A 72,089-nucleotide genomic window follows, 5' to 3' on the forward strand; every position below is an offset into this window, starting at 1 on the left:
AGCTAAATAAACGTCGCATTCCTTCTCGACAGCCATTCGTTCCAACAAGAAACTCAATGCTAGGTAGAGGCCGCATCCAGTCACTCCGTCACTGAAAAATCGTTTTACTTTTTAAATGTTTTGCGTAACATTGATTTGAAATCAATCGAATCAAATAGGTAATTGGAAAAATTGTAATCATAATTTACTTCTGAATTGATTATCTAAAAAATAAAAGAATTAAACACAAGTAAAATATACAAATATTTATATTACTTAAAACAAGCATGAAGTGTAATAATTTTCCCATAAATTTTAAATAATTTTATACTAATAATGTGCAACTTAAACATCACCATGAACGAATCGAATCGAATCTTTTATAGTATGCTCGAAATCAAATTGAATTAAATTTGAAATTTTTATGGCAAACCGTTTATATATAAATCTTTTTATAATCTCTTCAATTTGAATGTGAATCGAATTTAAGTCACATTTTTCTACATGTATATTACGTGTTACTTTGAATGTAATAATAAGATATTTAAAATGATGTTGCAAATCCTTTTCTTTAATAAAAAAATTGCTTTGAAAAAATGTCCCAACAGGAAAATTGTGTTACGCCACAATGCTATGCTAAGAATTAGAAAATTTATAATTTATTAAACAATTAATAAACAAAAAACGAAAAATACAAATTATAGGTTTTCAAACTAATACATTAAAGATGATTTAAAATCGATTCGTCGATGATTCGAGATTATTGATTTATTTGAATCGGAAAACAAATTTGAATCGAACAAACTGTGTTTGATTTCAATTCCTATCGAGTCGAATTCGAACAATTTGCACATCTCTAAATTATACACACATAACAATGATTTATTATTTACTGGCAAAGAGTAACAGTGGGTCCATTGCCTCTTGCGATAGACTCAGCTGCTTGCCAAAAGGTCACCATCGATCTCACTGGAGGCAGTGGTTGATCTTTTCTGGGTTTCCATTCCGTTAAACACATTATAAACACATCTTGTTCTCTTGGACATTTCTGCGACAAAAAGTCATTATGTTGAGTAGATAATGGCACATTAAAACTGTAAAGTTATGATAATGGTTTGACGTATTACCTCGATATTATCAACAAGTAACAATTTTTGTGACGTATAATATTTCTCCTTTACGGCTTCTTTCGCAGTAATATGCAAATATGGGGTTGGTTTAAACTCACCGCTTGTAGGAGCGATCTCACAGCAAGTCTAAAAAATTAAATATATTTAATAATACGTGATATTGCTTAATCTCGTTCAATTTAAAAATATTTATGTTGAGTAATCTTTTTTATGACTTTGACATATTTGACATTGTTTGATATATTCTATAAATTGTCTCAATTATATATGACTGATTTATTTTAGCCAAATAATTGCGTATAAATTATTAGCGGGGAATGCAACTAAAAAATATATGTTAATATAATACAATAATAATTAAATAAAATATATGCAAACATTTTTATTGAAAAACAAATATTGTCTGCTCATGTAGATCGAGGTTTCTTTATTCATAACTCTATTTCGTCTATAAGTTCATATATGATATATTTTTCATTATTAATATCATGTATAATCTGTAAAAAGATTCAAATCCTGTACATATATACATATATACTTATATATACATATATATACACATATATACATATATATATATATATATATATATATATATATATATATATAATCCAATGTGTAATAGCCAAAATAAAATAATTATTTATTTAGAATGTATATAATTATAATTATTGCAAATAAATAAACAAATGTAAGATAATTTATAAATCGAGTTAACATTTATTGTTGTTGTGCGAGAAAAAACTCGGTTTCAGAAGACTTTTTCAATGATGACTTCAATGATTTAATTAGAGTTACGTTTGGCAAAATATGCATGTATTTCGTATAAGATGTATATCGTATGATAAATGTGCTTCGTATAGAATCATATATGATTCTTATACAATAAATCCGCATGTTAAACACGTGATTCTATATAATTTCCGCCCGTGATATGTAATTCCTATGTGATCGCATAACGATCGTATGTCTAATAATGCGATTGCCATGTGGTCGCATACGAGTCATATAAAAATCGTATGTACCTTATACGCAATCTTATATGATTCGGAACATACGTCAAACACGTCACATGTAATTCCGAAACAAATGTTCAACGGTGATATGTAATTCGTATACTATCATATGTCTAATCATGCGATTAGCATGTGATCACATACGATTCGTATAAGAATCGCTTATAATTCTTATACGATCAGATATGATTCATATATCATTCGTATACTATTGATATATGATTCACATACCAAATTTACGGTAGGGATAATTATACATATTTCATTTTTTTGATAACGTATATGACTTGATCTATCAGTTATACAGAGCATCCCAGTATAAGCGACCACCCCCCTTTATCTCGTAAACTAACAGAGATAGACCCAATAAATATAACATCAAATTAAATGGTTTGAACTAAAGTTTATTGTGAGCACAGTGAGCACAGTTAGTTAAAGAAATTATCTATGTTAAAGAACGAAAAGACATGCACAACTTTTGCAGGGTAAAGTGAATATTTTTATATGAAGTGAATATTTTATAAAAGTTGTAGCGTTTTTTTTTAATAAATACAATGATGTATGATTTATTAAAATTATTTTACAAATTATAGAAGTTATGTCGGTTTAAAGTTTCGCGGGCGACTAGTACCATTTCAGTTTTGCCCCTGCGGTGTGGTTAACTTCCGATTCCTGCTTTGGCGATTGACGTGTAACGTGTTGATATCTGATTATAATATTCGATGTACGTAAAATGTAAGTAATAAGAATACAAAAATCTACAGGTTTATAAAATTATTACACCAAATATTATAATCATATGTCAGCATGTGAGGCTTGACACCTACAGTGTACTTTTAACACTTCCAATTTCGTTGAAACACCTAATCGTTCTATGAACTGTAGATATTGAAATGGCAGTATTTTCATTGCAAAAAGTTTCATTGAAAATCTGTGTCTCACATGTCTCACATCGTTGTATGATCTCAATTGATCGCCCTACCCTTTAATCATCAAAAGAGATATGCGTTCTCGTTCAGAAAGACTGAAAGGGTAAAAATGGATCAAAATTAATAAACTAATACTCGAATACTCAAATGTTAAAAATTATTAAAAAGACAGCGAAGAAAAAAATCACGCGATACAGTAAACTGTAATAAATGTTCAATAAATTAACTCGAAAAGCAGAAACGGAATAAAACTTGGATACGATCTAAGATTAAAATCAAACTGTCTCGTACTTGCAATACGTATCGAGAGTAGTTGTCGTGGTTTGTGTAATTCAAGGAGCGGCATCTACCCTCTGATGATCCGTGCTCGCTTAATCAGTCAACCGATAAACCAAAGCATGAATTATTCCTAAAACCTTAGCACTGCCATTTATCGATAGCGCACGTGCTCTCAATACTTCGTTTCCAGGTTCTTGTTAGAAGTTTGGATCAAGAATACGGTTGAAATTTATTTCAATGCCCCCACATTGTGAAATTGATTTCTCACGATCCCACATTGCATTTAAGATTTTTTCGCCTCCCCCCCTCCCCCCTTTCTCCGCCCCCCAGGCAGTGTTGGGCACAATTTAATTGTTTTTTACAATTAACAATTAACAATTTAAACTTTATTTTTAATTGCGATTAACAATTAAATAAGTTAATTGTAATTGTGGGTTTGTATAAATGATTACAATTAATTAATTATTAATTGTCCTTACAATTAAAACTAATTGATCAATTATTTATTAATTTTAATTGTGTGTGCAATTAACAATTAATAACTCGAATTCGGTACCGCTGTTTTCTGTAATTTGGGGGATATATCGATAATGATATTAATAGCATATAGTCTAAATTTGAAGCATTTTGTATAGAAATCAATTAGCCGGTGAACGTCCTTAAAAAAATGATTTTCATGAAAAATTTGTAATAAAAAATTAATTTCACAGATCTATCTATATTTGTTTTGAGATATTGCCTTATTTAACACAGTTACTTACATTGTCAGAAAAGAGGATGTTTTATGACAAAACGGAAGTCATTTTCGGATTCAGCATACCCTAAATTGTAATAGTGATTGAAGTAAATTACTTGCAATCAGTTCATAATTGAAAGAATTTAAATAAAACTGTAAATATGAATAAATTCCTACTTCAGTTTCAAAACAAACCGGAACGGTGAAGCGGAACAATAGTCTCATTCCGCCCCACCTACTCGTTGATACCTCATGTCAACAACCTTGCTTTTAGTGTAACCTTTTAAGCAAAAGTAAATAGACATTGTGTATTTGTGCACGAGTTCCTTCTTTTCGTACACGATAAATTGTGCTGTTACTTCAGTCATTATATAACTCTTAAAGGTGTTTCTTCGTATATCTGACGAAGGTGAGAACAGTAATATGTCTGTGAACATTTCGGAAATTAGTGAGACCTCTCCGCAACCATCACCAACATCACTTACCTCTTCGTCTATGGCAGAACCACGCCTTAGTCTACTTGATGGCAAATTTTTTAAGTATTTGCCAGAAAGTTCAACACCAAAAAAAATTGTTGCTTTATGTATGAAATGTTCTCCTCAAAAAATAGAAATAAAGGAACATAATAATTGCTCATCTAACTTCCTAAGTCATTTGAAAAAGAAACACGACAAAGATTGCATCGAAGAATATAAAAATTACATAAAAAGTAAAAAAAAGTTAAGCAATGTAGCCTGCGAAACTAGTAGCGGCAAAGTATTTAAACTTTCTGAAAAACTGAAAAAACTAACAAAAGTTTTGACACAGAAGCAATTTGATGAAAACATCGTTAAATATTTTATTCATTCTATGATTCCGTTGAAAGCTGTAGAAGATCAATATTTTTTTGAAAATTTTCTCAGATTTAAATATATCGAACATTGACCTCAAGGTAATAAGTCGCCGAACCTTAGGACGTCGTATACAAGATTATTATGTAAAAGAAATAGCAGAAATAAAATCTACACTGCGTGAAATTGATTATGTCTGCACTACGATAGACATCTGGTTTGGTAAGAAACGAAGTTTTATGGGAGTTACAGCACATTGGATTACGAAAGATCTGTCTAGGATGTCAGTGGTATTAGCTTGTCGCAGGTTCAAAGGTACTCATAGTTATGATCGTATATCTGAACTAATACAGGAAATTAATTCTGATTTTGACCTCACTGTAAATAAGATAGTTGCCACCATAACTGATAATGGTAGCAATTTTGTAAAGGCTTTCAAGATGTTTGGAGTACAAGTAACAAATATTAATAAGATTGAGCCGATTGATAATAATGAAGATGTATCCGATGCGATTTCATCTGATTCCGAAGATTTTGCGGAAGAAATTCACAATTTATCAATCGCGGATGACTCACACATTGTGGAAAGTTACTTCCTACCTGCACATTTACGATGCTGTGCACAAACATTAAGTTTACGTGCAACTGCCGACGTTAATAGAGTATTAAATGCACAAAATACTCCATTATCAAATATACATAATGCTGTGATGAAAATATGCAATGCCGCTTATGGAAAGCTGCAGGACGACCCAAGTCAGCAGAGATAATACAAAATATATTACAGCATACTTTGAGTCGACCTGGCGAGACCAGACATGGAACAGTTTATTCGATTCTTTTCGACAAATTCTCTCTACTTCAATATGGTTTCGACAAATTCTCAGGCGTATTAAAGAAGAAAATGTACAATTGCATAGGGAACTAAATATAAAAAATCCTATTAAAAACACCGAATTTGACTACATACAAGAATATTTAATATGTGCTGCGCCTGTTGCAGAAGCCCTGGATATACTGCAAGGTGAAAATAATATGTATTATGGTATTGTTCTGCCATGTCTTTTCGCTTTAAGAAAAAACTCAAAAAAATTGAAAAAAAAAATAATTTAACTTACTGTAAAACGCTACTGAAAACTTATATAGAAAGTGTTGAGAGGAGATTTAACCAGTTTTACGATCTGAGTCTCCAGAATCCGAAAATGCTGCCATTGCTGCTTTATCTTATCCACGTTCTAAAAACAAGTGGTTGTCTTGTGTAGAATCTACACAACGTAATATAGTTTTGAACAGTTTCAAAATCAATATATCAAAAGAAATCAACAAAAAACCAGAAGCAGTGACCATTCACACAAGAAAAGATGCAAAAAAAGAAAATTTCTTTTTCAATTTTAACTCAGATTCGGATTCTGAAAATTCAGTAACGCAATCGATCTTCTGATGCACTACTGACAAAAGCCGAATTGCTTATGCTTCAGTTTTTTGCAGAAGAAAGTCAAGAATTAGAAATTCTCAATAGATATCCGGAAATAAAGAATGTCTTCATCAAATATAATACTGCTCTACCATCTTCTGCACCTGTTGAGAGATTATTTTCATTTGCAACCATGACTAATCTTTCAAAGAGTCATAAGTTAACAGATCTTTTGAAACCCTACAACTTTTATCTGAAACATTTTTTTCTGAAATGCTTAGTTTTTGAAATATTTTACTGTTCCGGTACTTTACCCCCACTCTGTATATGATTTCATCACATACAACTTTTACGGTAGGTAATCGTTCAAGTTTCAATAAAAAATATTAATTATAAATAAAGTTATTCAATAAAATGAAAATGGCTGTCATATTACTCTCTTCTCTTTTAACTAAAAATCTAATTGTTAATTTACTTTTAGTTGTAATGGAAAATTAAAAGTTTATTTATTAACTATATAACTGAGAATTAGAATTTTAACTATTAATTAGTTGAGTTGTTAATCGATGATTATAGATTTAGTTATCAATTGAAAGTTCGTAATTATTGATTTATTTTTTAATTAATAGATAATTAAATCAAAAATTTAATTAATTATTTGCTACCCTGCTGGGACAGTTTGTGAAAACACCTTGGTTCTAGTTTGATGAAATTGAATACGGAAAAAGTGACTGCAAAATGACAACTGATGCTTATTTGGCTATCTGAATATCAACAACAAAGTCCCCGAACTGAGAAGTCAACTGTTGCAAACAAGTCGCGCTCATAGCTTGTATAATATATTAACTCTATTTGTTCAATTTATTATGTTACTATTTAAAAACAACAAGTGGGCCATATTAAGTACTAGATCACATAGAAAACACTTTACATGTGTACATATGTATGTACACACATTAAATACATGCCAAAATTATTATGTTCTTAATATACATCACTATTTACTGACTGTGAGATTATATAACCGACACATTTTTAATACTTTTATATGTAAAATAATTAGAGAAATCATGTTATTTATAATAACATATAATTTTATTTTTGTTAAATGATAATCTTTATATGACTTTAAAAACCAATTTTTTCAAATATCAATCATTATTCGTCCTCTCTCAGACAATAATTTTTGTTATTTTTCGCAAAAATGCTTTTTTATAAAATAATTAAATGTGTCACTTAAAATAAAACATTTTATATACATAGAATCACAGCAAGAATAATTGCACACAACATAAAGAAAAAAAAAGAAAAACAAAAAGCAATAAATTTGAAAAAAATAATTTTTAAGTTAAGATAACATGTATAAGTTTAGATTTAAGTTAAGACAACAAGATAACAGTAAATGGATGCATAAAAACGTAACGTGTGTTTTTGAAAAAAATTTGTCAAAACAGGAATTGTGTCTAGTGTCATTTCGGCAAGTCTGCCATTTACATATACGTGCAAGATCAGGTTATTCCGATTCGTGAACTCGCTAAATCGCAGAATTAAACGAAAAGGTAAAGTACTCTCTTTTCCATTTACCAATATAAATTCAATCAAAAAAATGATCGTTGAGAGATTGTAGTATACAACTAATATTTTTTGTATAGTTCAAGCATTCCATCAAATTAACGCTAGACTGTTTGCAATTCGTAATGATTTGCGTTCTTTGATTTTATAAAAAAAAAAAACATTTTATTGGTGATTTGATATGAATAATAAACAATAAATATGAATTTGATAAATATGCTCATTTGCTTTATTTGCAAATTTTATATGAGAATTGCGAATCTTGAATTATTTCAAATATAAACGTATACGTGTGTGCAAATGTATACCTTGCTTCATTACAATTATATCGCATCGTTTGCTTAATTCTTTACGCATGTATGTATATGTGTGTGTCGTGCACTGCATGTTTTAATGTGTTATGTATGCAAAATACTCTCCCCGTTGAGAGAGAATACCAATCAACAATATATTTGTATGCGCATACACCCCTGTGCATGGTCTAGCGCTACTTTTAGTGAATATCTTCTGGATTCTACATCCTCCGTCTTACAAGAAATCAAATATTTTGCAAAGTATTATATGTATATAATTTATTTATTTATACATGATTATATATAATTATATTTTATTATAATTATAAATATATATATTTATTTATATATGGATATATTTCATATACAGGGTAATTTGAAAAGTCAGGTCAACTAAATAGGAGATGAAAGAGGAGTATAAGTTGAATAAATAATGTAAATAAACTTTTTTGATATTCGCTATAGTTTAGTAAATAATTGCACTTTATATGAGTGTATAGAAAATATGTGTGTTTTATTTTAACTACAAAGTAAACAATACATTGCATGACACATAATGTTTTTTATGTTTATTAAAGCAGGTGTTTAAAATGCTGCTCTCTATTACGCAAGCATAATTCAGCGCGCATTTAAATTTCTTAATTTACAATAAATTGTTACACAATCTGCGCTGTCGTATGTCTGCTGCAACTGCATTAAGGCTCCTGAGTACTCGCCGCGGCCATATTGAAGTCGTGACGTCAGAAGCGAGAAATTGCGTGAAATGACACGTAATTTTGTCCGACATGCCATTTGTAAATAAAGCCAATTTGGATAAAACAAACTAAGCAGATGACTTTAAAACACTTCTAAATATCGGTCACGACTATCCTTTTTCCGCCTAACAATCAGTAAATAGTTGTAAAAAGCATGTAAAGTGAAGCAATTGAAACAGGAAAACACATGGGCACATAATTTTGTCCGACGTGCCATTTCTAAATAATGCCAATTTGGATAAAACAGACTAATCAGATGGCTTTAAAACACTTCTAAATATCGGTCACGACTATCCTTTTTTCGCCTAGCAGTCAGTAAATAGTCGTAAAAAGCACGTAAAGTGACGTCTATTCAGACAGGAAAACACACGGATAGCTATTAAAAGGAGTGAAAAATGTACTTTTATGTATAAAATTCAAAGAAACTTTACTCGCGGTCCATTTTTACGAATTTGGTAAATACGAGACAAGTCATGTTTTTACAATGAAACACATAATAACAAAATGACATGCACGATAACATTTCATCGTCAATCTGTCACGTTTCACGTGTATTAGTTCTAATTTTGTCCGCGACGAAATGTCGCTACCGTCAACACGGAGTTCTCGGCTAAGGAGTCAGGAGCCTTAATCCTTTGCACAAGATCGTCTCTATCTTCTATCATGGAACTGTAAATCATTTCCTTCATGCAGCCCCAAAAAAAGACAAAAAAGGTATTCTTTTATGAAGTCTTTGCTCAAAGTACGTTTTTTAGATTGTTTACATTGAGTGAGTAATGTTGTGATCTAATTGTTTGTCGTATTCGTACTCTGTTTATACTTGCTATGTTGTTTATCAATGAAAACGTCATACAAATTTTACTATGTAATACGTCACACAGAGGAAAAATATTATTGAAGGAGTTTTATGCTTTCTGTACGCATAAAATGCAATATTTACTAAACTATAGCAAATATCACAAAAGTTTATTTACATTATTTATTCCACTCAAACTCTTCTTTCATCTTCTAGTTGTTTGATTTGACCTTTCGAATCACCCTGTATAATTATACATAATAAATTTTTTACTATAATAAGTTATATTTATGTGCACTGCATACATATTTTATGTTATCATTCGTTTATTTAATAATCGTCAACATTGTTTGCAGATTCAATGTCTTCAATAGGTATATCTAATAAAAAGCAGAATTAAAATTGTGCAGGAATGTCTGTGTTTGTTTCATCTTCCTGTACTAAAATATCAGATATAAACACAGTGTGTCATAACACTGTCCGACAAAATTTGACTTTTTTTTTACTGTTGTGAAGAAAACTAGTATTTTTTAGTAAATTTAAGGTTGCTGAATCCAAATCCACCAGCAAAAAATGCCCATCACGTCAGGTTTTTAAGAAAAATTAGGTAATATAAGCCAAAAACGGCATTTCTTGACATAGTTACGTTTGTAAATGACATATTTACATTTCGTTGTGGCCAAACTAAATTTTATTTCTCAATTTTGCCAACGGCACTTTAAACTGCTATTCTTTACTTTTAAAATGCTTTTTTTATTGTACAATTTTTTTTATCCAGTTAAGGACGTTTTTTAAAATTAAAAATGACGAATTTTAAATTGATGGATTGAAACTAGAATTAGTTGAATTTGTATAAAAATGGGTGTCCTAGGGTTTTTGGGGTCGCTGATACCGAAACTAAAAAATTCACAATTTTGAAATCAGGGACTCCAAAACCCCTCGACTATTGAGTTTCATCCGATTCACTTTTAATTTTACTCCGCCATTTTGAATCCGCCATTTTAAATTTCAAAATTGAGGGTTGTTCAGATTCGGTATGATCGACCCCAAAAATCCTAGTACATCCATTTTCATACAAATCTATCTAATTCCTGTTTCAATCCGTCAATTTAGAATTCGACATTTTCAATTTCAAAAATCGTCCGTAACTTGGTGAAAAAAATCGTACTGTAAAAAAAAGCATTTTAAAGGTAAAGAATAGTACGTTAAAGTGCCGTTAGTGAAATTAAAAAATAAAATTTAGTTTGGCCACAAAAAATTCGTAAATATGTCAAAAAATGCTGTTTTTGTTCTATGATAACTTTTAATCTAATTTTTTTCAAAAACCTGACATGATGGGCATTTTTTGCTGGTGGATTTGGATTCAGCGACTTTAAATTCACTAAAAAATACTGGTTTTCCTTGCCACAATTTTTTTTTTGTTGAATTGTGTAATTAGTGCCAGTGTAAAATAGTGCCAGAATTATTGCTTATTGCGCATGTTTTTGCACTTATTTGATGTTTCAGGAAATAACAAACATAAGCATATCTAAGCAATTTTTTGATAATCATTTTCTATTAAGTATACGGCTTTTAAATCAGAATTAACTTAAGTAATGTTACGCAAACAATTTCGATGTAAATTAACTCTATGTCGGAATAAACACATTGACATTATTGATTAGATTCAGATAGTCAAATAATTTCAAGTTATTGATAACTTACCACAAATATTCTCATAGTTGTTTTAGGGAAAAAATTTTTATATATAATTTTATATAATTAAAGAAAGTGTGGCCAATATTACATAATTAATATCTCTTTAATTTGTGGCCAATGTTGATATAATTAATATTGCTTTAATTTAGAATTAAAAACGCATAATTCAATTAATAAACACAAATGTTTCGACTTTACAAAGTCGATTATTAAATATTAATTAAATTATGCGTGTTCAATTCTAAATTAAAGTTATATATATTATTTATATCAATCCAAATCTTTGCTCTTTCTTATTGGCTTCACTTACTTTAATTAAATTGTTTTAAAACTCATACGACTTGACTTCATAATAACGTATATGATTATATATAATTATATTATATATCAAATATGTCCATATCTATTTGTAGGGGTGAAATAAAAAAGAATGAAAGGGGTATCAGGATAATTAACCCTGCGTTGGTGTAGTGTCTTAAACTTACGTGCCTGGTGTGCTAGGGTGTGGCATACCTCATAGCAAAATATGCTTTGGAAATCTCAACACTTAAGTACAAGTATATGCATCATAAGTGTACAATTTTCATTTGAAACAGTGTTGTGCTATTTTTGAGCACAAAAACCAGAATGAAAAATATAAAAATACGTTAAATTCAGAAAAAAATGTTCCACAAATAACCATTAATCTTTGTAACGTTTATAAACAGACTGACGCGAATGGTGCGGTGGGGTGTGACATACCTTTGCTGGATATTTCTACGTTTATGTAAGTCGGTATTGAAAAAATTATTTAAATAACAATAAAATAATGCTAGATCTACAGATACTGAACAATAGAGGGCAAAAAAGTGATGCTTTTGTGAGAATTAATTGACTTGCATGCACGAGGTGTAACATACTCCACCAACGTAGGGTTAACAAAGAATATGGTAAAGCGGTAAAAACCAGAATCTCGCGTAGAAACGTTCATTAATTTCAAATTACTACAGTCTTGAGTCACGACACAATCATAGTCAAAATAAATACGTGTGACTTAGTCAGCTGCTCCGAAACAAATCTTTCAAAAATCGCCTATTGTATCGCAAAGTAGGAAACGTTCAGTTATGATTCTGCACTATGAATCCGATCAGGATGTCTTTGTTTTACATGTTTACGATTATGATCTACGATTGTGATTCTCACGTGAAACAATTGCGTGAATGCATAAATTGCCTACATATTAAAATATATTGTATATAATTATGTCTGATTTTTATACATACTATATATAGATACCTATATATGATTTATCATGTATGTATAATTATCATGTAACTTTTATATACAGGGTGTCCCAGGGGAACTAGGGAACCTACCGCTTTGAGTATATAGAGAAGATGGAAGGGACAAAAACGTCTTATACCATTTTGCGTCATTTGCAATAACTATCAAATTATAAAATAAAACGTCTAAGCCAATGTTGTGGCGTTCTTACACTCTTTTCACTTACACTTACACTTTCTACACTTGTTATTGATTTTCTTGTAAAGATTTTCAACTATTTATTATTACCTAGCAACACACTAAACATCTGTTGTTATAAACATTTACTTTATTATTCTGCTTGTCAAAGAGTTTACACGTCTTAATAAATTTATCACATTTAAATATAAATCTAGTTATTTATTCAATAAGTCATCGCTACATTTTTGGTGACCCCGACGTGATTACGTGTGTGATGAAATATCTTTAGACGCGGGAAGTTTGATTTTTGAAGTGTCATTTGATGTCTTCAAAAATCTTCGAATTTTGATTCCTGGATTGTTTTGGCTCTTCTTTGGAAGCATCAGATCATTAATAAAATGCCTGTGGACAGAACTCCTGTTAAATCTGAGTCAACTCCGTCGACTTCGACTACTTCAATTTCAGCGTCAACTGTGAGTCTTCAACAACAGGTTGGAACGGAAATTTTAAATTTACCTGGTATAGAGCATCAATCATTGGATGAGTCCACTTAGATCCATTCTAATGAATTTTGCCTGTTGAAACTTTCAACTTTTTGGCATAAGCAACCCAAGCTGTGGTTCGCTCAGATTAAGAGTGAATTTACCGTATACCGTATCCGTTCCAAAGATATTAAATATAGTTCTGTTATTCGTCATCTCGATGAACAAGCTTTAGTCGCGATATCGGAAATTGTTGAAAATCTGCCTGAAATTGATAAATATAATCAATTAAAGAAAGCACTCATTCACCGTTTCACGGATTCGGAAGAAAAACGTTTGAGACAATTATTAGCCGGTATTGAGTTAAATGACAAGAAACCTTCAGAACTGTTACGTGAAATTCGTCAATTATCCGGTGGTTCTTTAACAGATAACATTTTACATTCGATTTGGCTACAACGCTTACCATATAGAGTTCAAGCGACTCTTGCTGTTGTTGAAAACGTACCTTTAGTCAAGCTCTCGGAACTTGCAGATAAAATTGTTGAACGTGATACTGGTTTTTAAGTCGCGGAAGTTAATACGCAATCAACTTCTAAACAACCGAATTTTTCTGAATTGGAACGAAGAATCGCTGCGCTTGAAGTTTCTCGTCGTCGTGGCAGATCTTTTAGCCGATCTAGAAGCAAATCAAAATTTAGATCAAATTCACGAAATAAAAAACCTAATTCTAAAGTCAATTTATTTTTATCATAAAAAATTTGGTGATAAAGCAAAGAAATGTACTATTCCTTGTACGATGTCAAAAACTCTTACTGACTCGCAAGAAAACTAGAAGCGCCGTTGAAGATCGAGGCTGCTTACAACGGTTTACCTTGTCACCGCCTCGTTATTTTTGACAAATCTTCTAATTTACATTTTTTGTTGATACTGGCATTGATATTTCCTTAATTCCAAAGAGAGTTTTGTTTAAACCATTATCAACTAATTTTAAATTTTTTGCTGCTAACGGTACTCAAATTCATACTTATGATTCTAAAATTTTTTCTTTGGATCTTGGCCTCAAGAGAAATTTCCGTTGGAAATTTTGCATTGCGGATATTCAACGTCCCATTTTAGATGCAGATTTCCTCATATATTTTAATCTCCTAGTTGATGTTAAAAACAAACGTTTGATCGACTCTGTTACTGGCCTTAAACATTTTGGAAAGATCCAAGAAGTTTCACAATTATCTATATGTACCACATCTCCCGATATGTATCACCACTCCCCTTATCACAGGATTTTAGCAGAATTTCCTGGACTTACTCAATTTGCTCCTCTTTTTTCGGTGAAGTCTCATGGAATCGAACATCGTATCATCACGGAAGAATCTCCTAAATTTTCAGTTCTCAGAAGACTTTCTCCAGAAAAACTCAAGTTCGTCAAGGAGGAATTCAAGTTTATGATGGAACAAGGAATTTGTAGACCTTCGAGTAGTACTTGAACAGTTCCTCTACATATGGTTCCCAAATCGGATAATGTTTGGAGACTTTGTGGTGACTACCGTGCGTTAAATTCGGTCACTGTTCCTGATCGTTACCCACTGCCTCATATTCAAGATTTTACTTCTGGACTTTACGGTAAGAATATCTTCTCCAAGATTGACTTAGTAAAAGCGTACTATCAAGTACCCGTCGCCAAGGAGGATATTCACAAGATCACCGTTACTACACTTTTTGAACTTTTTAAATTTTTAGTCATGCCTTTTGATCTTCGTAACGCGACTTAAACTTTCCAAAGATTAATGAACTCACTACTCAGTGATTTAGATTTTACTTTTTGCTATCTTGACGACATTCTTATAGCTTCTAAAAATGAACAAGAACATATTGTCCATTTGCGCATTATTTTTAATCGTTTATTACAAGCCGGAATGTCAATTAATGTATCCAAATGTCTTTTCGGACAAAAAGAACTTTCTTTCCTCGGATACTTAGTTTCAAATCAAAGTATTAAACCTACAACAGAAAAAATAAAATCTATTATTAATTATCCTAAACTTAAGACAATTCATGATATGCGCAAATTTATTATCTATTATTATCTATTATTATCGTCGTTGTCTTAAAAATGCAGCCAAACATTAAGTTTTACTTACTGAATTTTTAAAGGATAGTCGCAAGAGAGATAGAAGAGTTATCCCTTGGAATAATGAATCTGAAACAGCCTTTCAAAATTGCAAAAAAGAACTTCTCCGAGTTACTACTCTTTTTTATCCCGCATCTCACGTTCCTTTGATTTTAACTTGTGATGCCTCTAATTTTGCTGTTGGAGCGTCTCTAGAACAAACCATTGATAATGTTAATAAACCTATTACATTCTTTTCCAAGAAACTTGATCAAACTCAGAAGAATTATACCACTTACGATCGAGAACTTCTTAGTATTTATTTAGCTATCAAGCACTTTAAATATTTACTTGAAGGACGTCAACCGATTATTAGAACAGATCACAAGTCTTTGATTTATGCTTTCCGTCAGAAACTTGATAAAGCATCTCCCAGGCAGATCAGACAATTGGATTTTATAGCCCAATTTTCTTCTGATATTGTTTATATTTCAGGCAAGTTAAATTCTGTAGCCGATGCTCTTTCAAGAATTGAATCAGTCTCAATGCCAATTATAGTATCTCTTGATGAGTTGGCTGATTTTCAAAAAAAAGATGAAGAACTTCAAGACTTACTTTCTTCAAACTTTTCTCTTCAATTAAGGAAACTTGTTCTTACTGGCTCAACTTCTCCTATTTATTGCGATTGTTCTTCTGAACTAATTCGTCCTTATGTGCCTAAACCTCTTTGCAAGAGAATTTTTGACGTTCTTGGTCTTGCTCATCCCAGTGGAAGATCAACAGCTAAACAACTTTTGCAAAAATTTATTTGGCCATCTTTAAAAAAGGACATTAAAGAATGGACTCGTACGTGTCTACCTTGTCAACGCTTTAAGATTTCAAGACATACGAAGAATGTTCCTGTTAAAATCGCAATTCCTGATCAGCGTTTTCAACATGTCCATTTAGACTTGATTGCTCCTCTTCCACCTTGTCAAAATTTTCGTTATTTTCTCACGATTATTGATCGTTTTTCACGTTGGCCTAAAGCTATCCCTCTTAAGAAAATCTCTGCTGACACTGTTTCTACAGCTTTTTATACTCATTGGGTAGCTAGATACGGTTCTCTCTTAACCATCACCACGGATCAAGGATCGCAGTTCGAAACTTTTCTTTTCAAGACTTTAACCAATTTGATTGGTTGTGACAGGAAAAAAACTTCTGCTTATCATTCTGCTTTAAATGGCATTTTGGAAAGGTGGCATAGGACTGTCAAAACTGCCATTATGTGTCATCAGACAAAGAATTGGTTAGAATCTCTTCCTTCTGTTCTTCTTGGTCTTCGTTCATATTTTAAAAAAGATTTAAAAGCTTCACCTGCGGAATTACTCTATGAAACCACTCTTTAGATTCCTGGAGATTTTTTTATTGAAGAGGATTTTTCTGCAGATCCTGAAATTTTTTTGAAAAAACACAGAATTCATATGAGGAATGTTAGATTTTTACCAACCAGTCATCACATCAAGAAATCTCTTTTTGTACATAAAAATCTTTTTGATTGTACTCATGTTTGGATTCGTGATGATGCTGTCAAGAAATCTCTTCAACCTCCTTATTCTGGACCTTTTCTTGTTGTCAAACGCATTTCTGATTATTTGTTCTCTATAAACGTTTCAGGTAATATTGTCAATATTTCTACAGAACGGCTTAAACCAGCTTTTCTTCCTAGAGAAGACTTCTCTGCAGTTTCTATTTCTTCATCTTGCTCTTCGTCTACGGAACCTGCAACCAGTTTCGATGTTCCCATTTCTATTTCTGTTCCTGTTTCAAGACCTTTAAGAACTTACCCAGTTAAGAAAAAAGTTCATTTCGCAACGTAGTCGTCGCTTGGGGGGAGTACTGTGGCGTTCTTACACTCTTTTTACTTACACTTTCTACACTTGTTATTAATTTTTTTGTAAAGATTTTCAACTATTTATTATTACCTAGCAACACACTAAACATCTGTTGTTATAAACATTTACTTTATTATTCTGCTTGTCAAAGAGTTTACACGTCTTAATAAATTTATCACACTTAAATATAAATCTAGTTATTTATTCAATAAGTCGTCGCTACAATGTGCGGTGACACCGCGCCATCGCGCTTAGCTCGTAGGCAACGGCGCGCGGCGGGACAGGTGACGCTTCGTTGTTTGAATTTGCACGGCGCAACAGTCTGAATCTGCCGCACCATGTGTACATACACTGCAAAAATCAAATGTGTTATTTATCAAATGTGTAAGGAGAAGCTTTAGCTAAAATAACACATTTGATTTTTGCAGTGTATGTACACGCGATGAGACAACCGTTCAAACCGTCACGTCGTGTCAATTCAAACAACAACGCGTCATTTTTTCCGCCGCGCGCCGTTGCCTACGAGCTAGACGCGATGGCGTAGCATCACCGCACATTAGCTTAGACGTTATATTTTATAAATCAATATTTATAGCGAATATCGCAAAATGGTATAAGACTTTTTTGTCCCTTTTCATCTCCTTTATATTCTTAAAACAGTATGTTCCCTAGTTCCCAGACACTCTGTATACATACATATGTGTGTGTGTGTGTGTGTGTGCGTGTGCGTGTGCGTGTGCGCGCGCGCGCGCGCGTGTGTGTGTGTGTGTGTGTGTATGTATATATATATATGTATATGCATATGTATATATATATATATATATATATATATATATATATAGATTTATATACAATTATATATAAAGTATGTCCATATAGGGAAGCATCCATTTGGACACAGTACAATTGGATACAAGCCACTCATAGCGCTTGAACAGAAGAAAATTACTAGGCACCAGCTGGCACGTATTCCTCATGAAAAATTGAGTATAAAATATTAATAGCAAAATGAGAGGTCAATTGTTTTTAAATGGTGAGCGTTTGAAAATATCCAATCACAGGGCGTGATGTTTGTATCGTCAAGGGCGGCGAGGTTGATCGGGCGCTTTGACGGATACCGTTAAACGACACGGTGCCAAACTTCAAGTATTATAAAGGTTCCATAAAATCTCTATTAACATCTTAAGTTTTGTTTAATTGACAAGAAGTAATGTCAATTGCAAATTTGTAAAAACATTATTTATATAAGTAAAATATGTGTGTTTTTAAAATACATTTTATGTATAAATAAATAAATTAATAAATAAAATCAATATTAATTAAACTATTTGAATCTTGCTGCACGGCTTTTATCAATAAATTTAAAAACTAGTACATTTTAATAAATCGACTGTAATATGTCTAAAAAAATGTAATAATATGTTTAAACATTATTTAAAATACATTAAAAAATTTTTAACGTAATTTGTAGTAACAATACATCTAGCTTATTATTTGCTTACCTTGATTTCTTCACTGTGTTCCTCACCTTCCAATATTTTAATTTGGATTTTTGTTTACTTTATTTTCTAAAGATGTAATGTTTATTTATATTAAATGCAAATTTTTAAATGTAAATTTCTTCTAATATTGATTTTGATATAACTTTTGACAAAGAGGTTTTAGAAATGTTTGTCGACTGAAGCTTTTAATATTGTTTGATTGGATAACTTAATTAATATTAATTTTATTTATTAATTTATTGGTTTACACATAAAATGTATTTTAAAAACATACATATTTTACTCAATTAATATATAAATTAATTATATAAATAATGTTTTTACAAATTTGCAACTGACATTACTCTTTGTCAATTAAACTAAACTCAAGATTTTGTGGAACATTTATAATACTTGATGTTTGGTACCGTGCCGTTTAAGGTATCCGTCAAAGCGCCCGGCCGGCCACTTGGTTGCGCCGCCCTTAACGTCGCAAACATCATTTCCTATGGTTGAATATTTTCACACGCTCACCATTTAAAACTATTGACCCTTCAATATTTTTTTGTTAACATTTTCGACTCAATTTTTTATGAGAAATACGTATGTATGAATGTACGCCGGTTGGTGCAAGCGACATGAATTACCCTGTATATTAAAATATTATATAATTATATATAACAATTTTTTTTCTAAATCAATGAAGCAACAGAAAGAATTGTCTTCTTATCGGTACATTCTTGTCAACAACAGTTTTCAGAAAAAAGCAAGTTTTCAACAACCATATCAACATACTTATCACAATTCATAAATAGGTCTTGTTGCTGACATGTTGCTGATATATCGCTTACAGATTGATATAAATAATTTTCATAATATAATAATGTCAAGTTTTCCACAATTTATCGGCAGTATATTTATCGTAGCTTAGCTACAATAATTGTTTTACATTTGCTTGACAATAAAACTCAGCACATTGATACTGAATTGACTAAAACATTTTCGATGAATTAAATAAAAAGCAATGTAATAGTACATTGAAGAGCAATTTAATCTGTGCAATGATTTGCTTTAGATTGAATTTTTACGTTTTGTTATCTGGAGATGAATACACATTACGATCAGAAGGATTCTGCTTAATAAAATTACTACTGAACCATCTAGTTTGGTGTACTAAACCATTTAGCCGGACAGAATTTAACAAACCATTTACCTGTTATAAAAGAAAATACCTGTTATAAAGGGAAGGACGAAGCACAATGATTGTGATTGCAATTTTGATGATGTTAACTATTCTTCTTATTACCATCGTGTTAACTCAACAAAGACCAAAGGACTGTCCACCAGGTAATTTACTTATTAATATTTTAGCCTCTTACATAAGAGCGAATTAAAAAATAATTGTCGCTGATAATTGATAACTATCTCATTATGTATTCGTAAAATTGCATTTTAATTTTTAAACAATATTAATCAATCAATCAAGTTGTCAAACAAAAAAGAATCCATATTAATCGAAACAGATTTTAAAGACTAATAATGAAAATTTTACATAAATTATTATATACGGGAGACCGGGGCTATTCAATAGACAGGGCAATTCAAAAAATGGCAATATCTTTTTATGGGTTGTGACAAAGCTCTTACGCGCCCGACACAAGTTTTTGTCGCTCGTTCACGGCTTAGCTCTATTACGTGACGATTACTTCTTTCTCGCAATTATCTATGCAACAGAATTGGGCGCCAGGCACGAGAGAGCGTTACTCTTCTTTAACCGTTAATTCTTATAAGCGATTGTCGACAGTAATTATCGTGAACGTCGACGGCACCAAAAACTGGTAGTTCACCTGTTTAGTCGGTAGAGACGAGGGAGGTGATTCGGTGCGGGCAGGTGGAAAGTGAGAGAAATCACATAATAATTAAACGGGAATTAACAAGAAAATTGTAACAGCATATATTTCAACATTTCCGGGTTAGTGAGAGATACAAGATTTCGCACGCAGTTCATTTATTCAGAATTGTTGCGCATAAAGTATGGAAAATTGAAACCTTTCTGAAAACATTTTGCAACATTCAATGTTGTGTGAGAACAAAAGAAGATACCTACAATAATAATAAAGAACGTTGTCTAATTTCTACATTCAAAAATCTATAATTTTTAGGTCCTTTTCCTTGGCCGTTTATTGGAAATCAATATTATTTACGACGATTAGAGAAAAAATACGGTGGACCACATATGGCCTTTCTGCATCTCAGCAAAATGTATAATAGTAACGTCATAGCTTTACGATTGGGTGGCAAATATACAATTGCTGTTTCAAACAGCAAGCTCATACAACAAATCTGCGTTAACGAAAAATACGATGGACGTCCTTGGTATGAGTTTATGAAGCTACGAAATTTAGGAATGAAAAAGGGTAACAAATCCTCTATCAAAATTTGTTATACTAAAGTTTAGAATACTGTTGAAAACGGTTTTTATATTTCAATAATATATAATAAAAAATTATAATTTTTTTAAACAGATTGATATCAAAATTTACGTTGAAGAAAAGTAACAGAAGAATAAAATTTTTTTTATTTTATTTTTCAATGACTGAGCAAATTACTTAAGGGGGGAACTTGGTGTAATGCGTTAAAAATAAAGTGATATTTTGGAATTATTTTTAAATTATACGACTAATTTTTTTGAAATTTTCAGGATGTTTTATTCTAACATTAAATTACTAAAAAATATTTTTTGACAAAAAAATAATGTGTTTAATAAATAATAACAATATTAATGGGATGTGTCGGCGTTGAAATCACTAGTTTGATGTGCAATGTAGCATTGTTTGTATTCATTTCATAGGATCTATAGACCGAGCATTCGAGGAGTGGGGGTAAAGTTCTCGCGTGAAAAACTAGAAAGAGATAGCCTGCTTTGGACCACTATTCTGTCTTTGTCTAATGACGCGCGTGGGGGTACAGTAAAGGTAACAAAACTCTTGGTAAGGTTAGGGAAAGAGAAAAGGGAAATGTAAGTGAATGTGAAAAAAGAATAAAGGGGAATTGAAAAGCATTGAAAAAAGTGCCAAAATATAGAAATATATATAATATAAAATTGTGTATTAAAATTTAAACAATAAAGTATTGAATAAACATTTAAAGCACCTGGCATAACAGTAATAAAAAAATTAACTCTGCTGATCTTTATATATATATATATATATATATATATAATATATGTTATTGATTTTTAAATAAAATCAGTTTTGTGAATTTAGATCTTATTCGTCTAATTTTGTTATTCTTAGAAGCAGCATAATGATGTATTCGAAGAGTGAAAAACTTTTCTAAGAGAATACGAATCAATTGATTTCTATGATCCATCAATGGAGCTTGATTAAAAGCGTGTTCCTTTTCAGTAAATAAATCATTTATTCTTAGTTTTATTAATGTTAAATTTATCAGTTTCTTTATTACGTTTGTAGACATCAAAATATATAAAAAAAAAACAAGTAAAGATTTCCCACGCGCATCATTAGACAAAGACAGAATAGTGGTCCAAAGCTTGCTATCTCTTTTTAGTTTTTCACGCCCCCACTCCTCAAATGCTCGGTCTATAGATCCTATGTCTATGATTCATTTGAAACAAAAAAAAAAAAACAAATCGATTTTTCTTTGGTAAAGCTTATGTTATTAATTGAACCTAAAATTAAAGACAATATAAATGCAAAACTGTAAAATTCCCGACACATAAAAAAAATACTGGTTTTTACGAAAACTTTTGTATTAATTACGCAATAAAAATAATTTATTTAAACAATACAATTATAAATAAAAATTTAAGTTATGAAGAAAGTATTTTTCTAAATGTGTACCCAAAAAGAACATAGTCTGATAAATAGTTTTTGAGTTATGTTGCACATCAATTCAAAAAAAGTAGTTTTGAGATAAATGCGTTTAATGTTTAGGTATAGAAAACTGAAGAATTTTCAAGTACTTACAACTAATCTGCTATGCCAGGCCCATCCTTCTGTTTACTCATAAAATTCATATAAGGCCGCTTTCTCTTCTTGACGAGCTGATTGAGCCTTTTTTGTGCTGCGACAATCCTGCCTCTGTATTCTATGTGCGTCGTATTGATCAGCAAATATTTTACATTGCTGACTAATAACAATATCAAGGTTCATTATTTGTAAAATTGAATTAACTTTCATTGAAAATACCAACAGCTATAAAAACGGCAATTTCGATTGTTTTTAAGCCGCAATTAAGATGTTTAGGGGCCAAACGCCATACTGTTGAGTTAAACTTTTGCGTGTAAACATCTTTCTAAAAGATCTCTTCTGGAAACCTCTTTATATATTGGCAATAAATTTTTCTGCACATCCGGATGAAATGCAAGCGGGTGCTCAAAATTTTGTAAGTACCAGCGCCTCTGCGACACCCCACTTACACCAATTATCTATTCCTGATGAACAATTATTATGCAGCGGCTTTTGATTTGTTGAACTTAGATCATAAAAAGTCGTCTTTGTAGCTTTTTTTATTTGATTAAGGGACTCCATCAGAATTCCTTCTTATTGCCAATTCAAAATATTTTGTAAGCTTTTTTATTAGCTCGTCCGTCAATTTTCTTCTTTCTCCAAGTGTTGCAGTTTTATTTACATTTCGAACTCTACTACCTTTCTTTTTTCTACATAGCCAACGCATTCACTTTTTGTAACTTTGAAATCATCGTCATAAAGTTTTAAATCCAAAATTGCCTTGAATCACTGCACCGCTGTATTCGCTGACAGCCAGTAATGAAACCGACCGTAGCTAGGTCAAATCTTCAAATTTTGTTTTAAAACTCAAGGAACATACTTTTCATAGGTTAAAATATTAAATTATGCAAACAATCGATTTTTTTGAACCATTACACCGGGTTTCCCCCTTAAATAACCGTGCACACATATTATTATAAATCCTTTGCCTTCCTTGGATGTACATTATTTTTTCTTAAGAGGATGCTAAAGTAACAGAAGAACTTCCTCGACGTCGGTCCTACAGATCACTGTAGATTATTTTTCGAGCAAGACCAGGCTATTGCTCTTTGTCCATTGCATAGATCTGTCTTTGTTTTTTAATTATTTCGCCATCTGCGAAAAGTCCTATCAACTACTGTTGGGCTCCATATTGCTCTGTTTATGACAGTTCAGCTTCGCTGAGCGAAATATGCGCGTGGTAAAAGCACATTAGTGTATCTTTTTTGTTAGGCGTTCAATCGTAATTTTGCAAGGTCAGTGTTATTCGTGCATGTTTTCTGAAGGGTGCTCTACTATCATTTTGTACGCACGAGCTACACAACTTCTGTATTAAGGTAAAGTTAACCTCAGGTGACGGCTATACGAGTGAATTTTTAATGATTTATTAAATTTTTGTTCGATTTTCTTATAAAATTGACCTGAGCACCCTTTCTTTTTACGCGTATTTCAATTCTAAAAAAAGTTTCTGTGATTCTGTAAAGCCAATCCAAAGATATTTAATGCACTGTAAATGTCGGTAATTCGTGGTACTTTAGCATCCTCTTAAGGCTCCTGAGTACTCGCCGCGGCCATATTGAAGTCGTGACGTCAGAAGCGAGAAATTGCGTGAAATGACACGTAATTTTGTCCGACATGCCATTTGTAAATAAAGCCAATTTGGATAAAACAAACTAAGCAGATGACTTTAAAACACTTCTAAATATCGGTCACGACTATCCTTTTTCCGCCTAACAATCAGTAAATAGTTGTAAAAAGCATGTAAAGTGAAGCAATTGAAACAGGAAAACACATGGGCACATAATTTTGTCCGACGTGCCATTTCTAAATAATGCCAATTTGGATAAAACAGACTAATCAGATGGCTTTAAAACACTTCTAAATATCGGTCACGACTATCCTTTTTTCGCCTAGCAGTCAGTAAATAGTCGTAAAAAGCACGTAAAGTGACGTCTATTCAGACAGGAAAACACACGGATAGCTATTAAAAGGAGTGAAAAATGTACTTTTATGTATAAAATTCAAAGAAACTTTACTCGCGGTCCATTTTTACGAATTTGGTAAATACGAGACAAGTCATGTTTTTACAATGAAACACATAATAACAAAATGACATGCACGATAACATTTCATCGTCAATCTGTCACGTTTCACGTGTATTAGTTCTAATTTTGTCCGCGACGAAATGTCGCTACCGTCAACACGGAGTTCTCGGCTAAGGAGTCAGGAGCCTTAATATTTTTATTTTTCGCAAATATGAGAATATATTTTAAAAAACATAAGTAAATTTATTTCCTTTAAATTTTTCTTGAAAGATTTAAAAAAAATTGATTTGCAATATCAGTGTCTCAAAGAAAAAAATCTCAAATAATGACAATTAAAAAAATTTCTGTAAAAATCAAACAAATGTAATTTCTTTAAATCTAGGATATGTCACCAAACCATTTTCTAATAGTAACGTCCCATTATAAAAAATTTTGATTTGCCAAAATCCAACAGAAAATAAAAAATATAAATAGTAAATTTTTTACAAGAACCAAACAAATTTGGAAGTTTTTTGTTTTCCTTTAAATGAGACTTTATAAAATAAAAAATCTGAAATACTGTTCTTATACTTATTGTACGTACAGAGAAACATTAACTTTAGAAAAGAAGTAGAAAAGAAATGTGTCTGATAAGAGCAGTTTGTAAAATTTTAGCAAGATTACTGCTTTGTACTTTAAATAATATATCTATCTTCACTTTTGTTATTGTTAATGTTATAAAAAAAAGATAAATATAATTTATTATAAGATAAGTACCTAGATAGCACAGAGAATTCAAAAAGAATTAAAAATAATTCAGGTTTATGGTGAAGTCAACTCATCACAATGCTGAAGTCAAAAGAACAATTCTTTTTTTGGTTTAAAATGAATTCCAAATTGATAACATAAATCTGAATTCTTTTTTAATTCTGTGTGCTATTTGGGTAAATAATAAATCAAAATTCTCACAACAACCAAATAAGTCCAATAATTGTTAGACTGAACTTACCTGTGAAGTTCACTCTTAATTATGCCCGTTGTCTCGTCCGGATGGAAATTAATAACTATGTAGTCGTGCCCCTGAATGCGCCTGGACAACAGCGTTTAAAAATTATCTCCAAAACAAAATGAGTGGCACGCTTAGTGCGCCCTAAGCGCTGCGCGCGCCTCGCTATCTCATGAGTTCAAATAATCAGGTAAATCACTAGACCTAGGGAAGGGAGATCTAAGGGTGGGGAGTCCATCCGGACGAGACAACGGGCATAATTAGGATCGAGCTTCACAGGTAAGTTCGTTCAATCTAACAATTATGCTCTTATGTCTCGTTTAGATGGAAATTAATAACTATGTAGTTGTTTAAAGCGGCGATTTGCCTTAGAAAGAATTTGTCTCTGACCCTGAAATTAGACCTGGTAAAGGAACTTGAACTTATACGTAACATAAAAAGATATTAAAGGTTGGAATGTGAAATTGAATATCAAAAACAATAGTGATACATATAACGTAAGATAAGCAAAATAAAACATATATAAAGAAAATGCGATATATTCTAGATAAAAAAACTCACTCTATAGAGAAAGGACTGCGTTGCTAAACGCTTTGGAGTCTACTATGGGTCTCTTATAAAAGTTGGCAAATACTCGGGATTCTCCGGTCCAGCCTGCGGCACGCTTAATTAGATCTAATAATATTCCTTTTTTCGCTGCTCGGGAAGCATGTCTGGTGCTATGAGCTGAAAATATTGAGGTGTCAATATCACATTCTTCTATGCCTTGTTTAATCCAGCGTCCTTTTATTTGTGACGTAACTGCCTTGAAGGGTTTCGTTAAGATGATAAACAAAGAATCGCATGTAGATGGTCGTAATTCTTTTGTGGAATATTCATGCTCACTGAGTAGTCGCCTCCATTCTCTATGAGGGCCAAAAATTTTATTCTCTCCATTGCTGCTGAGATACCTGGCGCATCGGTTGGAGAGTCTTTTTCCCTGCGATGTGGATTTCGCTACTTCTTGACCTGTTTTCTTACAGATTTGTGCCGCCTTAAGTTTCCGCAAAGTTCTGGCTGAATAAGAATTTGTCGATTGGAGCGCGTCCGCCGCATTTTTTCTAACAATGTTTAAAGATGGCTTAATAAAAGCCCGTCTGGCTAAAGAGAGGCAATAATGGTGATCAAATAGCAGATGGACGTTTTTTGCAAAAAGCGTTAATGCTGATCTTGTCTCGCTGCTGAGGTTACGAGGTGTGTTCAAAAAATACCGGGAATTTTCGTTTTTTGAAAAAAATATTTATTTATTCGTCTACATTAATGTTGTCGCCTTCAAAATAGTCACCATTAGATATTATACACCTATGCCAGCGCTTCTTCCAATCCACGAAACACTTCTCAAACTCGATCTTTGGGATAGCCTTTAGCTCTTTCAGTGATGCGCTTTTAATGTCATCTATGCTTGTAAAACGACGCCCTTTAAGATTCTCTTTATTTTTGGAAATAGGAAAAAGTCACACGGAGCCATGTCTGGCGAATATGGAGGCTGGGGCATCATTACAGTATTGTTTTTGGCCAAAAATTCACGAACAAGCAATGAAGTGTGAGCAGGTGCATTATCGTGCAAAAGCCATGAATTGATTTTCCATTGATATGCCAATTGATATGCCAACATCATCAGCGACTTCTCTGATTGTGATTCGGCGATTGTTCATAACTATTTCTTTCACTTTTTCGACGTTTTCATCGGTTCTTGATGTGCTGGGACGTCCTTGGCGTTCGTCATCTTCAACGTCTTCACGGCCATCTTGGAAACGATTATACCACTCGTAAACTCTTGTTTTACTCATAGCAGACTCACCATAGGCCTTTGTTAACATTTCACACACACTTTGTTACACTTTATGTTATTTTTTACGCAAAATTTGATACAAATTCTTTGATCCATTTTTTTTCAGAAACGAAAATCGCCGAGCTCATAAAAACACGTGTAACTTTAGCGGCTGCCACAGACAAAGTAAACAATGAATACAGCTCAACATTTCAGCATACTTCAGGGGCATGTATACCAACATAAACAAAAAAAAAATTTGACTGTTGGACTCTCCAAACCCGCGAAATTTAAAAATTCCCGTTACTTTTTGAACACACCTCGTACATACGACCTCTGGCTTTAATAAAAGTGACATGCCAAAGCCGAAAGCATTAAGACAGGCATCCACCTGTGCTTGGAACAGCGCCTGGTACTTGTCACATTTAATGATCGAGGGAGTTAATGCCCCTGCCAGCTCCTTGTTGAGCTTAAGTGGGGCCAATGCTGCTAGATCGTTCTTTGCCTCAAACTTGGTTAGGAGGATTGTTTACTTTGTCTGTGGCAGCCGCTATTGCGTAAGTCCTTGCTTAAACCTTTCCGAACTTCTGTTTGAATTAAATTTAAAACAATTGGGTTTCAAAAAGGTGAGAAGTCGCAGAAGTCTGGGTCTTTCCAAATAACTTGTTGGCGAAAGAATGCGATTCAGAAGCTAAACTAACGTCTTGTGCTTCTGAGAAGCCGTTGAGAGGTGATTCTTCGAGTATGCCGTTAGTAGACGGAATTTCATCCTTCCGTATCTCTATGGGCACTGGTGAAGCAGAGAAAACAATAAAAGGTGGAAGAAACAATCGGTTATATCCTCTCTTTGTCAGAGATAATCTCAAAATCTGGGTCAACAAGAGGACACACCTGGTACAACTGGTCAACTTGCGACCAGTCGCCATTTGTCGTGCTCTGAAGCAAAAAGCGAAGCCATTGAGATCGCTGTCAAATCCTTAAAAGACTAAGAAGCTTCCACTGATGATCTAACCTTAAAAGGTCAATCGCACGAATGCGGGCTTAGTTCGCTCTTTTGGCGAGAAAAGAATTTGCGCACCTGTTCTAGCAGCTCTATCGCTTTCTCTGTAGAGCAAGATCTACGAGCAGGAGATTCCCTCGACGACTATTTATTCACCGACGATCCTGAAAACCGTGATCTTTTCTTCCGTCATTGGTCTCGCGAGCGCTATCTTTTGCGATTCCGCGAGCGATCCTGGGATCGTTCCAAACTCGGATAAAAGCCTCGAGACATGCTTTTATCCCTGTAAGGTTTTGAACTTTTTTTTTAAGGTTAGATATTGTCAAATCAAAGAAGAAACCACAAACTGTTGTCTTCGGCAAGCAAACAGAACACAATGGCCGGTATTCATAGTCGATTCTTATTTCGAGATCGTCTTAAGTAACGTACTTAAGATGCTAATACGACTCTCTGATTGGTTGATGGCATCTTAAGATGATACTTAAAATGATCTTAAATATAAGAATCGACTATGAATACCGGCCAATAAGATGGCGAGGCGTGCGCAGCGCCTAGGGCGCACTAGGCACGCCATCCATTTCGTTTTGAAGGTAATTTTTAAATGCTGTTGTCCAGGCACGTGCAGGGGAACGACTACATAGTTATTAATTTCCATCTGGACGAGACATAAAGGCATAACTTTATTTTCTTCTTTTAAATATATTCTTAAAATATTAATCGAACAGCTTTGTTTCTTATATTTATTGTCCACAGAAAATTGCCATATTTATAATAACCAACGAGTGCAAAAAAAGATGTTTTTTGTTTCCTGAAAACTCAATACTTAAGTATGTAAATACAGAAAATAAAGCGGCAAATACAAGTCGAGCGCGGTAAACGGTACAGAATAAGAGGCAATGTCTACCATTTACCGCGTTTGACTCGTATTCGCTGCTTTATTTTCTGTATTGATATTTTTACGAATCTTAACTTTTTTATTCCATATTTAAAGTTATTTGGATTTTATAAAAAACCCTTTAATTAAATTCGACTCTCGTAAAAGTCAGAAAGTAATTACAAACGCCATTAATTATTATCGATTAATACAAAATTATTGGTATTAGGGCTTACGACAAACGATGGCCCAGAGTGGAAAGAATTGCATAATTGGTCCGCACGCGCACTAAGACAGGTTGGTTTTGCTAAGCCAGCGATGGTCGACCTGCTCAATAACGAGATGACGCTCATCACGAAAGGACTAGGGAACGGTAGCGTACAACCTATACGGCCCGCGTTTGCGCCCGCCGTAATGAATGTTCTTTGGTTTTTGGTCACAGGATCGAATCCATCCGAGAATCCTGAGAGGTATGTAAAATTGTCAGAACAATTAAAAAAGAAAACGCCTTATTCTCAACAACGCTGTACTTCCGCGGATTTATTTCCGGAGAACTCGAGGAAAGAAATCCTTAATGATTTTGTTATTTCTCTGATTCTGCGATTGCTTGCAGGTTACAGAATTTTATAAATATGATGGATCATCGATCGCAACAGTTTGATATGACCGGCGGAATTCTGTCCGCTATACCTTGGTTACATTATATCGCACCGGAAATGTCAGGCTACAATACCATTGTCACGCTAAACAACAAACTGAAAACCTTTCTAATGGTACGTAATCTCGATGGTCTCAAACTCAAATTTTAGCTTTTCATTTGCTAATACTTATTGATGCGCCACGCATCATATTTTGTGTCTTTTGCAGGACACTATCAACGAGCATAAAAAACGATATAATAAGGGAAATGAGTCAGATTTTATCGATTTGTTTCTCCAGAAGATGTACGAAAGCGAGGGACAGGGAGAGAGAGCCCATGTGTTTGATGGTAAAAGTTGCTTTTTATTATCGAGCAAAGTCCAGAAAACGTCGCTGCAATTTTCTCGGCTACTCGCGTGGAAATTAACGCTTCGTTTCGCATGCTTAATAAATGCACATTAAGAAAAGTATTAATAAAAATGTATGTTAGAAAACAAATTAGCTCGCCTGTAGTACACACGAACGTATCTTTTTTGTTTTTGTTTTTTTTCAGATGCTAATCTGATTGTGACATTGATCGACATTTTCATCGCCGGCATTAGCACTACAACATTAGATATTCTCTTCATGCAAATAACAAATCATCTAGACGTACAACGCAAGTTGCATGAGGAGATCGACGCCGTGATCGAAAACAGGACTCCCAGTCTGGAGGACAGAAAAAAGTAATTTTATATCTTTAAGACGAGTATAATTTCTTTTTCTCATTATTATTTTTGAAAGAGAGAAGGGAACGAAATTGTTTTTTTTATGAACCCTTCTGTACAAAAAATTACTCAAACGTTCAATTTATGTTAAAATCCAAATTAATCACAGAATGCCTTACACGGAAGCTGTATTAAACGAAAGTCAACGTTTAACAAGTGTGATGGTTATATTCCCACCACATCGCGCTGTCGAAGATACAATCCTTAATGATTACAAAATAGCAAAGGATACTGTTGTTCTTTTAAATGTGCATTGCAACAACATGAATCCGGATGTATACCTTGATCCTAATTCATTTAGGCCGGAGAGATATATAAACAAGGATGGAATTTTTCAAACACAAGAAAATATTATACAATTCGGAAAAGGTCAGTAAATTATTATAAGGTTTATAAAAAACAAATTTTGTACAAAGTTTTCATGAAAGGAATAGCAGCTTTGGTAAACTCAAACATTGTGAAAGTTCTTTTGCGAAATAGAAATGATCGTTTCGTTTATGTACTTAATTTGAACTTGATTTAAGGCTCCTGACTCCTCAGCCGAGAACTCCGCATTGACGGTAGCGACATTCCGTCGCGGACAAAATTAGAACTAATACACGTAAAACGTAACAGATTGACGATGTTGTCGTGCATGTGATTTTGTTATTAGGTGTTTCATTGTGAAAATATGACTTGTCTCGTATTTATCAAATTCGTAAAAATGGATCGCGAGTAAAGTTTTTTTGAATTTTATACATAAAAGTACATTTTTCACTTCTTTCAATAGCTATCCGTGTGTTTTCTTGTCTGAATAGGCGTCACTTTACGTGCTTTTTACCACTATTTACTGACTGCTAGGCCAAACAAGGATAGTCGTGACCGATATTTAGAAGTATTTTAAAGCCATCTGATTAGTTTGTTTTATCCAAATTGGCTTTGTTTACAAATGGCATGTTTGACAAAATTATGTGACCATGTGTTTTTCTGTTTTAATAGCTTTACTTTACGTGCTTTTTTGACTATTTACTGACTGTTGGGCGGAAAAAGGATAGTTTTGACCGATATTTAGAAGTGTATTAAAACCATCTGCTTAGTCTGTTTTATCAAAATTGGTTTTATTTACAAAAGACATGTTTGACAAAATTACATGTTATTTCACGCAATTTCTTGCTTCTGACGTCACGACTTTAATATGGCCGCGGCGAGGGAGCCTTAAAGGAGGAAAATCACGTAATCAGCCGAAAAAAACTGATTTTCATAAATTTTTTTACGGCACAATACTTTTAATGAACTATCCATGACTTTTCTCACATATTTCTTATAATTCGTAAAAAAAAATTTTTAGATCTAATTATCAAATATGGCGGCGTAATGACGCTCGCTCTCCAAGTCTTGGTTTCGAGGGGGTCAAATGGCGTGCAATGTAGTAATTTTTTATCTTATCCTGAAATGAAAAATCAAACAAATGTGTTTTTTTAATAAAATTGCACACCGGAAATATCTAAATCTGATAGTAAAACGTACTAAAATAAAAATTCTACGTAGTTTTGAAAAAAAAAGTCAAATTTTTGCATAAAATTTTTATTTTTATCATATGAAAAAAATAGTTTGGATAGTTATTTTTGTAAGTTTTACAGGTACTTCCGGTGAAGAATTTAGTGAAAAATAAATATGCGCCGTCTCAGCCATATTAATCAAATATTTTTTAAGTTATATTGCATGTTGTTTCGATAGAAGTAGTTTCAAGAAAAACGCGTTTAAAGTTTAAACTGCGCGTGACTATCTATTGGACGCGTACGTATAAACTTGTCTGTAGAATTGTTAATATGTCGATCTTCAATATGAGGACTTGAAGTTTGAATTCATGAAATGTTTTAGCTTATATGCAATAAAAAAATTCGATTTTTACATGACCTTCCGTCTTTAAGGGTTTGTTTATAATAGCCGTCACCATAAGAAATTCTCCAATCATAGCCGATTATTCTTCTGCAAACCAACTATGATTAGGCAATTTCTGACAGTTAGGACTTATAAACTTATAAACTTTAAGCCTGGTTTATACAGTCCGTAACCGTAAGAAATTAATCAATCGTAGACCCATTATTCTTCTATAATTCGATTATAATTGGCTAATTTTTTATAGTTATGGCCTTTATAAACGAGACTTTATTCTCGTATCGCATCGTGACGCATATATGTACAGTCGTGAGCTAAAAGGTTGCAACACATTTTCTTCGATGTCATCAATCGGCGAACGTAATTGGTTGGATCCACAGGTAAGAACCAATTACATTCGCCGTTCAATAAGCAAGTCTACATTCCAAAAACCATCGAAAAAAATGTGTTGCAACCTTTTAGCTCACGACTGTACACTCACCGATTCTGTCCCTCAAAAAATTTTCCAAACTAAAAAGTCACTATCTTTCTACACCCAAGTAATTGAAATCTGTCCCTGAAGAAATTTTCCAAACTGAGAAGTCACCACTTTCTACAACCTATGTGAACCTGGCACCCGACTTTAAGAAAAAAATTTTTTTAAATATACATTTAATTAAGCTTGAATTGTACCCGTTTGTACCACTTTTCTTTTTGTTTGTATTTCAAGGGGTTGAAAAATAAAAGAAGTTCAAAAAATGTTAGCACCCCACATTATATTTGAAATCCGGAAGCAGGTGCTGTTTCGAAATTGTTTGTATCCGATTGTACCACCGTGCGTTTCGTTTGTATCCCTAAGGGGGTGATTGTACCGCAATTTCAAAATAAGGGTAAGAGCAAACTTCGCCATTTTTCAATATATTCGAAATCCGCAAGCAGGTGCTGTTTCGGAATTGTTTGTACCCGATTGTACCACCGAGCGTTTTGTTTGTACCCCTAAGAAGATAATTGTACTGCAATTTTAAAATAGAGGTTAGAGCAAACTTCGTCATTTTTTAAAATATTTGAAATCCCCAAGCGGGTGCTGTTTCGAAATTGTTTATACCTGATTGTACCACCACTTGTTTCGTTTGTACTTTCAAAGGATTGATTGTACCAAAGTTTAAAGAAATATTTCATTATGTTGATGGTACTGATATTACTGATATTATGATGGTACTGATATTTAATGTGTTATTATACAGGGTGAGTCAGAAAGACCACTTGTCCTTTCTCAGGCATATTCGTAATCGAATTCTGAGACGATTTTTCCTTTGGCAAAAATTTATCTGGAGCTTAGTTTTTGAATTATAGAAAGAAATAGTTAGCGTGTGACGGGTCGGATACAAGAGGTAGGCAGGGGCGGCGCAACTCAGCGTTCCGCGCGGCGCGGCGGCGCCCCTGCCTAGCTCTTGTATCCGACCCGTCACACGCTATTTTTCTTTACAACTCAAAAACTAAACTCCAGATAAATTTTTGCCAAAGGAAAAATCGTTTCCGTGAGGCTTGCCATTGCACTTAGATAACACAATAGTACACGGACAACACATTCACATTAAAATTTTCTCTCTCTCTCTCTCTCTCGCTTTAATTATGCTATCTTTAACTTGAAAATAATCTTCTAATAATTCTAATAAAAGAAATGACAGAACTTTTTATAGAAATAAAGAACAGAGTAATTACATGAAGCCTACAAGAATATTTGCACGTAGGATTTTAAAAAACAATCAAAATACTTTTTTTTATAAGAAACGCGACTGTACTCGACATTTAGATAATTAAGAACACATGAAGTAAAACAAAGTTAATCACGATTTAAGAGTACAAATTACTATTGCGTTGTAGAGCTACAATTTCAATCTCTAGCTTCTTGAGAGAAAAACGGATAAATAATTTTAAGTTGTATCTATCATTATTCAAAACAGGAGTGTATTATAATAAATGTATGCTCGCGAATATAAAATTTAATACAAATGGAATTACTTAAATATTATTTTCCAATTAAAAATAGCATATTTAAAATGCATGAGAAGAGAAGGAAGGAGAGGGGGAGAGAGAGAGAGAGAGAGAGAGAGAGAGAGAGCGGGGGGCGCGTTCGAACAAGTTTAAGCATGTTTACTCACGAATCCATCCTGTACGGCGATCAGCTTATTGTTTCCACGATGCGACAGTTCCACTTGAAACGAAATTTGTCCTTGAAGAGAAATTTATCTCTCAGAGTTATTTCACATTTTATCACTTTTACTCTATTTGCTCACTTGATCGATTAACGACGAACAACGAACAACGAACCGATCGATCGATTTTATTTATCACTACGAATCACTACGAATTAACCGCTACTAATCATTCGACGCGTTAAAACACGTTACTCGAAGAAACACGTGTTTACGTTACGAGCACACAACACGTGTTTACTCGACGATAGCAAGCAGTCGACTGGATGTTATGATGCGGTAACAGTGGTGCCATAAGTAAAAACGCGGCAAAATTAAAATATTGAATATTACTATACGACTTACATTTTATAAATAATAAAAAATAAAAAATAAAATATTTAGAAAAAATTGATTTTGATAAAATCAATTCTTAAATATTTTGAATAAATAATAATTATCTTGATAAAGTCATTAATCATACAATTTTCAATAAATAATAATAAACATGCATTTGCAATATTTTTCTAATAAAAAAACTTAAAATTATTTATCCGTTTTTCTCTCAAGAAGCTAGAGATTGAAATTGTAGCTCTACAACGCAATAGTAATTTGTACTCTTAAATCGTGATTAACTTTGTTTTACTTCATGTGTTCTTAATTATCTAAATGTCGAGTACAGTCGCGTTTCTTATAAAAAAAAGTATTTTGATTGTTTTTTAAAATCCTACATGCAAATATTCTTGTAGGCTTCATGTAATTACTCTGTTCTTTATTTCTATAAAAAGTTCTGTCATTTCTTTTATTAGAATTATTAGAAGATTATTTTCAAGTTAAAGATAGCATAATTAAAGCGAGAGAAAGAGAGAGAGAGAAAATTTTAATGTGAATGTGTTGTCCGTGTACTATTGTGTTATCTAAGTGCAATGGCAAGCCTCACGGAAACGATTTTTCCTTCGGCAAAAATTTATCTGGAGTTTAGTTTTTGAGTTGTAAAGAAAAATAGCGTGTGACGGGTCGGATACAAGAGCTAGGCAGGGGCGCCGCCGCGCCGCGCGGAACGCTGAGTTGCGCCGCCCCTGCCTACCTCTTGTATCCGACCCGTCACACGATAACTATTTCTTTCTATAATTCAAAAACTAAGTTCCAAATAAATTTTTGCCAAAGGAAAAATCGTCTCAAAATTCGATTACGAATATGCCTGAGAAAGGACAAGTGGTCTTTCTGACTCACCCTGTATATGAAAAAGTTGCATTGAGTTTTGTAGTTCGTGCATATTATCATATTTATTTTTTATTGTATTATTTTTGTTATTTTTTAAATTTCTTTTAAATTTCTGTTTTTATTTATGTTTTTTTATTATAAATTTTTCTTATATTTTTGTGTAAATTAAAAGTAGTATTTTAATTATTTGTTCTTATCCCTATTTTGAAATTGCGATACAATCACCACCTTAGGAGTACAAACAAAACGCGCCGTGGTACAATTGGGTACAAACAATATCAAAACAGCACCTGCTTGCCGATTTTGAATATCTTGAAAAATAGCGAAGTTTGTTCTTACCCCTATTTTGAAATTGCGGTACAATCACCCCCTTAGGGGTACAAACAAAACACGCGGTGGTACAATCGGGTACAAACGATTTTAAAACAGTACCCGCTTGCGGATTTCGAATATTTTGAAAAATGGCAAAGTTTGCTCTTACCTCTATTTTGAAATTGCGGTACAATCACCCCCTTAGGGGTACAAACAAAACGCGCGGTGGTACAATCGCGTACAAACGATTCTGAAACAGCCTCTGCTTGCGGATTTTAAATATCATAATGTGGGGTGCTAACATTTTTTGAATCCTCTATATTTTTCAACCCTTTGAGGTACAAACAAAAAAAGAGTGATACAAACGGGTTCAATCCAAACTTAATTAAATGCATATTTAAAAAAATTTTTTTCCCAAAGTCGGGTCCCAGGTTCACATAGGTCTTTCCACATACTTGCAGTATATGATTGATGTAACGACTAGAACTTATTGGTCGTTATGTTATTCATAAACGGTAAGTATGTAGAAAGATGGTGACTTTGCAGTTTGGAAAATTTTTCCAAAGACAGAATTATATTCCTTGGAAGTACACCCATAGAATTTGATTCTGTCCATGGGGAAATTTTCTAAATTGAGGAATCATCACTTTTTATATACTCGCAGTTTATGATTAATGTAACAACTAAATTTTATTGGTCGCTACGTTAATCATAAACTGTAAGTATGTAGAAAGATAGCGACTTCTTAGTTTAAAAAATTTCTCCATGGACAGAATCAAATTCCGTGGGTATACATGCTTACAGTTTATAATCAATGTAACGACCTATAAGTTCTAGTCCAGGCATGGCCCACAAACTATAGTTTGAGCTCCTCCGCTTTCCCTTCCACTCGCGCGAGTCGCGTGTACAGTCATGTTCATTATAGTTGCGACACTTTTTCTTCGATGGTTTTTGGAATATAGCCTTGCTCATCGAGCGGCGAACGTAATTGGTTGGATCCACAAGTACCCACGCAACACAAGGACGTCCTTTGGACGTCCAATGGACGTCGCGATCGGACATGTCTTGACGTCCAGATGACATACTAATTGTGTCTTGTAGACGTCTAGGAAACGTCCTTCGGACGTACAATGTACCGCCTTCTGACGTCAAATGGACGTCATTAGGACGTCTCAGCAAGACATAAAAAGGACTTTTATGGACGTCGTTTGGACATTATTTTATATTGCGCGATTAGGACTTTATTTAGTAAAAGATGATATTTACTAGTAAAAGTAGTATTAACCCTGCCGAAAATGTGCGATTAAAACCGATAAAAAAAAAAGTAATACAAATCGATCGAGATTTCTGCACCGAAAATATGGTGTTAAGACAGATTGAAAATATTATAAAATCGGAACCCAGATAGATTTATTAAAACAGAATACATTAATATAAAACGTTATAAATGTTTAATTTACAAAAAAATATTTCTTGTATCCTTTTCGTTAAAAAGGACTAAAAAAAGATTAAATTTGAATTAAATATTTAATTTTTGTACAAGATTAAATAACAATACAAATTGTTATTTACATGTAAAAATTATAAAAATTTATGTGGAACAGCGTTCTACACACACGTCACATTTGAAAAGACTGAGAGCGAGTATTCGTCTCGAGGTTACAACAAACAGCTCCTAAAAATTCTTACTGAAGTTATGAGCTGGGGAGTCGGCCGCGGTGGCGCCTAGATATAACGCCCGTGGCCGCATTCGACTCACGAGAAAATCTCTCGCGGCGTGGCCGCCTAGCGGTGGTCCCAGCACTCACTTGTTAAATTCATTTCATCCGAAATTACAGGATTTCATAAATTATAATTAAATCGAATTTTAATATATACATGTATTTGATTCACAGAATCATGTAAACAGATATGATTCTGTAAATCAAATATATATACCTTGCTGCTAGATGTATAATTACTTTCTTTATATTTTAAGTTTACGTTCCAAAACGTTTTTTCCAAGAAAAATTTTACTTGATATAATATACGTTATTATTTATTTATATTTTGAGTAGGACTTTCCTCACAAATAAAATAGCCATTAAATAGCATATTAAATTAATCGTTATAGTATTATACATATGTATTAAATATTACATAATTTAAATATTATATATAATGAAATATTAAATATTAACGAATAATATATTTTATTAAAAAGCTATATACTGTATATTAAAGCTTCTCATATTAAATTTGTAGTTTATGTTTATATATGGTTAAATATATCTTTTGTTAAATATTTTTTAACATGAAAAATTATCTTTATAATTTTATAATTTATAAAATTCTTGTGTTATAATAATAATGATAATGATGATAATAATAAAAATACTTAACTTCGTTGACATATATGTATATAGTGGACCTTTTCGGAACGTACCACCAATATCTGCTAGACATTTAAAGGACGTCCTTAGAACATCTTCAAAATGTCTTATTTAATATAAAGAACAACGCAATTTTCGAATGCATATTTATTATGTATGTATACATAATATGTTAAATATTACGAATCATCCCAAATATGTCCTGCGGATGTCCTACAAACGTACAATACTGCAGCTATGATAAACCAGGATGTCCTTCGGACGTCTTTGGAACGTCCTATGGACGTACGAGATACTAGGACATTACAAGGACTTTTGTGGACATGTATCGGACGTCCGGGGACGTCCGTGTGTTGTGTGGGTAAGAACCAATCATGTTCTTAGCTCTTGTTATAGTTGCGTGTTCAGCATCTAAGAAAAAGTGTCGCAACTATAATAAACACGACTGTACATACTGTAGTATAGTAGGGAGCGGCCGTATAGAGGGGATATATGGATCGAGGGGCCAGAAAGGAAAGACGGGAAGAAGCAGCCGTGCGAAGAGGAAGTATATTCTTCTTGCCTGCTCTATAGACGCCCACGGGGCCATACCTGTTCTAGTCGTTACATTAATCATGAGCTGTAAATATGTAGAAAGATTGTGACTTCTTAGTTTAAAAAATTTTCCAAGAGACGGAATCAATTACCGTGGGTACAACATTCGTGTGATAATACGCTATTATTAGGTGCGCAACTAAGTTCTCGCTGTTTTTTTTTATGAAAATGCAACTTTATTGTGAAAAAATGGTTACAAATGAATCATTCAAAGTATTGCTCATTGCTAGCTACAACTTTTGCCCATCTTTCTGGCAGAGCTCGAATACCGTTACGATAAAAGTGTTCGTCTTTTGAGGCTATCCACGAATCAAGCCATTTTTTGATGTCTTTATATAAGCGGAACTGCTGATTAGCCAGGGTAGCGATCATGTAACTTTTTCCCTAAGGCGGAAAGGTGAAAAGTGAAATCTTTCGCCATTGAAATTAAGGGCAAAATTTTTCATTTTTCATCTTTCCTAGAGAAAAAGTTACATGATCGCTACCCGGACCATGTGCCATCGAATGGAACAAGTAATAATCGGACGACGCAATATCTGGGAAATATGGCGAGTGGGGTAGGACTTTCCATTGAACGTTTCCACGTTCCAATGTTTTAATGGGTTTGGCAACATGAGGCCAAGCGTTGTCGTGTAGTAGAATCACTTTGTCGTGTCTCTGTTCGTATTGTGGCCATTTTTTCGCGCAGTGCTTGGCTCAGTCGCATCAATTAAAATCAATACCGTTCCTCAGTGATGGTTTCGTTCGGTTTCAACAACTTATAATAAATAACACTAAATACATAGCATAACCTTTGCAGCGTGGATATTCGGCCGAGCCGACGACGTAGAAGCATGACCGGGCAGTCCCCATGACTTTCTTTTCTTTGGGTTACTGTAATAAATCCATTTTTCATCACCCGTCACGATGCAATAAAGAAAATCCTTTCTTTTTTGCCGCTAGAGCAGTTATTCACAGGTAAAAAAACGACACTCAACGTCCCTTGGCTTTAAATCATAAGGAACCCAAGTTCCTTGCTTTTGAATCATTCCCAACGCATGCAATCGTTTGGAAATGGCTTGGCGGCTAATTTCTAATGCTGAAGCAGGCTGTTCTTAAATTTGGCACGGATCCTCATCGAGCAATGCCTCCAATTCAGCGTTTTTGAATGTTTTTGGCCTTCCTTTACACGGACGGTCGTCAACATCAAAATCACTGTCTTTGAAGCAACGGAACCAATCACGGCACGTCGTTTCACTTAGAGCAACATTTCCGTAAACTTTGCGAGCTCTCGATGCGTTTTAGCCGCCGTTTTCTTCAAATAAAATAGAAAATCAACACTTCTCGCAAATGACGATTATTTGCGGGACCAAATCAGACATTTTCACATAATCAAAAGTATATGATGTCAAAACAAAATCACTAACGTGTCAACGCGGTTTGTTTACCATATGTCTAAGCTTGGTTTATGACGTTTTGGATTTGTCTAAATCGACCAGCACTTACTGCTGGAGCCGACTATTGACAAATAGCGGGAACTTAGTTGCGCACCTAATAGAAACAATGAGAAAAGTAGAGTTACTGCATCAGGTAATGAATAAATGTCAAAATGTACTCTTTAAAAAGTTTTAAAATATTTAAGGCTCCTGAGTACTCGCCGCGGCCATATTAAAGTCGTGACGTCAGAAGCGAGAAATTGCGTGAAATGACACGTAATTTTGTCCGATGTGCTATTTCTAAATAATGCCAATTTGGATAATCTAATTTTGTCCGCGACGGAATGTCGCTACCGTCCTCAGCGGAGTTCTCGGCTGAGGAATCAGGAGCCTTAACAGCAAAAATGCTTTATAACAATTGTCAGTTATTGTGTAGATGCATTCATATACTTTAGATCATTGTACATTAGTCATACGGCAACGTTGAAAACGTCAATCAACGTTTAGTTAGCTTAACGTGTATTGGATTACAATGTTTGCGATTCTGCGATGCAACTAATGAAAAACGACCTTTGCTACTATATTATATACCGGCAGGTTACTAAACAAACAAAAATGAATTGAAGTAGATAGAAATGAATTCATTCTTACATTTCCGAATTCACGTTTCACATATTCAGAATCCATTTAAATCTAGAAATAATATAAATTCAACATGATGAATAGCTCATTTTGTATTTCAATTTATTTTTGAATCCAATAATAATATAGGTAATGCAGATGTGAATTCATTCAAAATAATGAATAGCTTATTTCGTATTTCAATCTATTTGAATTTATATGAATCCAAAAATATTCGAAAACTCATTTCTTAGCCATTTTTATCGATCTAGAATAGAGCAGAAGTTTATGAGAAAATTGGTACTTCTTTAGTTTTAACGTGCATAGATCTAGCATATAATTTCGGTCAAATTGAAAACTCTTAAACCGATTTCTTTGATCTATATTTCACGGCTTAAAGAAAAAAATATATATATATGTTTTTAGGGAAAAGAAGATGTCTCGGAGAAGTTCTGGCAAAATCGGCTATATTCCTACTGTTTGTTGGGGTGATGCAGAAATATCGTTTACTTCCGGTGCCAAGTAAAGGGTCCGTTGAAGCAAAATTCACCATCGGATTATTGAGGGAATTGATGCCTTATGAAATATTAATCGTTCCCAGATAAAAAATGTGTTGTACGATATTCACATATTGTTAGATGAATAAGTTTCTTGTTTAGGAAACATATTTCGAATTAATTTTATCAGATCGACAAGTGTTAATTTCTAAGTTTGACTATAATTCTATTTAATAATGCTTTGTTATACTTTCTGCTTAAGATATGTGTAAGGGAGACCGGGGCTCTTTGTTAGACTTTTGCGTCTTCTAAGTTCTATATTCATTAAAAAAAGAGAGAGAGAGAGAGAGAAAGAAATAAAAACATGGGACGGTTTGAAAAGTTGAACCTTCCCCTTCACAATGTCGGTATAGATAGAACATGAAAGTGTACGTGCTTTGAAATACATATAAAAATGTTAATCAATGCCAAGAATTACGAATAACCCCAAGCCCGGGATAATTCGTAACTAGTCCAGGACTATTCCAAAATTTGTATTTTAAATTGAAAGACTGTAAAAAAACTGTTGATAAGACTTTCTTTTATTTAAAAAAGGATATAGGTATAAAAAAACAAATGCAAACATACATGTTTGCATGTCTTTTTATGCCATCGGTGTGACAGATTTTACTAACCTCACAAGTGTCAATCTTTATCGCTTAAATTTCGAAGAAATGCTGACTATTAGAAATTACTTCGACTGTCGCAAAACACATTTTTCACTACTACGACTTCAATATGACGCCGTTGCCAACAAAACTTTATTAACAACATTATTACATTAGGACGTGTTACAGTGTTTAAAGTAAATTTTTAATATGTGCTCATAAAAAGATATTTCCAATTATTGAATTACCCCGTCTAACAATTTGCCCGGTCTCCCCTATGTAAGCATTAAAAAAAAGGAGACAAAAACAATAAAGGATAATATGAAAATCTTATGTATAAAGTTGATTCTCCTGTTCACAAAATTTTGATGTTTGAAACTATTTTTATGTATGACACTAAAAAAGAAGAGGGTAGTATGGCACCCATTTTCAGTTTATTGCATAACTTTGTTTATAATCAATATTTTATATTGAAACTGGAACAATTCTATTCGTCAAAGTGTTGTTTGACAGATTCTAGATTCAAAGTATTGTAACGACCTGACTTTTTCCGCGCACGGGGCGGCGTGAATTCGACGGACTAGGACGCGGATTGAGGTCGCCAAGAGAACTAGACTTTCTGTTCGTTGGATGGTATAAAAACAGCGAATTTATTCCGCGTAATATTGCGTACAATAGAGTAGTGTGGCGTTTTCAGCCACGACGCGCGGACGGACGGATGACGGTGACGCTCAGACGGACGTAACAAAACTTAGATACTACGCGCGGACGGACAGACGGAAATCGGAGCGCGCGGACGGACGAACGGTATTTACATGTGAATTACTCGACGCGGTATTATACGCGAATCTATTTACAATGCTCGGTTCGCGGAATTTCCGAGCCGAGATTTCTCGGAGCTCGGAATCCTTTGTTGACGCGCGGGTACCGTGACCTTGCCGAAGGCCGCGGCCACTGCCGTAGTCGACGCACGCGCGGTACAGCTGTACTTGTGTCTCGATTCCGGCGCGAGGCGGTTAATACTAGGGTTGACGATTTCATCCGAATCTATGGATATCCGGATATCCGAGTATCCGGATAGTGATATTATCCGGATTCTATATCCGAATATTTCGGATAGAATATGAAGATCCGGATATCCGAATCAATCCGGATTATTTTTTTTCATCTTATCTAAAAAGTTTACAATTGGTATAAAAATCCGGATCCGGATTTGAAAATTGTGTTACAAAGAGAACGAAAAGTACCAGCTTGACATTGCCAGTCTGTTTATGTTGACACTCACACTCGCCGTTCGAAGGTTGAGCTCGCTAACACGCGGCTTTGAATTATCATTGTCTGGCAGCGTTATTGGCATTTAGAAAACGAAAATCTACTTATCAGTGTTTGAGAAGTGTACTATGTCAAAGAAGAGAAGTTGGGTATGGCAATATTGCACGGCTTCCGCAAACAAGCTTGAATATCTCAGCATACCCGCATCATCAGCTGGATCTGAAAGAGTGTTTTCCACGTGTGGAAACACTGTAACTATAAAAAGATGTTGCCTTGATCCTGCCAATGTCGATGTTCTTGTCTTTCTGTTCCAAAATCGGAATCTGTTTAATTAACTTGTTTAATTGACCAATTAAAAAAATATTATTAAGTTATGAAGTTATTATTATAAAACTTCTATATATTATGTTTTTGTTCTATATATTATGTTTTCGTTCTACGTCAAGAAATAAAAATTTATCTTTATAATGAGATCTTTTTTCTATAAGAATCATCTGAATAACAAACAATTTAATGGTTTGGATCCGAACGGCTTCAAATTTGGATCCGAAAGATCCGGATATCCGCTTCAATCGGATATTTAATCTCGGATCTATCTCTATCTCGGATATCCGAATATCCGGATAAACGGATAATCGTCAACCCTAGTTAATACCGCGATGTTCGGCGGTGGTGATCGACTCACGCCAAGAGCTCTTAGTAGAGGCGCGCAACTCCACATTCCAGGTCGTGAGTCGATACCCAAGCGGGACGGCGGATCGGGAAGTGCCGACTACCAGGATCTCCTGGTGGAGCCCAAGATGGACTTGAGCCCGTGAACCGGCGGTTTAGGAAGCGGATGGCTCTTGTCAAGATCCCTTGACGGAAGCTAAGGCGCTTAACTCCCTGTGAGCACTCGGAAGGCTTTCTTCTGCGGACGGGAGATCGGACGGAGAAGAGAGCCTCGACTCTCGGAGCGGCGGCGCTTATATACCCGAATCTTGTGGGCAGGTGTGGGGACGGTGCGGGGGTACGGAACGGTACGGAATCGGTGGGGATCTCCCCGCCGCTCGAGATCGGTCCAGCGGTCGCCACTCCGGTCGAGCGCGTGCGCGCGGAGATCTGTCACGGAGATCTCACGTGCGGATGCGTCAACGCGCGCTACGCCGGTGTTATTTGTCTTATTGACGCTACGCGCCGAGTTTTCGCTGTCCGGCGGTTGTTCGGCCGGACAGCCCGGAACGGTGGACGGTCCGAGGGGGGAGCGGAAAGGCGGTTTGTTACAGTATTGAAATATTTATTATTTAGGACGTGATTTATAAAAATCTAATGCACTGTATAATCGATGAAAGAAAAAAAGTGGTTGTAATATGGCTATCCATAAAAATAATTTTAAAAAATTAGTTTAGTTTAAAAGAAACACAGTACCTTGTTACAAAATTATATATTTTTAATTTTCCATTATTTAGAATTTTTTTACGTTCAGAAACTTTAGAAATACCATTAGAAATTTCATTAAAAATATTACTTTATCCCTGCTTAACATTAAACAACAAGCATAAAATGTCTCTAATGTAGGTATCTAAACATCGCCCTCTGGAATGATAATCAATTTATCGATAAAATATTTCAATATAAAAATTTTGCTTAAAAAACTATATTAACAAAATTCCATGTTAATGTTTTAACTTTGTATAACTCAAAATGTATACGGCCAAATAAAAATTTAAATAACAAAAAAACATTTGAGTGTATATACCTTTGTGTGATAATACACTCAAGTTTAAGAATAATGAGGAAGTGTATGTAATTAAAAGTTAAAAGTGTACTTTAGAAAAGTTTAGAAGTGCTCAAAAGTAAAAATGCCTTATAACAATTGTCAGTTATTATGTATTGACATTAGCATCGCTAAAAAACGGCAAACTACTAAATGAATAACTCCATAAATAATTGTTAGAATATGTCACCTAATAATGGAGATAATAGGGGCAGCCATATTATCGACAATAGTCATGATATTCTCTTCTCCACCAAAAAAAAATTATTAACTAGATCAAGGCTGAGTGTATATAATATTACTTTACGCATAAATCTCAAATATACTTATATAAACTACGCCCCAAAAGCCATTGGATTTGAAACGCAATCATAAACTAAATTAATACAGTCAAACTTTTATAACTCAAAAACCTCTATAAGACAAAAATTTTGTTTATTCCCTTCAATTCCGCTGCGGAAAACGTCTATAAGTCCAAATAAAACTTACCTTAACTCAAATTATTTCTTAGATTTAGAGGTATTATTTTACTTTTGTAAGCCATCATAATAGGAAAATTATTAATTCTTGTACAAAGCTTCTGTTACATTTGGCAGAGTAACGGTTCTTTTCTTTCAAGATCGGTGCATGATGAGATGGGTCGAGCAACAAAGATTTATACCTCCTCTCCAAAGAAAACTTGATTCAAGTTTCCTACAATACAGCGGCACACAAAGTGTGCTGTAAATTCTTAAAATATGGCTAAAACAAGTTTGAGGAACTACATAACCAGCTAAGGGCTAAGTGATTTGGTCAACCTGACTTCATAAGAGATTTAAAAAAAATGTGTTAAACAATTAATGATTCTCTGCAGATCATCGACAGGTCGCCCACTTTAATCGGACGAGTAATTTGGATCTGGTCTCTCAAATTAACGCAGTTCCTCGATACTACATGCAGATTCTGCCAGAAAGGATTATAGATAAGTTAAAAGACAAGCCGAAAAATGGTGGGGGGGAGGGGAGGCACGGCTCTCAATAAACGCAAAGAGTCGATGCGCTTGGCACCATAAATGTACCAAAAAATTATCTAATAATGATCTTCTGAGGTTCGCCGACAGTCGCCCACATTAACCGGACAAATACGAAATTTACTTTACGAGGTCTCTTGAAGGAGCGGCGCTTGTCGGCGTATGATGCAAATGGGTTAATTAATAATCTTATTAATCTACGTAAATGACAATACAATTGTCATAAAAATAAAAGAAAATAAGGACTCTCGATATTTAAAACAGTAAATAAAAGTAAAACTAAGGCTAGTAAGAGTCAGCGTGGATGTATAAATTGCGCAATAAAGACTACAGATACAATTAAATCTGTTTATTTATAATAACAATAGACGAATGTTCGACTCTTGTTTGAAGTCCTCCTCAGCGTACAAGTAACAGAAGAAAAAATAGCAGTCCATAATGTTAAATGCGGCTGAGTTACTATCGGTTTGCCAAATCCGCAGTGGCATCTTACAAGTGCATAGCATTCTCAAAGGAAATGACAAGTATCTGATTAACCAAAATATTGTTTTAGATGAACAATTACATTGAAAGAATGAAATTAAGAGTGACTCACTAATAGAAACTGATGACGACGTGTGAAATTTTGAATAACGCTTGTCATGTGAAAAATTCATTTGTCAAAATTATATTTGTACACGTTATCACAAGTTATTCACTCCGCAGAGAGACGTGTATCTTATCTCGACACAACGGAAATACTGACTTTTGTGCTACAAGTTTCAACGGAAAATATTGACCCGAACATCATAATTTAGCAAGGTCAAACTGATCAATTATTGATATAAACATAAATAAGAACGAAGAAGTAAGAAAATACATAAGGATAATATAAAACAAGAGCCAAAATAACAAGTCGGTTAATAAAACTTTTTTTTTACAATAAATCATTAAAGACGGACATTAATAATCTCGCAATTTAAACAAAAAGGAAAAAATTATAAAAGAAGAAAAGTCCAAAGAGACAAAATAAATTAACATTGCAAAGTAATTAAATTACATAAATAATCTCACAGTTTCTTTAAAAGTGAACTCTTAATTTCATCCTTTCAATGTAATTGTTCGTCATCTAAAACAGTATTTTGGTCAATCAGATACTTGTCATTCCCTTTGAAAATGCTATGCACTTGTAAGATGCCACCGCAGATTTAGCAAATCGATGGTGATTCAGCTGCATTTAACATTATGGACTAATGTCGGATATTTCTTCTTCTGTTACTTATACGTAGAGAACTTCAAAGAGAATCGAAATGTTTGTCTATTGTTATTATGAATAAACAGATTTAATTGTACTCGCAGTCTTTATTGCGCAATTACATCCGCGCTGACTCTCACTGGCTATTTTTATTTTTATTTTTATTTACTGTTTTGTTATAAAAATATTTCTACAGATCTTTCTTAGAACAATCCATAACAAAATATTTTTATATTTTACGTTTAAAGCTATTAAAATTATTGATAAGATATCGTATTTGGAAGTATCGAAAACAGATGCATGCGATGTGACATGACGTGAATAACATCTCAATTTCGACTAACAATAAGCAAACCTCTTTATATTGTCGCGTAACAAAAGCATATCGGCCCATTGTTTTTCAGATACGCAAATGTACCAGATTGTTATGTACGAGGTATGATCAAAAAGTAAGGTGACTTTTCATTTTTATAAAAAAATATTCATTTATTCATCCAAAATTATGTTATCCTCTTTAAAATAATCCCCCTCTGATACAATGCATTTGTGCCAGCGCTTTTTCCAGTCATCAAAACATTTCTGAAATGCACTTTTGGGTATTGCCTTGAGCTCCTCCAGCGATGCAGCCTCAATCTCCTCAATCGTCGCAAATCTTCGTCCTTTCATAGGCCTTTTCAATTTTGGGAAGAGGAAAAAGTCGCAGGGGGCCAAGTCTGGTGAATACGGTGGCTGAGGCATGATGATAGTATTGTTTTTGGCCAAAAAAGTACTCACTAGTAACGACGTGTGCGCAGGTGCATTATCATGGTGCAGAATCCATGAATTTTCTTTCCACACTTCCGGACGTTTTTTTCTTATTGATTCACGCAAACGCCGCATAACCTCAAGGTAATACTCCTTGTTTACCGTACGACCTTGTGGTAGGAATTCTTGATGCACAACGCCATGGTAATCAAAGAAAACTGTGAGCAAAACCTTCACATTCGAACGAACTTGGCGTGCCTTTTTCGATCTTGGCTCTCCTGGGCTCTTCCACTGGGATGATTGGGCTTTGGTTTCGACGTCATAACCATATACCCATGTTTCATCACCAGTTATAACCCTTTTGAGCAGATCAGAATCATCATTGACGTCGTTCAACATGTCTTGGGCGATGTTCATGCGACGATGCTTCTGATCAAAATTAAGCAGTTTTGGAACGAATTTCGCTGACACACGTGTCATACTCAAAACATCCGTTAAAATTGATTGGCATGAGCCAAACGATATGTTAAGATCATCAGCTATTTCTCTAATCGTGATTCGACGATTTTTCAACACAATTTCTTTCACTTTCTCAACATTTTCGTCGGTTTTTGACGTGCTGGGGCGTCCAGAGCGAGGTTCATCGTTAACATTTTCTCGGCCCTCTTGGAATAACTTATACCATTTATAAACATTTTTTTGCTCAAAGTTGACTCACCGTACGCCACTGTCAACATTTCAAGAGTTTTCGAACACTTAATACCATTTTTTACACAAAAATTAATACAAACTCTCTGCTCCATTATTTTCAACAGCAAAAAATCGCCGAGCACGCAAACACGAGTCTAACCTTTATGCCTCTCATATAAAAACAACACATGCTATATAGTCAAAACTGTGAACATATGATCGTGACGAGTGTACCAATACAAAAAAAAAAAATTTTGAAATTAGAGTGTGCAGAGCGCGCGAAATTCAAAAAGTCACCTTACTTTTTGATCACACCTCGTATGTAGAGAAAGAATGATTTAGAAAAAATTTACTTTTGGTTAACTTTTTAATATAAATACTTCACTGTGCTACATTCCAATCCTGACCAAAACATATGAAAAATCATAAGTATCTATACATTTTTAAAAATACAATTTTTTATATTTTTTTTTCTGCAACTCACTTATTTATATTCTTTTTACAGACCATTTTCGGAACCAAAAGTATACGCCTCGCATTTTGGAGAGAAGATTTGCATTGACACCCACTACTTATAAATATCTGGACATCGAAATCAGTGTGGGACCGATTTCCTTTGTGGAATTAATTATTGGGGATAACCGAGGCGATCAAATAATTCTGTATTACAAATCATGGAAGGCATTGTTCAAAAGACGCGTGGACATCGAGCGATTTGCGTAGGCAACTGCTACAGCATTATTTACCATTTGTGATCTTATTCTACAAATTTCCGTGTGGAATTTCTGTCTAGGCTGTAAACTGGGCCAGGTTAGCTTTCCTTATTTTGTTTGAGGCCCAAGTTAGGACACCTATCTTGGTCCAACTTTGGATTGTTATGCTTTTTTTTCAGGGCCTGCATTGATTCCCAAACTTGGGCCAATACAAAAATTTGAGCCCGTTTTTCTTTTGTTTAAAAAAATTTTTTTTTAGTTTTTTTTTAACAGATTTTACTATCTTTCTAGCTTAATCTGTATTTACTGTTTTGCATATAAGATTTTATTTCATTAATTACAATTGCGTATTATTTTACAATTTTTGAAAACGCGTCGCCTGGATTCGAACCTAAGATCTTCGGAACCATAATCTAATACGCTAACACTGAGCTAATTGTACTTTTGAAATATCGTTAATAAAAAGTTATATTTGAACTAAAGCTAATTTGAACAAGAAGAAACTTACGTGTTGAGTACTGCGCGAACACTCTCACTAGCCCTTTGATTGTTTAGCTTTAGATATTTTAAAAATAAACTATATAAACTATATAAATAAATAAAAATTATTTTTGCCCATGCTCAAACCAGTAAAGATAGTCAAAACATAACAATTGAAAATAGTGCTGGAACATAAAAAAACATTATTAACGTAAAAACATTATTAATGTACGTTGCAAAAATCTATTTTGCAACTAATTGTTATAAACAAATGATTGAAATTGACTATAGAGAAAAACTGATTGCACCAATCGATTCTACGGGAAAAATTATTAAAGAAACAGACATGACGCTTCTCAATTGTTATAGTTGTTATAATTGTTATAAACAATTAAGTTGCAAAATTGATTTTTGCAACGTGCTTTTTATATCAATAATATTTTTTTACATTCCGGTCCTATTTCAAATTTTTATTTTTTAGCTATTTTTACTGGTCTGGTCGTAAGCTTTAATGCGTTAAAACGAATAGTAATTTTTTCTCTGTAAAAAATAATTTTTTTAGATTTACAAAATGATTTAGTTAAATTTTGCTTATTTAAAAAAAAAATTTTTATTTAAACATACTTTTTAAGAATAATTATCTTAGAATAAAAGTAAAATTCAAACTAAATACTTTACGAACTACAACTGGACAAGCCTAAATATGACTGTCTTTGGAGAAAAATTTAAACCAAACTGGGCCCTATATAGGCTGTAACTGGGCAAGCCTAAGTACGACTGCTTTGGAAGAAAAATCTAAACCAAACTGAGTCCTATACGGACTGTAACTGGGCAAGCCTAAGTACGACTGTCTTGGGAGAAAAATCTAAACCAAACTTGGTCCTATACAAGATGTAACTAGGCAAGCCTAAGTTATACATATTATCTTAACTAGGTCCTAAATGGTGAGTTTGGCAACTCTTATTTTGGAATCCTCAGTAATGCCTATATGGGGCCAGTACTAACTTATGGAACACCCGGATAAATTTCCATACTGGCTGTAAAAGTGCGTAATAAAACTATTGTACAATTGACATCGCATGATACTGTATATATACATGAAATCGTCAAGTGTACACTTTTTATTTAAATTCGAACATTACGTCGAGCATGTATATGTATATTACCAATTATATCAAAGTATACGTGCTGTAAATGAAAAATATAAACATTTTGTATTCTTTTTGCGTCAAAATTGTGTTATTAATAAATGTTATGCGGCAAAACTGTGAAATGTGTGATAAAACTTTGCTCATGGACTGTTAGTTTACTCTTTGGACAGTATTGTACACGATGCGTTATACAATAAATACGAAAATATAAAAAAATTTAATGATTTAATATTACTTTTTTCCTGTTCTTTATCCACCATCTCTTAATAAATAAAGCGTGAACCTTGCGAGCGGAATCGAGAGTGTACATAGGTATGAGAAAAAGAGTGAAAGAGAGATGTTTGATCGTTATTTTTGACAGTGCGTTCTGCCCATCAGCAACGATCAAAAGATGATATCTTCGGAGACAAATACTTGGCTATTTGTTATTTCCCTTAATCCCTTAATAAATAAGGCGAGAACGCAAATGTTATGGGGCGGAAGTGAGAGCGCAATAGCTGCAACGCGTGCGAGCAAGAGAGTACGGAGAGAGAGAAGAGCGAGAAATACATTACGGGGTAGGTAAGATGCGTCTGCAACGGGTAGAAGAGGTAATTACTTGCTAAAATGTTGTCCCACAGATTACATGATTTCATCTGATTGCAAATGATTTCTGTTGATTACATATGATTTCATTATAATTTATGGAGATTTCGTATAATTACACAATAATTTTTTGTAATTGCATATGTAATTATCAGATTTTTTGTGATTAAAAATTATTTTATTTGACTAGAAACATTATTATTGATTGCTAATTTTTTCCAAATGAAATTAAATTGAGAGGTAGCCATTCAGAAAATATAGATGTGTACTTGACTACTGACTTAAAAATTTTATTGGAATTTATTATAATAGATAAAACATTTGAAAAAAAATCAGCATGGTATGGTGTCTAATAACAGTTTTTGAACAAAAATTAATTACAAAAACCAAAAATTTGAGTTGATTTCATAATAAATTTCATAATGATTACATATGATTTTTAATAATTGCACAGGAATCCTAAATGATTTCTGGTAATTTTATATAATTTCATTATGATTTCTTATAATTTCATATGATTTCAGTATGATTTCTAATAATTTCATCTGATTTCATGGTTACATCTGATTGCAAAATGATTATGAGGATTTCGTCAAGATTTCGTAATAATTTCGAGGACACTTTCCCACGATTACATTAAGGCCCGATTTTTCATTATCCGGTTAACTTATGATTAAACTTAACTTGATGTTTTATCCAATGAACTTCACCTATGATGATGCCATAAGTGAAGCTCATTGGTTAAAACATCAAGTTAAGTTTAACCTAGAGAACCTCTAGGAGAGAGAATCGCCAAGGGGAGTCACGTGACTGACTCTGTGATTGGCTGGCGGAAATATACAAATTTTGCATTGCGACGTCAATGCGTTGATAAGCTTCGTCTCGAGGAACCATCGGTGATTCCGCGTAATGCGTGCAAAGAGATTGACGCGTGTCGGCCAACGCTGCAATGCAAAATCTGCACATTTCCGCCAGCCATTCACAAAGTCGTGACCCTCCTTGGCGATTTTCTCTTCTAGAAGTTCTCTAGTTTAACCACAAGATAATGAAAAACCAGGCCAAAGTGGTAACCCCCTCGGGTAAAAGTACTATTCAGGGTATACTGCCAGCTATAGCCTCAACCCACGCAACACAAGGACGTCCTTTGGACGTCCAATGGACGTCGCGGTCAGACATGTCTTGACGTCCAGATGACATACCAATTGTGTCTTGTAGACGTCTAGGAAACGTCCTTCGGACGTACAATGTACCGCCTTCTGACGTCAAATGGACGACGTTAGGACGTCTCAGCAGGACATAAAAAGGTCTTTTATGGACGTTGTTTGGACATTATTTTATAGTGCGCGATTAGGACTTTATTTAGTAAAAGATGATATTTATTAGTAAAAGTAGTATTAACCCTGCCGAAAATGTGCGATTAAAACCGATAAAAAAAAAAGTAATCCAAATCGATCGAGATTTCTGCACCGAAAATATGGTGTTAAGACAGATTGAAAATATTATAAAATCGGAATCCAGATAGATTTATTAAAACAGAATACATTAATATAAAACGTTATAAATGTTTAATTTACAAAAAAATATTTCTTGTATCCTTTTCGTTAAAAAGGACTAAAAAAAGATTAAATTTGAATTAAATATTTAATTTTTGTACAAGATTAAATAACAATACAAATTGTTATTTACATGTAAAAATTATAAAAATTTATGTGGAACAGCGTTCTACACACACGTCACATTTGAAAAGACTGAGAGCGAGTATTCGTCTCGAGGTTACAACAAACAGCTCCTAAAAAGTCTTACTGAAGTTATGAGCTGGGGAGTCGGCCGCGGTGGCGCCTAGATATAACGCCCGTGGCCGCATTCGACTCACGAGTAAATCTCTCGCGGCGTGGCCGCCTAGCGGTGGTCCCAGCACTCACTTGTTAAATTCATTTCAATCCGAAATTACAGGATTTCATAAATTAAATCGAATTTTAATATATACATGTATTTGATTCACAGAATCATGTAAACAGATATGATTCTGTAAATCAAATATATATACCTTGCTGCTAGATGTATAATTACTTTCTTTATATTTTAAATTTACGTTCCAAAACGTTTTTTCCAAGAAAAATTTTACTTGATATAATATACGTTATTATTTATTTATATTTTGACTAGGACTTTCCTCACAAATAAAATAGCCATTAAATAGCATATTAAATTAATCGTTATAGTATTATACATATTATATTAAATATTACATAATTTAAATATTATATATAATGAAATATTAAATATTAACAAATAATATATTTTATTAAAAAGCTATATACTGTATATTAAAGCTTCTCATATTATCAAAATTTGTAGTTTATGTTTATATATGGTTAAATATATCTTTTGTTAAATATTTTTTAACATGAAAAATTATCTTTATAATTTTATAATTTATAAAATTCTTGTGTTATAATAATAATGATAATGATGATAATAATAAAAATACTCAACTTCGTTGACATATATGTATATAGCGGACCTTTCGGAACGTACCACCAATATCTGCTAGACATTTAAAGGACGTCCTTAGAACATCTTCAAAATGTCTTATTTAATATAAAGAACAACGCAATTTTCGAATGCATATTTATTATGTATGTATACATAATATGTTAAATATTACCATCCCAATATATAATCATCCCAAATATGTCCTGCGGATGTCCTACAAACGTCATACTGCAGCTATGATAAACCAGGATGTCCTTCGGACGTCTTTGGAACGTCCTATGGACGTACGAGATATTAGGACATTACAAGGACTTTTGTGGACATGTATCGGACGTCCGGGGACGTCCGTGTGTTGTGTGGGAAGAGGTGGAACAGAGAGCAATAAGTGAAAGAGAAACAGAAAACATTACCTGGAACCATTGAACTATACTCTAACTGGAATGAGCACTAGCCGCCAGAAAACGTGACGAGAGAGAGCCATTTCAAAGGGCCACCTCTCTTTGTCAGTACAGTCACGTTAGAAAGTTTTGCAGTACCGGCACATGAGTATAGATAAACGAGTATAGAGCGACTTGAGTGACATACATAAATAAAACAAAAGCAAAATTGTATTATATTTTTTTAAGTATTTAAGTAACTTTTTAAGTAAAAGTTAATTTCTTCCTCGTTTCCACGAATTCCGTTACATGCTGTATCAACATGAAAACAAAGAAGAAATTTAACTTTTGAATAGGAATGTAAGGTGAATGCTGACGCATGCGCAGAGAATGCTTAGAAAAAGAGAGGTGACCCCTTGCATCATGCTATTTCTATCACGTTTTCCGCTTACGGACGTTACGATATACAGGGTGATTCAGAATAACCCGTTGTCTTTCAAGGGACGTATTCCCGGTCGAATTCTAAGACGATTTTTCCTTTGCCAAAAATTTGTCAGACGCTTAGATTTTGAAATATCAGCCGATTAAGTTAGCGTATCACGGGTCGAATACAGATGTTACGCAGGGGCGGCGCACTCACCGTTACGCGCGGGTGTGTCGTAAGGTGCCTGCTGCGCTAAGCTGATACAACACACAAGTCTTTCTCCCCTCTTACTCTCTCTCTCTCTCTCTCTCTCTGTCAGATCACAATGCTAGCTTTAACTTAAAAATGTAATTAATTTTCTTCTTAATTTTAATGATTTTAATAAGAGAAGTGCCAGGAAAGTCTTTATACAGTCGAAGAATCGAACAAAGAATTGCACGAAATCTAGATATTTAATTACATTTAATAAATTATGTCATCGCAAGTATTCAAACAAATATTTATTAAAATTTAATAACTTTTTTTCTCAGTGTAGAATCTCTTGATATAAAAAAATAATTTTATTAAAATAAATAGAAAAATATTTTTCAATAAATTTTATTATTATAAACAATATTAATCACTACTTTACTTTTAAATTGCCGCGTTCTAATTTCTGTTCGACCAATCACGCATTCATATTTGATCATAACGTATCCCATAAAATCAGTCGGCTCTTTCCTGTTGTCGAGTAAACACGTGTTGTCTGTTCGTCGCGCGTAAACACGAGTTTTATCGAGATACATATTTTCGCACGCCAAATGACTAATAATTATTTACAGTGATCGTTACTCGAAGTGATCGTTAATTAGTTACTCAAGTTTTATTGATCAAGTGAATGAATTGTGTATTATAATATTAAAGTGATACTTTACCAGAGGATCAAAGAAACTTTGGTCTGTCTCATCGTGGAGACAACTAATTGATCGCTGTACAGAATAATACGTAAGTAAATGCATGTCCAAACTTGTTCATGCAAGCACGCGCGCACGTGCGCGCGCGCGTTTGCTCTCCCCCCCCCCTCTCTATCTCTCTCTCTCACTCTCTCTCTCTCTCTCTGTAACAAAAAAAGTACTACTGTTTCTAAAAACTCGAGATGTAAATACTTTTGTAGATTTCGTGCAATTCTTTGTTCGATTCTTCGACTGTACAAAGAATTTCCTGGCACTTCTCTTATTAAAATCATTAAAATTAAGATGAAAATTAATTACAGTTGTAAGTTAAAGCTAGTATTGTGATGTGACAGAGAGAGAGAGAGAGAGAGAGAGAGAGAGAGAGAGAGAGAGTGTGAGTGAGTGAGTGAGTGAGTGAGTGAGAAGGGAGAAATACTTGTGTGTTGTATCAGCTGAGCGCAGCAGGCACCTCTCGACACACCCGCACATAATGGTGAGTGTACCGCCCCTGCGTACCATCTGTATTCGACCCTTGATACGCTAACTTAATCGACTGATATTCTAAAATCTAAGCGTCTGACAAATTTTTGGCAAAGGAAAAATCGTTTTAGAATTCGATCAGGAATACGCCCCTTAAAAGACAACGGGTTATTCTGAATCACCCTGTATAGCAGTGCCCATTCCAGTTAGAGTATAGTTCAATGCCTGAAACGGGCTGGGGGACTCATAGGTTTGCAACGGGTGGGAAGGAGAGCAATAAGAGAAAGAGAGAGAGAACGCAAACGTTACGGATGGCAGTAGTGGTGGCGGGTGTTAACGGGCGGAGGGTGGCAGTGGCGGGCGGTGGGTAGTGGCCGGATGGTAGCGGCAGTGGACTCGCGTCAGGCCCACACGCACCCTCTCTACGCATCACAAAATTTGCCCGCATTATCACCTCAAGTCTTTCGACGGTATTTCCTCCCTCTTCCCCCTGGCGGAGGCAGCGGTGGCACAAAAAAAGTTTACGTAAACATCGAAAGAAACATGGTCCATGTTTAGATGTAGGGCCTAAGCAGAATAACTGATTTTTAACCTTAAAACAAGTTTTATGACTTAAGTCTTTGTCTTTAGGAACGCACAATAACTGTCTTGTGTTTCAAGTCTTTAAATAAAGGAAATGATTCTATCTGTGACTTGTAAAATTAAAACAATATTTGTGTTATTATACTTTTTAATATAATTATATAATTATTACTACACTTAATTATTTTAATTATACATATAAAATATTCATATTATAAGTACATATTGTTATATAAAACATATAAATGTTAGTATCTTTAGGAAAAAGATAATTAACAAGAGAGAATTAACAAGAGTAGAATAAATATTAAAATATTAATATTATTTATTATTTCATAACATTGCGTGTGTATATACACGTACATATATTAATATAATATAATAATATATAAAATTAAATAAATTTTACAGGAAAAAATTGTAACCCACATAGCACGTAATATTTTTGCGATATCACAGAAATATTGCAATATCACAGAAATATTACATATTACTGTAAAATATCACAGAAATATTACTGTGATTTTACACAGTGATAATGACATTGAAATATTCCACTAATATCACAGAAATATCACAAAAATATTACTGTGATATTACACAGTGATAATAACATTAAAATATTCCAGTGATATCATTGCAATATATTGTTGCAATATTTAATTTCAAAGAACAAGGTAATGTCAAATGACTTTTTTATTATGTCTTATTAATGCAACGTCACTATCTCTTTATTAATTTCGATATTTTCAATATCTATAATATTCTTGGTAATTTTGGTATCTTATAGAAGAAATCAACTTACAAATAAAATAATTATGTCTTTGCTCTTTTGTGGAATGAAAGTGAAAGTTAAGAAAAAAAATTAAATAATTTTATTATTAGTTTAGATATTTACTTAGTTTATCCTTTAAACTGTATATATAAACTATAATGTACGCTCTTCTATGTAATCTATCAATTTAATTATTGCTTTACAACTCGATCAATAATAATTTTATTAAAAAATTACAGAAAAACCTTTGTATTTGTCTTATTACCATTTATAATTTTTACAGGAGCACAAAAATCGATTTTAATTTTTAAAAATTTTCATTATGAGGAATTTTTTTAAAGAAAATGTTTACAAAAAGTTTTGTCAATACACATTTATTATTCACTTGGCAATAAATATTTTAAGGTATATTTAGAAGTTTTTGAAAAAATATACATTTTTATGTCGTTTAATATTTACTGCTTGATACATTATTTTGTAAAATAGTTTATTCATTAATATTGATTAGACTATTATACACCACAGTAAAAGGTTTTTCAAGTTAATTAAAATATTAAATTTCTAACAAATTTTTCTTTAGATTTCACTTTTTTTAACTCTATTAAAAAATATGATTATATATATTCCATCATTAATTAGGTATTTTACAATGTTCATTAATTATATGTATGTACATAACGTTACATCTCGGTCACCGACCGTCACAACATACGACGAAACAAGCAAGCGCGTGCACAGCCGCTATGCGGTCCCGCCGTATGTATAAGACTCCACGCAAACAAGTGAGTGCTGGCATCACCGCTAGGTGGCCGCGCCGCTGGAGACCTTCTCGTGAGTCAAGTGCAGCCACAGGTATTATATCTAGACGCCACCGCGGCCGACTCGCCAGCTCACTTCAGTGAGATTTTAAGGAAACTTGTTGTTTGTTGTAATTTAGAGACGAATACTCGGTCTGATTCTTTTCTCAATGTGATGTGCGTGTGGAACGCTGTTCCACATAAAATTTTATATTTTTACATGTAAATAATATTTTGTATTGTTATTTAATTTAGAACATGAATTAAAATTATAATTCAAATTAAATCATTTTTTGACAAAAATGAAAAAGGACACAAGAGATATTTTTTGTAAATTAAACATTTATTACGTTTACATTATGGTATTTTGTTTTAATAAATATAATTATTTTTTTCTATGTCTAATATGTATTACATGTAACAATATAAAAATAATATTAAGAATAACATTAAAAATAAAATAAAATAAAATAATTAAAATAATAATTAATTCCTTGCAATATCATATAAATATCACATAAACGTCATAAAGATATTGTGAAATATCACAGTAATATTACTGTGATGCGTTTTCGCAAACATTTTAATATTACTGTGATATCACAGTAATATTTCGTGATATTTCTGCAATATTTCATTTGTAATATTGCAATAAAAAAGTGATATTGCTGTGATATCACTGCAATATTACGTGCTATGTGGGAAATTTTAAGTATGAAATGATGGAAAATAAAATATTTTGGTTAATTATTTCATGTACGTCAATATATGCCGCTCTTTGGAAAGGACAAGCTGCTTTTCTTGCTGTTGCTGTCTATGAATTTTCTAAACAAGCAGAGCCAGTTCTCGATATGGATGTTTCTATTAACGGGCGGCGTTTACCTCGAAAATCCTTTCGCCAATCCCGTCGAAATTTTTCTGAATAATACAGATCAACACGCCAATGTTAAAGCAAACAGTCTCTATAAAAAATGTATTAAATTTCTTTATAAAAATTAATAAAAATTTTTTGCAAATTTAATTTAATAAATCTTTTAGTTTTTAAGTACGTTAAATAAATTTTCTTAAACAAGTTAGGTTATATTTATTTATTAAAAAATATTTCAATATATAAAACATATTACAGGTTTTAAAAATTAAAAAAAATCAAATATGATTACAGATATTTATAAATTATTCATTTATCATGCAGTAAAATTAATAATTTTATGTTTACATACGTAATACGAGGTGCTACCCAAAGGTTCGGGGAATTTGAATGTCGCGTGCGAACTATTGATGATACGACCTGTTGCCGCTCGATGTGGCTAACAATACTCTTTATGAATCAGTGTTCCAACCCTGCCTGCACCGGACGTAACAGAGACGTGCTGTTTTGATCACAAAGTTGCAGAAAATATGATACATCTTGTGCACGTCGCTGCGACGTAACTAAATAATTTAATTGTTTCAATTAATTAGCTGTTTGTTGAATTTTTTTTTGTATTATGACTTATATTTTAAAGATAAATAACATTTCAGTTTTTAAAAATGATGTTTTTCATTTCATGTAATTAAATTTAACAGGTAAACCTTTACAAAAGGGGAGCAGTCTCTGACAACTATGACCTTGACATATGTTATCAACGGGAAGGTACTGAGTAATAAAAGTTTTAAGTAATGCTCACGTCTTATTAAAAGAATATCATTACAGAAAGAAAAACAGTTTTTCTTGCTTATTTCAGAAAATATTTATTTTACAAAAAAATGTGTCAAACAAGTGTGTTATTAGTACGGATGGCGCGGAAAAATAAAAATTTTCTCAGCAGACGTAACACCCCCATCGTTAGGGAGGAGCGAAATCGGAGGTCCCAAATTCTTAAAGCGGGGCGCGAAATCTCTCCCAAAAAAGGAACGGAGTGTGTAGCGTGACAATCTTTCGGACAGATATAAGCAGAAATTAAGCAACAAAATATGAGCAAAAGAAGCACATCGATAGCATAAGCGCAAAAGAACTATCATCGCAACTAAAACTTACGCAAAAATAATAATAATTGGTTAGTTGCTAAATAAGCGCAGAGGGACGCAAGAAACAGGTTCGCAAAGAAATAAAAATTAAAGCAATAAGCGAAGAATGATAAGCGTATACAACTAAAATTTAAACGCAAGCAAATATAAGCGAGGCGAATGTGTGATACTATATCGCAAAAGAACGCAAGAACTTATAGAGAATTGTTAACATAAGCAAAGCGGAACGCAAAAAGAAAAAACGCAAGTAATACATGAATAGAGTATATAAGCATGGAACTAATGCGCATGAATATTAGTAGCTTAGTGTGACCAGTTGTGTGACAGGGTGATATTACAGATATAGGGTTTAATAACGCAAGAGAACGCAAGTATAGTATAAACAAAGAATGTAAAACTTAGGACAAGTATAATATGAATAGATGCGATTAGGAGCAAAAGAACGCAAAGAAAATATAAGTTGTCGCAACGCGAGAACAGATTAATACAGTATTGAACAGCGAACGCAAAATAACACGAAAAGATTAATACTATAACTATGCAGAAAAACAATGAACGCAGGAAAGATGACTAGTATTATATACAGTTATATGATTAGTATTCGTATAGTCGCAAATCTTGTGAAAAATATATACATATACGGGGACTTGCACATATATGCATGTATTTTTCTCTTTTGTTATAAAATTTTTTTTTCTTTTTATATTATGTGTATTTTTTTCTTTTTGTATTTTCTTTTTGCAAATACGTTGAAAGATATTAGAAGGGTGATCTCGCAACGATAGGTCGCAATGATTATTGCGGTGGGGTATTGGGGTACTATATCGCTTTGATCGGCAATAATCATTTTCCTTAGATTCACCAGTTGTTGTTAGAAAGGAGAGACTCCAATTGAGTCGATGGAGATGAAAAACGTCAGGATTTTAGTACGAGTTATCGTCGATTGTTATTTCGGAGAAAGAAAAAAAAGGAGATTCTCGTTAATAAAACAGTGGCGAATTTTAAATTGATTCTGAAGCATTATAATTCAAAAATTTAAACGCATAAGGCGATCAAGGGGAAAAAGACTCCCTAAAATTAATAGATTGAGACCAGTTATTGACTGTTATTGTCACCAGTTATTATGGTGGGATTTTTAGAAGATGTGGTTTATAGGTCGGATTATATAACACCACTGGACATATTAATTTTACTGTAATCGTCGCCAGTTGTTAGATAACATAAGCTGTCTCAGTTAAAATGTGAATAATTTTGAGGGGTCGTTTCCTCTTAATTTTTATAATTAATTCTTGCAATTAATTTTAATTAATCAAGGTTACATTTATAAGGGGGGGGGGGTTTATTGCAAAACTGCACATGACGTTGTCGTTGTCGGTCAGTAGTGGGATGATTGTCCTCCTTCAAGGCAGTCGTCAATCCTCTGCTCCAGTTTAGTCAAAGATTTAAAGGTTGCTGTCATCTCGTTGTACAGAGAGGCACTGAATTGCCGAGTACTGGCCGTGGATTGGCGAGCTCTAACTGACTTGCAACTAGGTATTGTGCAGTTGCAGGTTCGGTTGTGTAGTAACACCGAACGAGGCAATCGACTTGAATTAATGGCCTCGATATGGCAAGCTGGTGAGAGTTTTGGCATTCTTGCAGCAGAGCTTCTTGGTTTGAAACATTGCCATATTATAATTAAGCAGATTGTTGCACCAATGATTCGGACAAGCCCATGTATGATAGAGGCGGCAATCTTGCGAGGAAGACTGTCTCGCTGTGCAGTCGTGGCATTGTCGCTTGACGTACTGTCTGGCATAATTGCAGGGGTACTTCCCCATGAGTGCTCGTAAGAATTGAGCACGAAAGGCGCAGTTATATTTTCCGGATGCGGTTGGTATTGCATCCAGATATTTCTAAGTCGGAATATGGCTGCTGTGTTTGGTCCACAAGCAATCTCCGTACCAGTCGGTGAGATTATTCGATTTCTTGGTATCAAATATTTTGGTTCGCCACCAACTAAGATTGGTAGTTCGAGAAAACAGTTTTCAGTTGCCCTCTCCTGTCCTGGCACCGGAATGCACGGAAAGATTTCGGCAGCTTCCCCTCGGATGCGGGCGGAATAGCCTGGTCCGCCAGTCAGGATGTAGGCCAATTGATTTGGGTCCAGATGTGCAGTTTGCATTACAATTTGTAATTCGGGTCTTCTGTTTGCACATTTAGTTAACAATAATTCCGAATATAGTTGTCTAGTATCAGTCTCGATATAATTAAAGACATGATAATATGGGGATACGGAATCTATCATATGACGTAACTGATTTAACGGCGGGGTTTCGCTTGGGATTTTCTCTAACTCCTTGATGAGCAAGCGCGGATGCTCTGTCTGTAACAGAGTTGCATTGCATACGCTATGCGGAGTGCTAGCGAATATAATGATATTATTATTTTTATATATCAACGAATAAGCAGTGGGATTTTTGTCAGATTTTATTTTCTTCGCTACACCGCGATATTTAATAGTGTGTGCAGCAGTGTTACATCCCGAATGGAATATAGGTGACCAATAATTATGGTATCCGTCTTCGTCGATGCAATGCAATCCCGTGTATTTACAAGTACCGCCAGGTAAGATTATTTTATCTTTCAATGTATTTACCTTGATATAATTTTGCTTGAATGATATATGTAAATAATTTTTAGTAATGATGTCTGTTAAATTTTTAGCTATCTGTGACAGCGGAGTAGAAACATTGCCAATGGGTAGCAATCTGCTGTTGACGACGTTTAATTTTAAATCATTAAAGGTAACATTTTTAATTGTGACTTGTTTATAGTTATGCATGTGAATGCATTCGTGTAGGTTAAGCGGTAGATAAGATCTGTGTGTTTTGATGGGGTTATTATGTAGACGGGGTTATATGTAGATGGGGTTATATTGTAGACTTCTACTGTCATAGATAACGTTTTCTGACTCTATTCTGCAAGATAGGACGCTAACATTAGCGTCTTTAGGTAGTTGGATTAAGTCGATGTTTATTCCATGGAGTATGATCCTCCCCTCGGGCGTATTACAATCGTCCATTTCGAGTAGTGAGACGAGGGTGCCATTTGGGTGAGGCCCATTACAATCATAGCCCATGAGTGCATCGATAGGGCTGATCAGGATGATCACCGTGAAAATTATAGAAATCATCTGTAACATAAAGGTTGGTCATCCTGATTCGCTTAAATAAGCCTTTTTTAGCTTATTAGAGTGCACTATCCGAGTAGTGCCTCTTATCTCAAGGGTTACATTTCGATCCATCACTTCCAGTACTCGAAAAGGCCCAAGATATTCAGAAGTAAATTTGCTCGTTTTTACATCGTTTAGCAGGAAGACATTGTCACCAGGTTGAAAAATTACGGGTTTAACGCGTTTGTCGTAATTTTGCTTTGATTTTTGCTTAGCTCTTTCTAGGTTTAATTTAGCTTTCTGTTGTAATCCTCGAATCTCGTGAAATAAATTGGTAAGTTGGTGGGAATAAGTTTCTTGAGCAGGCTCAGTAGTACGAGAAACTAGCTCTTTCAATGTGTATATCCCATTCATTTTCTTTTTGTACAAAGCATTTTAAGTACTCAATTAGCACGGAATGTGATCTTTCAAGCTATCCGTTAGATTGAGGATAATACGCGGTGGTTCTGAAATGCTGGATTCGAAACTTTTTTGTAATACTTTTCATTACTTGACTCATAAAGTTACGGCCTTGATCTGTTAGAATACTGCGTGGACAACCAAATCGGCAGATAAAATAATTGATAAAGGCTGTAGCTGTTGCTTCGGCGCTAATACTTGACAGAGGTGCATAGACAGAATATTCAGTAGGTCTTGCATTGTTAGGATATAAGTATTGCCTGAATCAGTGGTCTTAAGAGGTCCTACAATATCAAGAGCGACTTTGTCGAATGCTTGACCAGGTGTATCAGTCAGCATCATTGGTTGTCTCGTTTTTTGTCTAACAAGTTTTCGTGTTTGGCAAGTAAGGCATTGTTTAACGAAATTTTGAATTTGATTTTTCATATCGGGCCAAAAATAACGTTTTCTAATAAGTCTGTAAGTTTTAGTGATGCCTTTATGTCCACCAATTGCTGATTCATGGTGTTCTTTTATTATGTTAATTCTATCTTCTACTAAAGGAGTAGTTAAGCCGTGACAAATATTAATAATGATAGGTTGTTCTGTTACCGCAGTAGTTAAACTTTCGAGTACTAGTCTCCATGGAGTTGAATCTAATATTTCAGTTTTCCTCACGCTAATTGACTGTAAATTTAATTCAGTGATTACATCGAGAAGCGAAGCGAAACATTCTTTTAAAATTTCAATATCCATCTGAATGGTTCTTCGTTCTTTTACAGCTAAGATAATTACGTGTTTGTCATTACAATGACTCAGCAAATAAACGCGGGCTCTTCCGAGCATTAAATTGTCAAGAATTGGCAATTTCTTTGCGTCGTGGAGTTCGATTGCTCCATTATCAAAAGGTCGCGTATCAACAGTGGTTAATATAACGAGGTGATTGTTTCTTTCAAGCAATGATGACGGATTGTCTAGAATTTTACACAGGGCGTTAGGAATAGGCGATGATTCAAGATCTGGTTCATGCTCATGCTCACTATCTGAGGGTTCGAAATCGGAAGGTGGAGGCTCTGGTGGGATATCAGGTTGAGGTGGAGTTTCCTCAAGGTTTGAAATTCGCGCGTCTTCGTCCACGCTAAAGATCTTGGTTATACTTTTCTGCTTTCGCGGTCTCAATTTGTATCGCGACAGTATAGACGTAAGTGGCTGTGGGATCGTTTGGTCTGATGATTCGAGGCGGATCATCTCTTCTTGAAATGATGCCCCTGGGTTAAAGCTGAATTCGCGATTAGATGATAGCGGGATCGGTTGTTTAATATGAGACTGTTCTTTACAAATAATTAGCGAGGCGTCCGATTCTTCAGAATCCGGGGGAGAGCCCAATTCCACACCGGAGCCAGACCTCAACATAGGCCTTTTTCGTGGACGCTCATCATCAGAATCGTCGTCGCCAGTAAACAATGTACTTAATGCGCGGCGAACTTCATGAGTTTGTGACTCAAATCGCGGTTTTTTCCTAATAGGCATTACGGAATAAAAGATTGGCTTAGGAATAACGGGATTTCTAGACAGTGCATCCGCGTTATTGTTACTTGTGCCTTTCTTATAAACGATATCATAATCATACTCTTCCAATTTTAAGCGCCATCGTGCGAGTCTAGACGTAGGGTCTTTGACGCGATGCAGCCAGGTCAATGGCTGGTGATCAGTTACTAGAGTGAATTTTCTACCGTAAAGATATGGGCGAAAATGATTTACGCAGTACGTGATAGCAAGGAGTTCCTTTTCAATGGTAGAATAATTTTTTTCTGCTGAGTTTAACACTCTTGACGCGTAGGCGATCGGAAGGTCGTGGCCTATTTCGCCTTGACTTAGTACTCCACCGATAGCGAAATTTGATGCGTCAGTTGTAAGGACAAATGTGCGATCGAAATTCGGATATTGCAAAATTGGTTCCTTACATAACAATTCTTTTAGAGTATTAAACGCTTCTTGTGTAGTATCGTTCCATTTAAAAACTACATCTTTCTTTAATAAATTAGATGGCGGATTGGCGATTTTCGAAAAATTTGGAATGAAGCGGCGGTAATAGCCGGCCAATCCGAGGAATTGCCGAACATTCTTTATATTCTTTGGAACTGGAAAATTCTGTACTGCGGAAATTTTTTGCGGATCTGGGCGTACGCCATTTTCTCCGATTATGTGACCGAGATATGCCACTTCGCGACGGAGGAATTCACATTTATCCGGTTGAAGTACTAGATTTGCGGATCGCAGACGGTCCATTAACTTGTTCATTTTTATTTCATGCTCTCGTAACGAGCTCGCGTATACCACGATATCGTCCATGTACACGAATAATTCGACCCCTTGTAAGCCAGTTAAAACTTGGTCCATTAATCGCTGGAAAGTGGCTGGGGCGTTTTTCAAACCGAAAGGCATTCGCGAGAACTCATAATGCCCGTGCGGTGTCGAAAATGCGGTTTTATGCGCATCGGAGGGATCCATGGGTATCTGGTGGAACCCGCTAATTAAATCGAGTATCGACATATTTGGAACCACCGAGTTGGTCCATGATATCGCAGATGTTCGGTAACGGATACGCGTCTCCGATTGTTTTTTCGTTTAACCGTCTGTAGTCGATGACCATTCGCCATCTTTTATTACCCGTTGAATCAGATTTCTTTGGCACAATCCAAACAGGCGAGTTATATGGGGAGTTGGAAGGTACTATAATGTCGTTTGAGCGAAGTTGGTCTACTTGTTGATGTATCTCGTCTTTATGTATAGGCGGAAATCGATACTGTTTTGTGTGTATTGGTACATCATTTGTAGTCGTTATTTTATGCGTTACTAAGGGAGGGTGGGGCACATAGTGACAGTTTTGGGAAATTCGTTATCAAATTATGTAACATTAGTAGGTAATACGATCGTTATTATCTCCAGGCTTCCAAACCGATTTTTCTTTATAATATTCTCTACAAAAAAACTTGCTTTCTTTAGTCTTAATGACACTAAGATAAATTCTCCTTTTTCTGAGATTTTTTCATGTTATCATTATCAAAACATATATTCTTTTTTACCTTTTTTTGTCCTTTCTGATTTTTCTTAGTTTCTACTGTTTTTTGTTCTTGTCTTTTTCTTCTTTCTTCAGCTTTGTTTTTCTTTAATTCTTTTTCGTTTTCTCGCTGAGCTATTTCATTTTTTTCAGGCGTATCAGTTGCTATCATGCATCTTCCTTTTCGTTTATTCCTTCGCTTATTTTCTTGCTGTTTTGCTTTTGGTAAACCTCGAATATCTGCTGGACCACGAAAAGAAGGCTCATTTGAAGAGGAAACAGATGGATATTCACTGACATTAACATTGATATCAAATTTATTTGTGTTGATTCCTTTTTCAGTGATATCAACAAGAATGTTAGTAGGTGTCATTATTTCAGGAGAGGAAATGGAATCTGCCTTAGAAGAATCAGGCTTTTCTGTTACACTAGCCATGATAAAATCAGATTCTTGAAATACATTCCTATTGAATGGGAAGATTCCAGTTGTTTCAAAACTCTTTATGATATTATGAGGAGTTACTGCTTTGCAGAGTGCCTCTTTGACAAAACCAGCTGTGCGATATAATGTAGGAGGACTAGCAGGATTATTCATAAGATATGAATTAATAGCGTTATCATAATGAACCTTAAATGGACCAAAGATTCCCACATCTAGAGGCTGAAGTCTGTGAGTGCAGTGAGGAGGAAAAGTAAATATTACCACGCCATTTTCTTTTGCAAGATTTAAAGTCTTTGTAGAAAAATGAGTTTCCACGTTATCCAACAATAAAAGAGTAGGATTTTGCTTAGATGATTTAGTGCAATTGATGAAGTGCTCCATAACATGGAAAAATGATTCTTTTGTCATGTACCCCTTTTCATTTCCTAATCCAAGAGATCCAGGAAAAGCGTTTATCATTAAGTCTGGTATACGTTTCTTTCGAGGGAATATAAGCACAGGAGGTAAAACAACACCGAAAGCACCAATAATAACGCATGTAGTAACAGATGTCCCTCTCTCTGCGCCCTTTATTTAATGAACTTGTTTTACACCCTTTGGTGAGACGATTTTTCTCTGATTTTGAACAGTTGAAGTGCACGTTTCATCCAAATTATAAATTCGAGATCCATTCTTGAATGAATCACTCCTTAAAAGTACTTCTTCTAATTTGTTGAAGAATATTTCAACGTTAGTCTTATTGAAAGCCATTGCCCTTGCAATACTACAAGCTTCTGGCACTCTTATTGAAATAACTGGATGACGTTTTTTAAAGCCTATAATAAAAAAGATAACATGGATACATTACATTAAGAGGCTAATGTAAAATTTTTAAAGACTAATAAAAATATACCGTGAAACCAATCTATTCCGGCTTTGCATTCCTTTTTCCAATTTTCTGGTATTTTCGGGTAAGTTATTTTCTACAGCAACTTGCCAAGCTAGCTCTCTTACCATATGAACTGTAAGCCCATAACCCATTTGAGCTACCTGCATGCAGTATTGGACAATACTCTCTTCAATTTCTTTAGTGAAGATACATCTGGATTGGTAACTCAAATTAAAAGATTTAGCAGAATTAGGATTCTCTTTTAATTTTGAGTAAACTCGATACAGTGTTTGACGATTTATGCCGATATGCGAGGCAGTATCTCTAATAGTCCATCCTGCTTTTAATAATTGGATGCCAGCTTTAAGTTTATCAGAGCTTGTTGTTTTCCTTTCTGTTTTTTTTTTTATATGTTCTTACCATGTTGATTTGGTAAAAAAAGCATTTTAAGATCCAGTGGCTATAGAATTATTCATATAAATATTAATCAACAGTTTCTTAAGCAGGAATCTCAGATTACGGATCCTGTCTCATGCTTGTATGCAGCATACGATAGAATTCGCAATCTGGGATCTCTATTTTGAAGTAATTATCAGTTTAAAGGTCTCACCTCCGATTTGGATCAATTTCCACTTAATCTGCGTTTTCGTACGAAACGAAGAATCTGGCAGAAAAAGTGTCGCTCTGTCCCTTGAAGCGATATATTAATCGTTGATGTTGACAATAGTACAGGTTAGAAAACCTGTCATATCACCGACGTGCAGCGCTATGCGAGTCCTATGGCTAGATGCGCATGTGCAGTGTCGTCACTATGTGCCCCGTCAAAAACTGTCACTATCTGCCCCGAAGGTCGATAAACATTACAAAAGCAATAGAAATTATACCAAGGCTCAAATAATTTTGCTACACATGTCAAAAGTACGAGAAATAAGTAAACATGCTACCACAAACAGCATTTAAACTAAAATTTTTCATTAATATTGAAATTCTGCCTTTTAACTGTTAAAAAAAATGCAATTTATACCTGATTTTGGTGAACTCAAAACTTTAGAGCCTATAACGACGGCATATTTTCTATCATAGCGCCATTGTTTTATCGACAAATTTCTTTATACATTTAAAACTTTTTATTTTTGTATATAGATAGCAATGGGACTAAAGAAGTAGCGCTGAGCAATGTTTTGTCACTATGTGCCCCTGTCACCTAGTGCCCCACCCTCCCTTACGTGAGTTTGACCGAGATAGTCGTTAGGTATGTAAAATCTATCTGAGTTATTTTTAACTAGTGTGACAATGTGTTCCTGCTCGAGAGAAGTCAAATGTTCAAGTTGGAGTGATTGTAATATTATAGATACTCTATAAGGATTTATTTTAAAATTGTTTAATTCAGAATTCTCAAATTTTTCGTTGGGTTTTATCGTGCGACTTTGAGTGATGGTGATATTTCTACGCGTAATCTTTTTATTTTTAGTAACGGCAATTTCCTTTGTATTTATAATAGAAATTGCTGGATTATTATTTATGTTACGAATCGCTTTTTCTTGTGGGAGTGCTTTGCATGGCACAAGGGAGGGAGCTGGTGCACTCTGTGGTGCCAGCGTAGGATTAGAGTAGATGCCGCTTGGGCTAGATTTGTGAGAAAAAGAAGGTCCCATGAGGGCAGTCGCGCTTTCTTTTTTGTGAAAGGGGCCCGTCTGGGCTAGCATGCTTTCTGCATGGAGTAGAGTATTTTGAGTAATAGAAGTGCATTCGAAAGATGCATTGTAGAAATTAGGAGGATTGGTAAGAGAGAGCGATTCATCATTATTAGTACTAGTATTAGTGTTTGCGGCGTTATCACCAGTGTTATTTGTATCGTCACCCTGTGACAACACTGTTAGTATTGATAGGAACATTTGTTTTGTTAATGTAATTGTTTGCTTTAGTAGTAGTATTAATTATGTTATTTTCAGAGGATTGTAATAATTTATGATTTTTATTTTCAGGAGAACTCTGGTTTGATAATAGAGTGTTTTCGATCTCTGTAGAGGTCGGTAATTTATCAGCAATTTGAGCGACTTCTTCGATTCGCAGGGTAGGTATCAGGACTTCGATCTCGTGATCGAGCGTATTAATTATTCGTATGTAAGCCTTGTCATTAATACAAGTTACAAGCGAATCTCCGGCGTATACTCCTTCGCAAATTTTTAGACGAGGAATATACCCTGTTTTAATTTCCGGGTTTGAGATTAGAACTACAAATCCCGTGTTAGTACGCGGAGGAACAACAATAGTTTCATATTTCTTAAATGGAAAATAGCAATTACGCCAAGTCAGATTTCTTTGTGCGTAATCGATACAGGCGTCGTGTTCTTTGAAAAATGACGTGCCTAGAATACCTTGTTGCGTCATTGGAAATTCATCTGGCACGACGTGAATTTTTACTGGAGTTTCTAATATATGGGCTTCGATAGAGCCTAGCGTGCTAACGGCATTTTCAGTTATGCCTGTTAGTTGTAAAATCTCTTGATTGTTAATAGTGATGTCGCCGTGAACACATCCTTTCTTAATTAGGGTGTGCTCCGGTGTCCACCGGGCGATCGGTCCGCGAAAAGAAGGGGACTCGACCTCTACGGAGGGAATATCTCCGGTGTAATTCCTGATGACGTAGAAGGGCGGTCTTCCACCGTGAGGATGGGACGAGGATTTCCTGGGCCTCTGGATGTCCCGTTGGCCGAGGCCTCTGTTTGGTTTCCCGAAAAATTGCCGGCTTTATGTGCCGTGGGATTATTAGTGTTACTGTTTTGATTAGCGCGATAATTATTATTTCCGTCACCAGTGTTATTATTATTTATTTTAATATGAAACTGTCGAGTACGACATTCGTTAATCAGGTGCCCGAAACGCTTACAATAGCTACAAATTTTCTGTTCGGTGCTACCTGGAGTTCCAGAAAAGGAAC

General features: G+C 34.1%; 1 protein-coding gene across 1 annotated transcript; it reads left to right on the forward strand.

Annotated features, from left to right (window-relative positions):
* The first annotated feature begins 7,723 nt into the window (after positions 1-7,723).
* Positions 7,724-42,371, forward strand: LOC105203155 (probable cytochrome P450 305a1). The gene is made up of 9 exons (XM_039459261.1): positions 7,724-7,872; positions 19,893-20,164; positions 20,980-21,234; positions 29,771-30,011; positions 30,155-30,314; positions 30,409-30,529; positions 30,734-30,905; positions 31,057-31,316; positions 41,964-42,371. The coding sequence occupies exons 2-9, from the start codon at positions 20,077-20,079 to the stop codon at positions 42,140-42,142; spliced, it is 1,476 nt and encodes a 491-aa protein (XP_039315195.1). The 5' UTR covers positions 7,724-7,872; positions 19,893-20,076; the 3' UTR covers positions 42,143-42,371.
* Positions 42,372-72,089: the final 29,718 nt, after the last annotated feature.

This window comes from Solenopsis invicta, unplaced genomic scaffold (assembly GCF_016802725.1).
Source record: "Solenopsis invicta isolate M01_SB unplaced genomic scaffold, UNIL_Sinv_3.0 scaffold_12610, whole genome shotgun sequence".
In the NCBI taxonomy this organism is placed as follows: domain Eukaryota; kingdom Metazoa; phylum Arthropoda; class Insecta; order Hymenoptera; family Formicidae; genus Solenopsis; species Solenopsis invicta.

What these genes read in the sequence shown, in the direction of transcription:
- LOC105203155 (XM_039459261.1), top strand. Translation starts at nt 20,077, where the DNA reads ATGATTGTGATTGCAATTTTGATGATGTTAACTATTCTTCTTATTACC. An exon ending in ACCAAAGGACTGTCCACCAG is followed by an intron (nt 20,165 to 20,979) that starts GTAATTTACTTA and finishes TATAATTTTTAG; the next exon opens with GTCCTTTTCCTTGGCCGTTT. An exon ending in GAGAGCCCATGTGTTTGATG is followed by an intron (nt 30,530 to 30,733) that starts GTAAAAGTTGCT and finishes GTTTTTTTTCAG; the next exon opens with ATGCTAATCTGATTGTGACA.